This window comes from Cyrtonyx montezumae, unplaced genomic scaffold (genome assembly GCF_038088225.1).
Source record: "Cyrtonyx montezumae isolate F1298 unplaced genomic scaffold, pur_monq_1.0 scaffold_3, whole genome shotgun sequence".
Lineage (NCBI taxonomy): Eukaryota > Metazoa > Chordata > Aves > Galliformes > Odontophoridae > Cyrtonyx > Cyrtonyx montezumae.
This window is the reverse complement of record NW_027072034.1, coordinates 9,814,102-9,886,190: the sequence shown is the minus strand read 5'-3', so window position 1 is coordinate 9,886,190 and position 72,089 is coordinate 9,814,102.

Below are 72,089 nucleotides of genomic sequence, written 5' to 3'. Positions count from 1 at the left end.
AGAAAAACTCATGGGTTGATATAAGGACAGTTTAATAAATAAATAAAATAAATAAATAAATAAAAGGAAAAGAAAAATAAGGGGAAATGGGAGGGAAGGGAAGGGAAGGGAAGGGAAGGGAAGGGAAGGGAAGGGAAGGGAAGGGAAGGGAAGGGAAGGGAAGGGAAGGGAAGGGAAGGGAAGGGAAGGGAAGGGAAGGGAAGGGAAGGGAAGGGAAGGGAAGGGAAGGGAAGGGAAGGGAAGGGAAGGGAAGGGAAGGGAAGGGAAGGGAAGGGAAGGGAAGGGAAGGGAAGGGAAGGGAAGGGAAGGGAAGGGAAGGGAAGGGAAGGGAAGGGAAGGGAAGGAAGGAAGGGAAAGGAAGGGAAGGGAAGGGAAGGGAAGGGAAGGGAAGGGAAGGGAAGGGAAGGGAAGGGAAGGGAAGGGAAGGGAAGGGAAGGGAAGGGAAGGGAAGGGAAGGGAAGGGAAGGGAAGGGAAGGGAAGGGAAGGGAAGGGAAGGGAAGGGAAGGGAAGGGAAGGGAAGGGAAGGGAAGGGAAGGGAAGGGAAGGGAAGGGAAGGGAAGGGAAGGGAAGGGAAGGGAAGGGAAGGGAAGGGAAGGGAAGGGAAGGGAAGGGAAGGGAAGGGAAGGGAAGGGAAGGGAAAAAAGGGATGAAAAACAGTTACTCATCATTACTCCTAACAGTTACTCATCATTACTTTGTAGACTGTAACCAGTCTACAAAGAACAGCTGCTTTGGAAAGACTGTGTCCCTGTTTTGTTACTAAATATGACATCAAATGATACAGAATACCCCTCTGGTCACTTAGGGTCAACTGTCATGGATGTCCCCCCTCCCAGCATCTTACCCATTCCTAGCCTGCTTGCAATGGGTTAAAAATGAGAAACAGAAACAGGCCTAGACGTTGTGCAAGTACTGCTCAGCGACAGCTAAAATATTGATGCATTATCAACCATATTACATTTTAAACATATGGTTGATAATGCATCAATATTATTGATATCAGATGTATTCCATAAATTCCATAGTCTTGTATTTGGAGATTCATCTAGGATAAGAGAGTTCTATTTCCTGTGCACAGAGCTGTTTCTTTATTTTAACAAATAGCTGTTTAATATAAAATACTGAGAAAACCGTATATATTGCCTATTTCTTTCTTGCCTAATGAATCTTGACTTTGATGCTTCAAAATAGCACAGCTTTTAGCAAGTGAAAGAGGGGATGCTTCTACCTGAAAAAGTCTTATCCCTTCTTATTTTATTTATTTATTTTTTTAATAATATGGTAATTGGAAATGAATGTCTGTGTTCAGATTGCAAATTGTCCACGAAAAATACTTGCGATTTCAACAGAAGAATCAAGAAAACATGTATTTGAAGACACAAATGGTTCTCCGCTTATCTACACAAACTAGAACAATTGGAACAAATCTATAAATTTTAATTTATTCCCTTGCTTCAAGGTAAATCAAACAAGGGAACCACCTTGGTAATAGCATAATCTGATAATTCACTTTTGCTCACGAATGCATAAGGGTCTTATCCTGGACTGAACTTCTGCTTTTAAGTAACAGATCTGCAGTAGGGTTTTTTTTTTTTTTTTTCTTTTTCCTTCGAGTATATGCAAAAGATCCAGGGACAGACTCTAACTCTTAATTCTTGTCTAGGTAATTACCTCCTAAGTAAGTTAATCAGCTTTCTTACCTACTGAAAGGATGTATGAGTAAAAGGCAATTTTTGACACTAACACCTTGAAATGAGGAATAATACAAAATGACTGATGAGACAACATATATAGCAATAAGCCACTAAGAAGATTCACTTTCCAGTTCTTGCAAATGTGATTTTAGATCATTTGCAGTTCCATTTCTTCAGCTGAAGTTTTTGGCACTACAAAAACTTCTGAATTACCATCTTTGTATTTTTGACACCTATGTGATGCTATATGCAGTCTTTTGCAGCTAATTATCCAGAATAATTTTCCCGACATTTTATGACTACTTAATTCTTCATATTGAATCCCTGTTTCCTGTTACTTTAGGGTGGTTTTTCTTTGTTGTTTTGTTTTGTTTGTTTGTTTGTTATTTTTGTTCGTGGTATAGCTGTAAAATCATACAAAATGTTTACATATTATAAAGTTTATGGATAATAATCTGGATGACTGTGCTCCTATCACAAAAGTAATAGTGCAATTTTGTTTCTGGAATGTACCTTATCTTGACTCTCATGGCCAGCACTATGCTGCAACTGGCACAGCTGGTAGCAGCACACCTGCTGAGAAGAGCAGGGTAATGAGAATATCTCACATCAGCACTCTTCTTTTCTCTGTTGGATAATACAGCTCTTCAGCACAGGTTAAATTCTTATCCCTCTCTGAAAAGTTGTAACTCTGTCCAAATCTTTCACTTGCCCTAAAGGAATGGGTACAGCTAGCATGGAGTGTTACACAGTGAAAACCTGTACTCACATTCCACATGCTCTTTTTCAAGGATTTGTACAATTTCTTAAATTTTAAAGCACAGGCACACACACCAAAGCAAAAACTATTATGTCTCTTAATACTTTACCTTTGTGTATAAAAATATTATGAGTATTACTTAATAATTACAGAGATGCTATTACAGGCAGTGGAAATGGTCAGTCAATACTTGCTCGTCCTTGAGAAATAGAACTATTAGAAATTGGATGACTTTTCCTCCTCAGATGTTGATGCTCTACAGACATACACGGACAAAGAAATAAGTGCCACAAACTTCAGAGAAAGGGTGTTCATATAAAGAACTGGTATGTTATCTATGTATATGTATCCCAAATAAACAAATATTTGGTATATGTTCATTTACTTAATTAGATGTGTATCAAATGGAAATAGAAAATGATGTGTACAGATTTATTCATTTCCTAAGATACAACAAATACTATTTTCTTTTTATTTGAATAACAAAACAAACTATATCCTACCTGTTGTACAGTGTAATTTGTGGAGCTCATTTGTCTCAGATATTCTTCTTTTTAAGGTTTAAAAGCATTTAATTGGGAATATGTATCGGAATGGTAACAACCTAGATAGAGCAAAACAGTTCTTGTTTGTTTATTGTTTTAATCATTGGGAAATTATCATGGTGGCTGTAACTGAACTGTTACTTCATTTTAAATACCTCTGTTTTACACTGAAATACTAATATTTAATTCAGAAATATGCATATTTTGTGGTACTTAACAATATTAATTCATTCAGGTTCACTTTTGCCTGAAAAAAATGATATATAACAAATGTAAAAGGACTCTATGACAGTAAACATGTGAAGACATATTACAAATGTTGTATGAGAAACACTGAGTCACAGCCTGGACCACTGATTGAGCACCAGGAGAAAAGATCCAGTCATGAAATACGAATGTGAAATATTTGTATAGATTCATTCATAACAATAAGTAAACTTTGAATCTGAAGGCTTCAGTGAAATACTTTTTCTTTTTAATTTTATTTGTAATTCAAGTTTCTTATCTTACTATAAGCCAGTCTATAACATACGTTCCTACCTGTAGTGGGACTTTTAAACAATGTCCATAGTATGGTTAAATGAAGCTAAAAATAAGTATCACCTGTTTCTTTTGTTGGCATTACCCTGGGTGAAGCAAAGTCTATTGAAAATGAACATGAGTAATTAACAATGCATTCTCTCTTATCCCATTATAGAAAACCTTTTATTTCCCCAAAAAAGAAAACATAAGCTGCTTTAAACAAAGCAAGAGTACAGCTGCAGTAATATGAATTGTAGGATATGCACGACTGAAACTGGAGCTAGTTCTCCCTATATTCATTCTCCAAGCTGCAAGCTAGAAAAACAAAAGATTATAAAGGGCTCCACCTTGTACATCTCAGGGTTACAAGAGAATAATAATAAAATCACCAGCAAGGCTGTTAAAGATGATGCTTTATAGTGTAAAATACAAACACACAAACAAACAGAGAAACTCTTTGAAAAAACTGAGGCCAATACAAAGTATGCAGCACTCAGAAGCTGTTTGATAGATCAAGCTTCATTCTGAACATGCCTTCAAAGTGCAGCAATATCTCATGACTGTGCCTGCTCATGGGATTAAAAGCACACAGCAAGCATTATTAAACTGTGGTTGTCAGTAGGAGAAAATGAAAATCTAAACATTATTTCACTGCATCTTAGTGGATTCAATAGATGCACATAAAGCATCTGTGTTTGGGTCTTGTGATGCTTTAACTGCACTCCAGGCTACTGCCATTCATCTCTGCTCTCTTTGGTGACACAGTTGCACATTCTCTTATACTCTTGATGACAGTACACCTCTCTTCTGCTATCTGAGAGCCTATTAGCGCAGGTACTTAGCAAATGCTGTCAGGAAAAATCTAGGCTCTATGGAAATCAATGACAAAGCTTTTCATTGATTATAGTGAACCTTGCAAAACAGGGTTCTTACACTTTAGCTTATTGCATTTCTTTTTATCAGCATTCAAGAATGAAAGGATTGATCTCATGACACCTTTTATTTTTAATTTAGTTATGATGGAAAATTCTTTAATTAAAAGCCCTTGTTTGGCAAAGTAAGAATTGTAGGAACTTACTTGTGAAATGAAATATCTGTATTTACTATTACTTTACAGTCATTTACTGGAAAAGCAGCTAGGACATTTTCACGTGTCACTACACATTTAATAAATCTCAGATCAGGCTGAGGACAGGCAGCTGCAAATATTCATTTGGTTTTGCTTGCTTTGAGTATGTGAAAGGGAAACATTATTGTATAATGTCATATTAAGCACAATAACACAATAAAAAATTAGCCCCCACTGAAATATGTCTCTTCTTTTTATTTAGTATACTAAATACTTTTTAATGCTTAGTGCCCTAAACACTGATTCATTCCCAAAACTAAATCACAGGTTTTCACATTATTATTTAATTAATGGTATTATTTCAACAAAACAAAAATGATTTAAGTACATTTCATATTAGCTATCTGATGTGCTTTTTTAAAGAAACAGTAGAATAATAACAGAGAAATATTGCTAATTTTTCACAGAAAACTATTATATTCTAATATTTTGCTGAAGATTAAAGAGATGATTCTGAATTTAAGTGGAAATATAAACTTTTCAAAATAGCGATAAAAATTCACATTCACTCTGAGTCATCAAAATGGCATACTTTACTTACTTTGATTTAACTTTAATTGTACTGTTTTATGCATTAATGTACATATTGGCAAATACTTCTACTAAAGCATAAATATTTAATGTACAATCTACTCTGAACTTATTTACTTCCCTGTTGATAATGATACAACTTTTTGAAGTATTTTACGTTTATATACCACATTTCAGCAAAAGTCTGTTTTAAAATATTTAAAATATTTGAGCCAGACCATTTCTAAAAAAGTTATTAGGATTGTGAAAGGGAGTGTCTTAATTCAAGGCTTAATGAAATACCAGGATATTTCCACTGATTCAGTTCCATCATGTACTGAGATGTCTTTTCAATTGACTCCATCACCTACAACTCAGTCACTTGTTTTGAGCTGGTCACTCCAGACTCCCCTTATAATCTACAAAAAGAAAAAAAAATAGCTGTGATTCATATCACTAAAAGTAATGTGATCTTTGCCTAAGGATCCAAACTGTAAATTTTCTCTTCCTGTTGTAGACTGACACTTCCAGATGTAGATGTCTAAATTTTATTTAAAGGTAAACTCTGTTGAGACAGATGACTCCTAGTCTTAGTACATCATCTTTATTCAAGCTATTTAAAAAGCAAAATATTGTACAAATGCTATAGGCTTTTCATTGCCTCATTATATGTTGACGTAACCAAGGGGAGCAAAGAGAGGTACAGCATAAAAACCTTGCATTGAATACAATGAAGCTCTGAAGAATTATAGACTTGTGTTTTCTAGAACACTGAAATGAGGATGGATTCTCAGATTATTCCAGTGTAAGCATTAAGTTGTATCACTGAGTTGTGTAACTGTTAAAGAAAGTCTATCTTTTATACATTTACCTCTATGTGAAAGAAGTGGAGTCTCCACCCCTGGAGGTATACAGGAAACGTGTACATAGAACTGAGGGACATGGTTTAGTGATGGGACTTGGTAGGTCAAGTTGCTAGTTTGACTTGATGATCTTGAATGTTTTTCCAACCTGTTATTCTATGATTCCGAGGTCCATAAGATTCTCATAGGAATGCAAAATGAATACTCCTACAACGTGAAAAGTGAACTCCTTTTGTGAACAATTTGGCTCATGCTTAAGGTAATTTCTAGCTCACACCCACAAAGTCAGTGAAGGACTGTAGAAAATCTACTTTGATTTTCCTCATGCTGTCGCACTGTTGGTTTTTTTATTTTTATTTTTTTAATACCCAATCTACTAAGATTTGATTGAAAATACGGTTGTTTTCAGTGTACCAAAGTAGGAAATCTGGAGGGAATAAATTGAAGAGGGACACATTTCCAGATCTTCTAATCTAACTGAAGATTTTATTTCACCTTTCCACACTTACAGTAACAGGCACCTTTCATTGAATGTAGAGGTAATCTCAGACCTCATTAGCTTTTCATTGCAGTATGAATCATGCCTTCCTTTACTCATCACCAGCAATGGAAATGTGAATTTGAATAATTGCAATAAGAAAATCATAGATAATTTATGTTTGTTTTGATGATTTTGAGAGATGGCTCTAATTTGCAACCTTGATAACAGGAACTGTACATCCATTTGTTTAAGCTGACTCAACAAACTGCTTGTCCCTCTGGATTTTATTTAGAGAAAAAAAAGAAAAAAAATATTAACTCATCATCTCGATATTTTCATTATGGTTTAATTATTCAAGTATCATCAGAGACAGAAATATTATAAAAGGATTTAATTATTCACTGCTTTTGTTAAGCTGTTTTTAAAAAGCACCAAAAATCTTTGTTCATATAAGAACATGCTTGATTTCATTGTATGTCTAACATCGCCTATTCAGGCTGGCTAAACAGTTGCTTACAACTGTGGTAAATCTGGACTCAACAGTAAGAGTAATTCCATATGACTTGAAAAAAATCCTAGAAGGACCCTCGGTTTTTGTGAAAGATTTAGACCATGACTCTTTGTTGTTCCCAGTGTAATAAACTGAAATCAAAGTTCTTTAAAGCCTAAAGGAAATGCTTAGTAGCTTCTAGCATCTTGTCTTTATCTAGCATCAGTTTATAGCTGAAACTTTGGTCTGTTAATTTAAATTGACTTGATGTGATGAAGCAGTCTATGTTCTAAATGCTTTTCCCTAAATCACACTCAATTAAATAAAAAGCTTGTGATTTGTTGATGTGATATCAGCGCCTACAAGCTGTAGTGTTTGTCCATATTATGTAAAGGCTTATTTTGAAAAACAAGATGTCAATTTCTGTACTTCTCTCTGATATATCCTTTGAATATCACTTTTCATAACATCTCTAACCCCTGAGACATTCCCATTCTAAGTAACCACATTCCATTATCCACCTTTCTTCTTTTTTTTTTCTCAAGTACATTGTTCTGTCCATAAATCTAGTCTGCCTTTTACCCATTACCTCTGTGCATACATCCAGTTTCTCAGACGTCTTTCACAAAGTGAAAGAACTGCATCCTCAAATCCATTTCATACGTATTTCTTCAGTTCTTAAGTAAAAAAAAAAAAATCATTTACTTACCACAACACTGGATTTTGCTATCCAGAATAAAATACTAGCACCTATGCACAGCCCTCAAAATATTGTATTTTTCAGGCACACAAACAAAATCAGAACCTCCGTATTGATACAGAGATTTGTCTGAGGCTATTTACTTGCACTGAATCGGGTTTGGATTGAATCAGTGGATCTCATGCATTTCCAAGTTCCTAATATTATTTAATGGCTGATCATAGCTTCCAGGAAACTTTTTTGACAACCTTCTTTAGTACAAAATCAAGTTAGAGCCTTTTTATGTAATAGAACACCATATGGTGCTGCTGCCAACGCTGTAAAATCATTGTATCAGCCTCCTTGAGACCCAGCTGCCTACAAAAATTTGACTTATGCAGTGGCATAGTCCGATTTCACGATGACACAGGAAAGGGAAGCAACACCGATTCTGCTGTGCAATTTCTCAACCTGACAGTTTTCTATTAAAAAAAAAAAACAAAAAACAAATCAATCAAAAAAACTAAGCATTTCCATTCTTTAACTTCAGCATGGATTCAAAATGACTATATCTCCAAGACAAAGCAACAATCTGGCCTTGTTGAACTACTCACCTGGCTACCCAAGAAGAAACATTCTGTTTGCAGAGAACTTTCCCCTTCTAAAATAGCCTAGGACTCCTTTCAGCTCTCTTGCACTTACGCTGCAAATTTTCCAGCTCTGACACGAACATACACCCTTTCCGATTCTGGGCAGAGTTGTTCAAAGTCAATGGCCTCGCTGCTAGCAAACCCATTGATCCACTGGTGTAGAACCATTAAGTGTTGATAGCCCTTGATTGCTCTATCAAAGTTTCCCAGCTATAGCCTCTTTACTAAGTGTCAACCTCCTGCTTTAAAATGAATGCTCTAAACTGCACTTAATGCCACCTTCAAAATGAAGCGTAAAACACAATATGGCATTCATAAAGTAATGATAAAAAAGTTATACATTGACAGTGAAATAACCCCAAATCCTTGCTATTTTTCTTGCCAATTAAAATAATGTAGATTTTTTGTTGTTGTTGTTCATTAAAAGGCTTTAAAATGAAACAAAGAGAGAGTGAAGAACAGAGTTTGAAAGAGTACAGCAAATACGAGAATGAGACAGGGAAGTGCATCTCTGAACAAATGGATGGATAATAGCTCTCTGACTTCATAGCAAAAAGGACAATCTGTTACTAAGGCTGAGCTAAATGAAGAGCTATAAGAATCTCAAGTATTGTCAGTCACGTGGCCAAGCCACAGTGAAAATCGAGTTGTATATAAGACTTTTTAATGAGCTCAGTCAACTCACTGTTTAGCACAGTGTATGTGATTACTGATGATTTGCACACTCAATCGATGAGTAAATTCTCATAATAAATTATTGATTTATTTTGTCCCATTTCACCCAGTCAGGCATATAATTACTCACAGTTCTTCAAAAACAGAGACTTATTACATTCCAAATATGCATGTAATCATGATTGCTTTTCAAATTAGCTATAATCTGTTAACTAATAATTTGCAGATTGATATTCCTACTAAAACAACCCTCCCTTCGTTGAAAGCACAGATGTATATCAATACAGCAAACGAATTTTATATGTTATCCTCTAAATAGTTGCCAGATGCTCAGCTGGTGTCACCTAGTACAGTTCTATTAAAAGCAATGTCAATTTATACCAGCTGGTCCATGTGACTACATGCCTAGGTGAAAGTGAAATTTTGTTATTTGTATACAGAGTCCTTTGTTCCACTTACTTGATCCTTCTTTAATGATAGAAAATTAGAGTCAGCTGCATATGTTGTTTTGGTTTAAAAATAAAATGTACAGCCTAATGTTGCCTTTATATTTGTCAAAAGAATAACATTTTCAAACAAAATGCAGAATGGGACAGTTATTCCCCGATGAGAAGGAGGAGCAGCTTCCAATTGAGTTAAAAACACAAGTGAAAAACTGAGGAGAAAGAGCACAGGAAACTCTAGGAGAACTAAAATGCAGAGCAGAAAAAATTAATGCAAAAAAAGTATTTCAGTAACAAACAGTTGAAGATACAATGAGCTGCAATCTCAGGTATTTGCATATATGGTGTTTTTTTCTCAGGGTTTTCAAGACTAATGTGAATGTACACAATAGAGCAGTCTATCCCAGTCCTATATTAGAGTTTTGTTATGTAGCTTCTTGTTACTGCTTTGCAGTTGTTTCCAAGTTGCTTTTATGTCTCATTTTGGTATGCAAATAACAGAGGCTTAATGTTAAATCATCCACCAAATAACATGACAATCTTATTCAATCCTGCCTTTCAAAACATTATTTTCTGGTTTTACTTTTTTAAAAGAAAAAGAGGCTTTTATTCAGATGACAAACAAGGCTCCAAAGTAGACTATAAACTAATGGGATGATTCTGAGATAAAACCAATTCAAGAATCAAAACAAATGTTTATAATATTAAGACCAACAAAAAGGTTCTTACAAAAATTATAAATGGCTATATATATAAATTTATATATATACAACAGAGTGATCTAAACAGTGTAAGATTGCACTAAGACCAAGCCTTCCTCAGAGTCTAATAGAAAGCTGTCTCCTCAATAGAATTTTCTTCCCCTTGCTTTTAAGATATTATTTACATATATATAAGAAGATTTATGATAATGCATTTTCAAGTGCAATGGGCAGCCATGAAGAGTAAAATAAATGTGTCTTTTACCTCCTTGTATGAAGAGATGCAATCTGAATGAATGCCTGATTAGCAGAGAATGTCTGTACTACAGTGTGAGAAAGTATCCCTATATAAGGACTGAATAAAAGCCTAAAAAATTGGACTGCACCATATCAGATGAAGTTGTGCTGCTTGGAGAAACGCCCTGAAAAACAACTATCACTGCCAGTGAATGGTCCCACCAACAGAGGTAACAAAAACCACAGGAACTGGAGGCACAGTCATAACCAAATATGCTGTATCTCATGCTCACACTTCAGGATGATGAACCATATAGTCTGTCCAGGAAATTCCACAATATTATATGCTGAAAAAAAAAAACCCAACAGAGTTGTCACAAGTGTTTTATACTGTTCTTTCATTTTTAAATGAGCACTGGACAAAATGTTCTGCCCAAATAGTATTCCATTTCAGTAACTAGGCAACAGAGGCTAAAGAGTTACTGAAACAGAAATGGATGTACTGAAACTGGGTAGATTGAAAATAGGCTGAATGACTAGGGCTAAAGGGTTGTGATTAGCAGTGCAAAGTCTAGTTGGAGACCAGTAATTAGCAGGGCACCACAGGTATAAATACTGAGTCCTGTCCCATCTAACATCTTCATTAATTATCACTCACCAAGTTTGAAGATGGGTCAAAGCTAGGAGGAGTGACTGATGTCAGGGGCCATGCAATCCAGAAGGACATGGACTGGCTGAAGAAATAGGCAGACAAGAATCTCATGAAGTTCAGCAAGGGGAACTATGAAGTCTTATACCTGATGAGCAACAACCCCAGGCACCGATATATATGGTATGCCATCCACTTATAAGTCAGCTTGGCAGAAAAGGGCCTAGAGGTCCTGATGGACACCAAGTTGAAAACAGTCAGCAGCATGCCCTTGACACAAGACTAATGATAACCTGGACTGCATTAGTAAAAGTGTTTTCAGAAGGTAAAGGTCAGTCCTTTTCCTGTACTTCTGTACTGGTGAGTCCACACTTGGAGTGCTGTGTCCAGTTCTGGGCTGACCAGTACAAAAGATATGTGGATGTACTGGTGTACTGGAGATAATCTAAAAAAGGGTCACAAAAATGGTTACAAGACACAGAAACACCTCTCCTATTAGGAAAGGCTGAGAGACATGGGACTTTTAGCCTAGAGAAGAGAACGTTTGTCCAGATCTCATCAAGATCTACATATCCCAGAAGGGAGAACGCAAAAAGACAGAGCCAGGCACTTTTAAGTGGTGCCTAGTATCATGATGAGAGGCAATGAGAACAAACACTGGAACTTTTATGTGAATGTAAATAAACACTTCAATCTTGTGAGGGTGAAAAGCACACGTTTCCCAGAGAGGTGGTGGAGTCTCTCTCCTTAGATATATTCAAAAGCTGAGTAGTTTACATAAAATTATTGTGTGTACTAACAACTGGAAAATAATGAGTTTCCTTTATAAATAGGTTAATAACTGCAGTGACTTGAACAAAGTTGGGAGCAATATTAAGTAAGAAACAAACAGCCATGGCAGAACAACACTTATCTAAACAAAGCAAACAAAAAGGTGCAGCTACCTCTGAAATGAATCCTGAGATACACTTCAAGAACTCAGCAAAACAGCTGATTGAAAAGCAAAGGAAGATTAATACCCTTGTCATGGTTTGGACTGGGAGAGAGTTAATTTTCTTCATATCTTCTTGTGTGATAGCATTATTTGTATTTGTGATGAAAAAAAAAGTAAAAAAACACCTATTTTAGTTGTTACAGAGCAGTGCATACAAAGAGCCAAGGACTTTTTTACTCATGCTGTCCTGCTAGAGAAGAGGTCAGGGGTGCATGAGAAGCTGGGTGGGGACAGAACTATAACAGGTGTCTTAAACTGAAAAGAGACATATTCCATATTATATAATGTCATGCTCAGCAATAAAAAACAGGGTAAGAAATAAGAGTGCATGTTCACAGTGATGCTATTTGACTTTAAAAAAAAACACTATTCATGATGAGATCTGCTTTCCTGCAAGTGGCTGAACAACTACTTTATGATGAGAATCAGTGAATTAATGAATTCTTTGTTTTGCTTTGCTTGAGCATATCATTTTTCCATACCTATTCTACCTAGTAGTTCCCTCACTTTTACCTTTCTGGTTTTCTCCCCCATCCCATCTGGGAAGAGTGAACAAGTGAGCAGCTGTGTGGTGCTTAGCTGCTTGCCAAGGTTAAACCTCAACATTTGTTCACTTAAAATTAGCAGATGGACTTCAGGGAGAAGAATGCAATTACTTGATCTGTAATTTGGTTCAGCCACACCCCAGTTATATGACAGTAGTATAGATCTTCTGTGGCCACAAACAGGCAAACTTAGTCTTAAGATTCACAGACCTATACTAGGATTACAATATCTGCTTATAATTTTTGTGGGTACTTCATAGACTATTCTGATGAGTAAATTGCAAAACAGCTTGAAAATCATTACATTAACATTTCATGAAGATGGATCAAAAAGATTATCTTAAAATTTCTTCTGGGAAATGTACACACAATGTTATAATATAAATTACTAGCAGTTAAAAATTCTAAACAACGAGCGTATCAAATGCTAAGAAAAATTCAGTTTTGGATATCAACACTTGTTCATGGGGCATCTAGCTGCCAGATAGTGAAATATCCCGTAGTACAGGTCCACTACTTTTTTTTTGTTGTTGTTGGGGGGGCTGGACTAGATGATCTCTAGAGGTCCCTTCCAACCCCTACAATTCTGTGACTCTAATCACTCCCTTCGACTGACCACTCCAAATTAAGATCAGTACTCTAGAGTAGAAACTGGACTTCATTTATCATAACATTTATCAAAATAATTTAAATATATATATAATATTTGGCAATTGAAACTTGGATGATTTGCAGAATTTGAAGTGAAGGAACAAAACAAAATCATCTGCTGTTGGACAGTTATTCTGACAAGAACTTTTTCTGTTACAGCGTTGTCATGCCCATCATGTGTTAGACAATGCAGTGTAGTCTGTGGTGCCTGTATGTTTCCTTATAGTTTGTAAAAGTCATTGTAGTGTTCATTATACAGCCTGCAGCTATTATGGGTTATTGAACATGTATTTTTTGAAGTTCAGTATCCAAACCTTTCTTGCTCCCCAACAGACATTGAAAACGATGTCTGTGGAATTATCCTATTTAGTCAGAGGAACACGTAGACATACTTACTGTTACATATGTAGGTTTTCTTGAGATTTTCTTATAAACCCCATAGCTTTGTCTCAGAAAAAAAAGAAAAATACATGCATTCATCAGCTGGAGGGACTGTATAGATCAAGCTTTAGGGATAGTGAAATATTGGCATTTGTGAGGCAGAAATTTATTTTACAGAACTTGTTTTACATACTTTAAGAGGGGGAATCATCTAACCCAACATCATAAAATTTTGGAATGGGAACATGTAATCAGGAAAATGCAATTAGATTTGATGTGAAAACTGGAGGAGTCATCATTCTCTGTAAACAAATAATTAGTGCCTATATCTTTCAAACAAAATCTGAGGAGTACATACATTGTTTGCAGAATACATTAATGACTATAATATTCTTAATGGATGTCCAGATATTTCTAAGGGAGTAAATAAAACTGTTACAGGGGGTTGCCATTTTTCACAGTATTCTGTTTAGGGAGTGTAAATGTGGTATGATGACTGAGGAGCTGTCGCTCATGGGAGTGTTTTTTAAATGCTATTCTCTACTAGGACGCTTTTATTTTCTACTGCTTCACTGGAGCAAGGTGAAAAATGACATAAAGCTTTAAGGGATAGAGCCTACTTGTAACCAAGTGTATGAGCATTAAGGAAATCAGAGTAAAATAAAATGCTTAATGATCTATTTGTGTGAGGGCAGTTGGGCTTGCATAGCAATAGTTTACTAGCATTAATAGGTAAACATTATTGATACATCCTCTTGTCCAGAATTCAGCTTTCTACTAGGGCAATATGCACTCCTCCTTGATGTTTTTTTTTTCTTCCTTTTATGAAGATTATGTCCTTTGTTCAGTGCACAGTAAATGACTTTTGCCACCGAAAACATTGTATGTCTGCTACAAGACGTGCAAAATAATGAGTGTTTTATAAATACATATATTTTAGAGAGGCTTATGAAAAAAAGAATGAAAAAAATATTTAGCTAGATGTAAAAATCAAGATATTTTTAATTCATTTTTCAACTTTCATTTATTTGTAAAATATCATGTCTCTTCCTTAAGCTGTTTTATAAATTTCAGAAAACTCGTGACAGTTTTATTGTTAAACTGTGGTTTTTAAGTTATGAATGGCAACCTTTTATTCCAACAAATTATTCTGTGTAACTGCACAGGATTAAATATACACAAAAATTTGTAAATATATTTTTCAAATATATTGAAAGGGAAATTCTGGATCTCTAAAGGCAAACAGTAGAGAAAAAGAAAAAAAAAGAAGAAGAGAAGAGAAGAGAAGAGAAGAGAAGAGAAGAGAAGAGAAGAGAAGAGAAGAGAAGAGAAGAGAAGAGAAGAGAAGAGAAGAGAAGAGAAGAGAAGAGAAGAGAAGAGAAGAGAAGAGAAGAGAAGAGAAGAGAAGAGAAGAGAAGAGAAGAGAAGAGAAGAGAAGAGAAGAGAAGAAAAAAAGAAAAGAAAAGAAAAGAAAAGAAAAGAAAAGAAAAGAAAAGAAAAGAAAAGAAAAGAAAAGAAAAGAAAAGAAAAGAAAAGAAAAGAAAAGAAAAGAAAAGAAAAGAAAAGAAAAGAAAAGAAAAGAAAAGAAAAGAAAAGAAAAGAAAAGAAAAGAAAAACTACCAGTACCAGCCACTGAGCCGGTAATCAAATCTGTAGCATCATCTCTTGAAAGAGAATCATGGGATTGCATATTAAATACCTGACATTATTTTCTTTGCTCCCAAAGAGAATATGACTTTCCTGTGCAAAACATTCAGCCTGTAGTTTGTGTCCTGTGCTCTCAGCCCTTCAAATTGTTTAAGACTTTAAAATTTAATCAAGGGATTTCTTAATGGAGGCTAAGGAAGAGAAACATCAGAAATACATTTGACAAAAGGGTAACAAATTTCTACTTAATTATTTACAATGGCCCTATGCTGCTACTTAGAGACACAAAGTAGTCAGACTCCTGAGCATCAGATCCAACAGTCTGGAAGGACAAGGGCATCAATTTGTCCTCACATCATGCAAACAGTTTTCAAGATTGCATCTTGTTGATCTTGATGAAATTACAAGTCTAGGATCTGATGCAGCATGCCAGTAATTTATGATCACAGGTCACTCCAAGCTGAATGTTTTCAGGGCACATCAAGCCTACTTGTCATTTGCATGCAGCTCATTTTATCACCCAAAAGATGTTTTTCATCAGGCCACTGGGCAGACATTTGCAATTCTGGAAGGCTTGTATTTGAAAAATAAATGACCTCTTTTCACCCATCACAACATTAAAACAAACATCAATGCAAAATGTAATATTAAAGCAATTAACCTATTATCTTCAGGTCAGGTGTTTGCTATTTTGCCATTTACAGAACGACAAGCTCTCCCACTTGGCTGCTGATGTTTGGACTGGGCCAGATGTCTGCTCTTTCTAAATGCTGTTTCAGTTGATTACGTGACTACGAACTGCCCTTCTTCCTGCCATTTGAGATTACTCCTAGTTAACTCTCTATCTGAGCACTTTTCCCTATATTATCTAATAAAGGGAAAGAAACAAAAGGCAATTTTTGCAGCTGTTGTGTTGTATTCTCACCCTGCAAAGTTTTGGACAAGTTTACTTTTCATGATAAATATTTCTTACTCCTAAAATATCAGATGGACAAAAAAAACCCCAAACCAAACCAACCAACCAACCAAACAAATAAAAAAAAACAACACCCCAACCCAAAACCAACAAACAAGACCCTCACTGTGTTTTCCCTTTCTGCCTAATGACTATGAGGGACATAGGATTATTCATTCAGATTTAGGCACAGAATTGGTAGTTCTCTGATGTTATTCAGGATGAATCCTGAACTAGGCATATATGTACTCTAGGGAAGAGTGTTGAGTGGGTCAACACAGGTTCTGTATATTACAATGTATTCTAGCTCCTGTTCCAGAAAATAACCATGGACAATTTTAAAAGACAATGTGAAGTGTTCTAAAACAAGGAAAATATATCCATATATATATATACATAGTATGTCTATACCAGCTTCGCAACAGTGTAAAACAGACTAGGTGTAAAGCTTGAAAACACCTTCATTAATGACACCCACAACAGGCTTGTTGCAGATTATCCTGCTTACTTGATACATCAGCAGCTGCACTATAGCAGCCCAGTAAAATTTCATTAGTAATATGCCTGGAGATCAAAACTAAGTCAGATATCTTAACAGCAAATTGATATGAATTGCTGTTGCGATTGCACTAGGCATACTTAGTCTCTATGCTCACTCCTCCCCAACTCTGGAAAACAAAACAAAACAAAAAAGCACAGGAAGGCATGTTTACTGGACAAGCTAAGATGCAACTTGGCCTTGTTTAGAGACATTTAAACAGAGTTTCATACAATTATTTGAGTAATCAGATATGATGCATAACTTGGACTGGACATAAAAGTGTACTGAATGTAGAATTTTTAAACTCAGCTCTCTTTTTCCTTCTTTGTTGGTATACTTTGTTCTGCTTCACACAACCTGTTGCCCTTATATCTCGACAGCCTTCTACAAGTAGACAAGTTTCCCCAGAGTTTGCTATCCAACTGATAAGGCAAACAGCTCAATGATAGCTTCTATTGCACCATTTTGTCACCGATTCAAATTAAGCAGAGGACCCAGGTCAAATAATTTGCTCTGGAATGTTTTCTGCAGCATTCATGGGAGATGAAGGTACAGAAAGTATCCAAGTTAATGCTGTCATCTCTTGGAAGAAACCAAATTATTCTTTCAAAACTTTAAGTTCCTAATTCATACCTTTTTTTTGACTGAGAGGTCAAGTACACTTAGACAAAGTTACTCTTACTTTGCAAATGCAACCAAATATTACAAGCAACAGATATTACATTTTCTCTGCATTCTGTTTTCCTAAAATGTATGTCTATCAAGCTCAGAGCAACAGTACCAATTAAACTAACCATAAAAGCTTGACATTTAATGTTGAAACAGATAACAAGGGAACACAAGTGAAACCTTTCAGAGGATGAAGAAACTGAGGGTGAGTCATAGCACCTGGAAACATCGTTGATTCTGCATGAGACTTAAAAAGCAAATTATCTGCAGATTATAAAAATATAATTCTATAATGGATACAGCAACTTGGGTGCTGCAGTACTATACATCTGTTTTATAGGCTGCTGAATAATTTAGTAATGAATTTTAAAATTAGAATAAGTTACAAAGGATGATTAATATTACATGAAGTATTGTTGAATTACATAGTATCAAAATTATGTCTGTTATAGGGTGGGTGTTTCTTCCAGTAATGGTCAACTATGTTTATATGTAGTTGCTACTTTTCCTAATTGTAAGTATTTTAGTGATGTTCTGGAGAGTGAAGTCAGCAGATGTTATATGGTATACAGCTCTTCCAGATGGTAAGCACTCCTAGCTTAATAGCCTAAATCAGCTTTCTTTTTTTTTTTTCCCTATCAATACCTAAAGCATCATAGCAATTTTTTTTTCTTGTAACTGTGAAGTTGGAAGTAAGTTGTTGCAAGTTTGTCACTGTGCCTTCAGAAAGGTGACAAACACTGAAGTTCATAAGTTCATAAGTTCATAAGGTTGGAAAGGACCTATAAGATCATCTAGTCCAACCATCCTCCTATCACTATCCCTACCCAACTACTAAATTAAATCCCTTAGCACCTCATCTAAACGCTTCTTGAACAGCGCTAGGGATGGTGCCTCAACCACCTCCCTAGGCAGGCCATTCCAGTGCCTGACCACTCTTTCAGAAAAGAAATGTTTCCTCAGGTCGAGGAAAGCTGAAGCTTTTATCTTATAAATTTCTACCTGATTGTGGCATATACCTGATTTTCTCCCAAGTTCCACAGGAGGGTTTGGAAAACTATTGCTGTTGAGAAGAGACAGGAACTATTTATTTCTGTATCTGACCAAGTGTTACCATTTTTACCTTTTAAACTGATATATTTCTATGCTATCATCAGACAGAAACACAAAGGTATCTGAAATAGTGCAGCATAAAACTTTATTTCTGTTGTTCGTTTGAATGTTCTATTCATAGAAGAATATATTGTAAAATAAATTGTTTTTGCTATGATAATATACAGTAGTATTCTATTAAGATGATTTTAGCTAGTCTTTCTTACTATTATTTAAACTTTCTTGTATTCTGTTAGTGAATGCAGACTTCCTAATGTGACATAATTACTGAAACACGTTTTCAACATGCTGATTGACTTTTTAATTATCATTTTGAAAGTGATAAAAGTGATTTCATCTGACCCTTTTGGTGTAGAAAGGCACGAACCTTGGCGCAATGTTGTTGCTAACAGCTACCACTAACTACTTTCCTTATCAAAGTCTAATTACAGAGATTTAAGTATCTGCTTGCTCAAATGTAAACCTATATTCATTTTGCTTCAGTATTACTGTCAGTCTCAGACAGCTGTGAAATGTAACAAGTTAACTTGGTGTGCTAATGAAGCAAAAAACTATAAGTTGAAAAGCAGTTAAAATTATATTAGATCCCAGATTTTCTTTTGGTTGTTGTTGATATTACGACACCTTCTACATTTAGTTACCAGGTAACTACTCTGGACCACCTTCTGCTTTTCTAAAACACAATGAATCAAGTTGATTTTTAGGCTTCCAGCTAAGTACTTAGCATGGATGCAGACTGTTGTTTTTTTTTCCTCCCACTACTGCCTCAGAACACAAGGTCATATCTCCACTCTTCCCTCCCTTGATGGGTACTCTCTAGCTGAAATCTGTTATGTAGCCATCTGTTTATTAACTATAAGCATTTTGCATCTGTAAAATAATTTCAGACGTATCAACTGGTAATTGTAAAAAAAAATTTCCATTCGCTGCACTCCAGTCTTGACAGTAAATTCCCTCTGCCTTCTGCCTATTTTAACCTTCTTCATTGAGCAAACATTGACCTTATCCTTCATGTTTCTTGAGTAAATAGTGAATGTTCCTCTGTTTCATACATTTTGTCTGTTCTCCAAAGTCCTTGCTGATACAATTATTGCAGTAATCTATCCAAGACTTTCTAAAAGCTGTTTTCTCTCTCCTGTCTGTGACTGATTGCCTAGAAAGTATAAATTATTAAAGGACTGCAGTGCTAACACAGGTACAAATTTTGGAAACTGAACTGTCATATTTAGGGTATTACAAAGTTTATTTAGGAAAATAAAAGGAATAGAAGGAAGAATCAGAAACACTTTCCCTTTCTTTTATGCTACTGCAATTTCTGAGATTTAATTTGTTCTCATTAAAGTTACAAGTGCTCTTAGTGCTTCTACTCAGAGGATATCTCAAAAGCCTATTTAGATAATTTACCTACACTCTAAGTCCATTTATTCTTGGCCTGATATATGTCCATGTATAAATATATATTCAAACAGAGAACAGGTGACTGTAAGGAACACATACAGAGTACACTATTCAAATTCCTGGACAGGATCCTTCCTGTATCCTTGCATTCATTTTTGCAGTTTGCAGTATGTGGGTTCACAAGTGCTCCTTAGTTACCATCTTTGTCTGGGAGTACATACGCCATATGTTTCAGCAGTGGTTAAGGAAATAGTAGGAAGAAAGAAAATATTTTTTTAGAGGGAAGGAGTGGGAACCTTCCAGGCAAGATTCTGATGCAGATGGGAGTTTACAAGACTGTTTTTTAACAGACAAAAAAGATAGAAGTAATATCACAACTCATTTACTATTGAGAACATTGTGCCTTTTTTGTGTATATTTTTAAACACATCATTAAGAATAACTGCATCATTTTTAAATTTGAAGCTATTGAGAGGGGTAATAACTTGAACAATCCCTTATTATTAACTGTTAGGTGTGTGGTTGATAGAGAAAAATGGGCATCTGTTTTAAGAGAGGCCTTTAAGTTCAGTGGTGTTGTTAATTTTACGAATTAGATCCCAAAAATAGTTGACTGTGGAAGAGTTAAACAGATACTGAGCTATACTGAAGACACTATGAGTCATATTTACACCATGGTAATTAGTTTGCTGTATTAGCCATATAAGTTACTGATAATTCCCTTTCTTACATGAGTGTTTCAAGGTGTAGGTAAGTTATCTGAACAGGCTTTTGAGCCATTCTGCTAGTCATTCTAAGAAAAATGGTAGAGGAGAGAGAAGTTGAATAGTACATGTAATGGATCCACACTGACAAAATCTTTTCTGCTACCCTTTCTTAATCAGGATGCTTGCAGCTAACTCATAGCTCACTGACATCCTGAATGTGAACACTTCCTATACTACAGCTTGAACTACCATGTACTGGATGGAAACATATATAGTTATGTATCGTAAAGGTTAGATAGTAATTATTTTTCATTAAAAAAAACTACAGTCATTATATAAATGATCAAAATTTCTACATTTTTCTAACCATAGCAATATTCCTAAATGAGAAGCATCAGAAACAAAATATTATTTTAACAGATTATTCACATAGCCATGTCCTGACACTGCTTGCAGATAGAGCTCTATGCAGTATGGAATATAACTGAAATGAAACATATGAGAGTGTCAGAGAGAAATAAAGATGTCTTAAAATGTCTCTAGGCACAGATATTGTTATATGGCTATGCAAACAATACACTAAAGCTCTATTGAGCAGTGCATAGAATGGCCTTAACTTTAACTCTTTTATGTGAAATTCTAAATGGAAAAGGCATTAGTAATATGTCTACTGTTGTTTATTTAGTACATGTCCATAGTCTTCCATACGTTTGAAAGCATTATTTGCTCCTTTCTAAATTTTAATTAGTCTCTCAATCTTCCTCCAACAGAAATCTACCAGCTGTGACCATCAGTAATTCTTTTTTGTCATAACAAAACATGTACTGCTATATCCAGAGATAAATTAGTCTGGTGGGTTCAGAGATGGAAGTCAGCAAAATTAAAAGATGAATGAATTACCTAAGAGCAGAACTAGAAGACTGAGAACAGAACCATGCTGGGAGTACTGTGGCATGGATAGATGTACAATGTAATCAGCATAACAAAAATAAATGCCATACTTCCAGCTGAAAAGACTCCAAAATTTCTATCCAAGCAGTTTAAATTAAAACTCTTTCATTCTATTTCTGGACTTTTTCGACTTTCTGACAAGTGAAATCAACAGTTATTTGAAATAATTTTAATAAGCAGTTCATTCTCTTTACATTAATTGAAACAGATATGTGCTTTGCATACCTATGAGAGAAATCTAATTTAGTTATCAAACATAAGTATGCTATATTTAAGACCAAACATATTTTACACATCTTTGTCATCACCTCAAATCTGATGCATCTTTATAGATGTCCTTAGGGACAGAAATGTTGTCCAAAATGATGACTGTAATATACATGTCTATACCAACTTATACTAGCTGTGAATCTATAGATAGTATTTGTACATAAAGGAATTGCTTTGAAACTGAAAAGAAGAATCTGCCTTCTTATCTATATAAAAGTTGATGTATTGATGCCAGTGATGGGAGACAATAAGAGGAAAAGCTCATTGTTCAAGGTAACGATGACTCAGTTATCAATTACCATCACAACCAAGTAGATTTGACTTGGGTAAAATTAATTTAATATAGTGACAATGAAAAAGATCTGAGAAGCGAGAAATGCTTTAAAAAAACAACAACAACACACCTTACCCATTATTCCCAGCTTTTTCCAGGCTCAATCTAACTACTTTGGTGTACAAATTAATCTGTCCTGGTGTTGACCCCTCCACGGGCTGCAGGAGAATCTCTGATGTGGTGCCTGGAGCACCTCCTTCTCCATCTTCTGTGACTTTGGTATGTGCAAATATACAAATATGTTAATTTATCATGGTTTTTTTCCTCACTTCTCACTGCCTGCATGGCATTTTCTGCCCTTTTTTAAATACACTTTCCCTGAGACACCACCACTGTGGTTTAGATTTAGTCTAGAAAATAAAATATCCAACACAAAATTAATGTGAATGAAGTATAAAATCTGTGAACTATTATTCTGTTACATGAACAGTGTCCTGTGTAAACGAAACTGAGCAAACAGCTAACTGAAAGATTCCTTTTACTCAATTGTTCATAAGCTACAAGCAGCACATTCAAACTGCTAGATCTGTTCAGCTTTAAGAGATTATCACAGTCACTACGGCACAGATATTTAAACAGTAAATCACAAGGCCTCCCTATATGTATTCTAGAAGTTCTTAAACTTTCATGGGAAGCATTTTTCCTCTATCTATCTTAAAAATATAGAAAACAAACAATGACTAAACAGAAAACTGCACAAAAATATTGTTTAAATATTTGATTTGAAACTGAGAAAGGAACAGTATGTGCATTGGTATTTAGCCCTGAATGATCCTGTGTGAAAGAGACTCTTTGAGGCACAATCCTATACCCCAAAGATTGTTCAGGAGGATAATAAATTTATATTATTCAAACATAGTAATAAATAGCAATATCTTTGCAAGAGGCACAGATGTCTTTGACACTGCTTTGAGGAGTAGAGTGAACTCTGTGCTTAATTCTTATTCTCACTCCACATGATGTGGGAGAACTATGCCCACTGAACAAAATTTATCCCAGCTAGTATTAGGTATCTAACCAAGCACTGTGCCTAACAGCTCTTAACATAATCAATGGATATTTGAATAACCTATGCCAGTTCAGGTTCTTAGTCACTTAATTTGGTTGCCTAAATTAAGTTAAATTAATGCAAGACAAATTACCTACATAAATATATTCTCCCAAGGCCAAATTTCAAGCAGGAAGGTGTAGGAGGGAAGCTATTCAAGTAGGCAAAGTTTTGGTCCAAGATGTTCGCATGTGTTATGGAAACGTGTGTGTAAATACGAAACTCGACAAGTAAGATTATGATACCATGGTTGATGAAAAATAGTTTTAGCACTTAAGGATAGATTCTTACCATATTTTATCATGTGTTACATAATTACAAATACAGAAAAACTCATCTCACTTTAGTTAAACACAGTCCTCAAAGTCCTTGTTTTCACAGAATTTAAATAGAAATGCATAATGTTTAGTCAGCACATAGTGGTTTTTTTTTCTTGATAAATGGCAAGATCAACACATTGATGACCTGTTCCAGCTAGTATTTCTGCTCCTATTTCAGTCAGGAAGCCTGTCTGAAACTTTCCGATTTTTTGAAATGGACTATTTTATGAAGCTGTGGTGGTCACTCCATGGCTAAGGTTGTAAGTACCTTCCATTATAAGCTCAATTAGGCCCTTCCATCTAATTTTAACATGAGACTGTTCTATTAGAAATTTCTCTTGTGTGGTGTTCTAAAAGAAGATTATTTTTTTCCCCCTAGAAAGTTTGAGGGTAATTGGACAAGGCATCTGTGAGATTTGAGAGGCTGTAAAATCAGTGGTAATTTGCATTTGTTACATTATCCTAATGTATTTCAGAACAGCATATCCCCAAAACAGCATGTTGCAGATACAGCAAATGTGGTTTATTCTCCTATCTTCATTGCAGAATGAGGAGTTTATGAGCTTTACAGGACTAGACAGAACTACTAGGGCTAGGGAAGAAGCAAAGCTTAAAAGGTTCCCAGGAATTGGCCTGCTGTCAGAGCTTTTATTAGTAGATATTCAGCAAAAGCAGATCTTTGGAGCATCTTCCTGCCTGAGACTACTTTAAAAAACAGAATAAGGAATAAATTGAAATATGAGATTAAGTTTTATCTTAACTAAATATTACCTGACATATTTTTTCAGATATGTTCCTTATTTAGAACATTTGGTAAGACATAAGCAATTTGAAAGTCATGAAACTGTAGTATTCTAAAGGCATATTAATAAAACTTCAGAGTTAAAAACCTTAGTGTGTGGTTAAATACCAACATCTCACTTATTTCTTTCTCCTGTTACTGATCACCATCACGTAACTTTCAGATATAGTTCAAATACCGTGTATTGATCTAGACTTGTAGGCCACAATCACCGACATAGTAATGAAACACAATTATAAAAACAAAATGTTAAATTGTACATACCAAAAGGTATTGAAATAATGTTCTAATTCAAACAAAAAGAAATCTTGCTTGTTAGCTGTTGTCTCTCCCTTTCTCTAGCTTAGGAACTATTCTCTACAAAAATTTGTAGAATACAAACTATATAGGTTTATCTTTATTTTCACAGGTAACTGATACATCTTTGAATGTAGATCTGTAAAATGGGTAACTACAAATAGCCATTACAGGCTGAAGACCAAAATCACTCATCAACTTGAAATATAGACCAGAGTTTATCATACATACACTGATATTCAATTAATATTTTATATACATTACTAAAAGTTTCAATGTACTATATTGCATATACTTTTCATTTTTTTTTAATAGAACATGTAATTATGTCACAGAGCGGAGACTGATTGTTCATTCAACTAATATAGAAGGCATAGACTTCAGTGATCTCAAATTAAGTCTCAAAATAAAAAGTAATTACCCTCAATTCTATTTATGCTGTGAAATGCAGGAGGTAATTCAGCCTACTCGAAAGCAAACATGGATGGTGTCATGCTCCAATATAAAGGAGGGAGACGAGGTTCTTTGATTGTGTGTATACCTGATGGCGAGATTAAGACACAACGGGTCAAATATTAGCCCAACCAGTTTATTACAAATACTAGTTGCTCAGGGATATGGGGAAGGGAAGGTGAGCGACAGAAAAGGGATAAAAAGCAAGAAGTCTTGATAGAAAGCAAGAGAGATATAATCACCACCGTGGATCCAGCGAGGTTTGTAGTAGGTCCATTGATCTCACCGTGAGGGAGATTGCAGCAAGCAGGCCAAGGGGTTCTTCCAAAGAGGTTTCCCCCTCAGGGAATTCTCTGCCAAAGGTTTTTTTTCTCTTCGGGAATTCTCCAGTCGAAGATTTTTTTTTTCTCTGGGAGTTCTTCTCCAGGAATTGTTCTCTAAAATCCTTGGTTCAGTGAAGGCCTTTTATCCCCCATTTCTCCATTGTTTTTTTTTTTTTTTTCTTTTCTCTTCGTTTGTGTGACATGCCTGGCCCAACAGATAAGCCAGCAGAGGATATCACCTTCATTGCCATGCAGGAGCGTTGTCTTCTTGTGGTGGTCAGCTTCTCCAAGCCATACCTCCCCCTCCCCCCCAAGAAAAGACTATTTGCCCCTATTTCTGCTTATCTTTACAACCATAACCAGAGACACTGAGGCACCATGACACCCATCTAGATAATTGGCTATTACCAGTCAGAGTCTTGTCACCAGAAAAGACCTTACAAAGCAAGCTTTGAGACAAAAGAAACAAAGTTTCCATCCTTCACAGATGGAATTAATCTCCTCTGGCAATAAATGATGTTCTCTCCTTATTATTGGTGGTCTCAGCGATGAATTTCAGTTGTCTCTATTCTGTTAGATTTAGAGCATTCTAGAATATCGGAAATGTCAAGATAGCATTGGCAGAACACCTGTGAAGATTGCTTTGGAGCTGTAAAAGCGACTCATGGCAAACTGAGATACTTAAAATGTCACTACATTCCAGGTCTGGAGATCTTAACACAGGAAGGATGTGGAGCTTTTGGAGAGGTCCAGAGCAGGGCCACAGAGATGAACAGAGAACTGGAGCACCTCTCCTGCAAAGAAAAACTGAAGCAGATGGGCTTATTTAGCCAGAAGAGAAGGCTGTGGAGAAACCTAATTATGGCCTTCCCGTGTTTAAAGAAAGATTACTAACATGAGGTAAATCAACATTTTACATGGGTACATAGTGAAGGACAATGGAAACTCCTTTTAAAAGAAAGGAGGGAAGATTGAGACATGACATCAGGGAATTGTTTTACTGAGAGGGTGGTGAGGTGCTGGAACATGTTGCTCAGAGAGCCTGTGGAAGTCCTATCTCTGTAGGTATTCCAGTTCAGGCCAGATGGGATCCTGGGCAACCTGATCTAGTACTTGCTCTAGGGGTTGGCAACCCTGCCTGTGGCAGGGAGGTTGAAACTTAATGATCCCTGAGATCCCTTCCAACCCAAGCCATTCTATGATTTTATGATTCTAAATCAAATGTTTTAGGAACAGAATTCCATGCTGCTGTTCAGACTATTAAGTTTAGACTAAGTTTAGACTATTGACCCAGATTTTTTGTTGACTGAAATTGGGCAGAAGTTTTTCCATCCATACTCATGGACATAAACTCAAGCCTAAAGTGTAGCTTTGTTAATCATCTGACTTTGTATTTATTAGCGGCTTTGTATACATTACCTGGAGAGTGGTTAGTACAGATCTGCCAATGTACATTACAGTTGCAGTATAGTAATACTATCACAGAGATAAAATGAAGGTATTATGAATGGCTTTTATACCAAGGAGAGTAAGCACAGTACTTAACTTGTGAAAATATCACAGTATAGCAAAATAATTAACCATGATCTAAAACAAAATTTTTCAGTCTCATTGACTTTGTGTGCTAAAACTTAGCACTTGAAAACCTTTTTCTGAATGAGAGATTAAAAAATAAAGCATAACACAAGAGGATAAAAAGAGACTGCAGGAAAATAACATAAGAAAACTAAAAATATTTTCTCTCTAGTGTAATGTATTTTCTTGGAAATACATAATGATCTAACTGCAGTGATACTCCTCTTACAATGAAAATTTATTCTTAAATGATTTAGCAGTGGCAATGTATGATGAATAAATTATAGATGAAGATTAAGTTAGGAAACATTAGCGTGTCAACTGCAACTTTTTTCTTTCCCTTTTTTTAATGGAATTAAGTCAGGGATACTTTAATGAGGATTCTAATGTTTGACATCTAATAGTTCCAGTGTGTGAGTCCTGTCTTACACAGATAATTTCACAACTCCTCATATTATTTATAGTTTTGTTCTAAGAAAAACATCACATGAAAGGTTCCTTGAAAAAATTTAAGATTTTATTATTATTATTATTATTATTATTATTATTATTATATAAATCACGAGGTCTATAGTGGTTCCTATAATTGAAGATTTTTTTTAAGTCTGAAGTACTCTGTGCGAATTTTACTGATCCACTCTTTCATTTCATGAGCAAATTATGTCATATCAGTATCTGAATACAGTTATAGGTGTCTGTACTTAATGGTCAACTGGAGCAATCATCTGACCAGTTAATAATGGACTGATTTACGCTGAGATCCAAGCTCTGGATTTCCTTGTGTGTCAGTCAGATGTACATTTTCACTCAAAGAACATCAGCTTTCGCAGTGATGCACAACATACATTAAATAAGCCAAGTTTATGATATTATGCAGCTTTTTAAAAATTTAAAAAAAGGAATACAAGTATACTGTAGCAAATTGATTCTATGTGTTATCTTGATGGAGTCAATACATTTAAATATTGTTCCTTCTTTATATAATTCTCATTCAGAAACTGTCCCTATATATGTATATATACTTCCAAGCCCCCAGCATTCAACAACTGCTATTTGTGGCTATGTATTACATGGTGCCATCTGTGGTTTGTTTATGGCATATTAGAACAATGATAAATACACTGAAGACAATTGGTATGAAGTATTCCATGGACATGCTCTAAAATGGTTCTCTTGGCATTTACTCACAAAAATAACCTAAATCTAATGAAAAGCCATAACATTACTAAGGAAGAATAGCTAGAACAAAAGTTAAAGATTCAGAATACAACTTACTTGTATCATGAAAGAACTTTGTGTAGAAATTCAAAATCTTATTTAAAATTAACATTCTGATTCAACAAACCATTCTAATCTTGCAGCTTTGTCATTTTAACACCAAGTGATATAGAAGTTCACTCAGTGTCCAGCTGATGGCAATCATATTTTCAGTTAAAGGGATGCTGTGTGAGAAACGCATACCAAAAAATTGCTTCTGTATTCTTGAAGTTTTCATAAAGGAATACAGCATACTTCCTTCCATATTATTGCTCATCTTTCTTCAAACTATTCTGATTAACATTTCCAATTGAAAGACTAACAAAAATATTCATTATGAGAAAAAATTTTAAATAACTACTATCCCCAGTATACTGAATTTGTTATCCTGAAAGTTAGCTCTATTTTTCCTTTAAAATTCTCTACAAAACTAGTACTAAATATTGGAATATTGGGTTGGAAAACAGTAAATGTATCCACATAAACTTCAATTCATTAAAATAGCATAAAGCTTAATAGATGTTATAAAGATTATGAAATCCCTCTCCTTTTGCATTTTGGCATGAGCACTGTCCTGCTTGTGGCAGATATAGAGTTAATTTCATTCCTAGTAGCTGGTATGCTTTGTTTCAGGTTTAAGATGAGAATAATGTTGATAACACAGCAATGTCTTAATTGTTGCTGAGCTGTGTTCATGCTAAGTCATAAGAAAACATAAGAAACTGGGAGGGGACAGAACTAGGACAGCTGAACTAAACTGGCCAAAGGGATAATCCTTACCATACAGCATTGTGATAAACAATAAAACTGGGAATAGTTGTCCAGTGGGTTGCCGTTGCTAGGGGACTGGCAGGGCATCACTCAGCTGGTAGTGAGCAATTGCATTTTGCATCAGTTTTTGTGGTTTATTCTTTTTGTAGTTTTAGTTAGTTTGTTTTGTTTTATTTTTTCTTATTTAACTGTTCTTATCTAACCTGCATATTCTTGAGTCTTTCTTTTAAATTTTCTCTCCAAACCCAATGGTGGAGGGGTGGAGATTAAGCTATGTTGTGTTTAGTAGCCTGCCTGGAAAAAGACACAAGAAACAGTACATTTTACTTCACTCTACTTTTTTATTTGTACATTAAATGAAAATGAAGAAACTCAGGACTGAAAACTCCTCATTCAGAGAACTAGTAAGCTCACTAAGCATAAGTCCTGCTTCAAATGAGCTATCATTTTTCACTTACCTTACACACCTGGGAGACATTAAGCAGTGTTTACTAAGTAGAGGACTTCTTTCCCTATCCAGAAAGTGTATAGGGTCTTAACCACAAGCTATTTTAAGATAAGTATACACTGATGATATTGCATAAAGAAGTGATACACAAGAGTTACAGATGAGTAAAAGCCCTTGGTGAAAATTCTGTAACTAAAATTTCTTCTAACTGTAGGAATCTTGAGCATGGATAGATGTTCTGCTTTCTTTTCTATGGCTGTGAGCTTGGATCTTTAACTATAAATCTTCAATTTGTAACAGGATGATAGAAAGTGTTACTGTCTGTGAGATAATACAGATGTTCTACAGATCCTCTACTGTGCACTTACCTACAGTTCACAGGGTATGAACTGAATTACTCCCAGGTCATGTCCAGACTTGTGACCCTACTATTGGACCTAAAGATGGTACCATGTGAGACCAATTCTAAAGGTTATATATTTCAATTCTAATACCCAGAAAATAGCTTTGTCCAAGTTTTCAGTTCTGTCATTTCAGCTATATCATGCTTCAGATGAAAACTATAAATTCAAAGGGTCAAAGCTAAGAAGAAGTTCTTGAATAAGAGCTGAGTGCAGAAGGCCAAAGAGATGACTGGTGCTAATTAAAAAAAAAAAAAAAGAATTTTTACAATCAGACAGAGCTTTATACTACTCCATGTTTCATTGTTGAAGTCTGAAATAAAAAAATAATATTCTCCTTCATTTTAGTGATTGCCAGACTAAGACACTGAGAGATCTTTTGTCACACTCCTTAAATACAGGGCAAACCTACTCAGCAGCACACACTTCCACCTACAGTTTTCAGAAGACAGTATGTCTTAGAACAGCTATGACTGAAAGCTGCTCCTAGTTTGCCTTCTCAGGATTCTATTTATTTTCATAAATGACAATTGAGCAATATATAACAGAGAGTGGGTGAAGAGGAAGCTCTACAGCAAGAATAGCAAGGCTACCTGATACACAATACCTTTCTGTCAAGGTACTTTTCATGAAATACTGACTGTTACCTCAGGGGATTAATGTGATGTATAGTCATGGGGAGCAGAGGGAAAGAAAAATGTTAAACATCTTTCTTGCTATAAAGGTTATTTCTAATTTTTCATTTGATCTCCTTAATGAGAAGCATTTTTTTTATTTTTATTTTTTTACCCTAGACATACTTGCCTTATTCAACAAGGACTGATTGAACCCCAGACTTCAAATATTAGAACAGAATACCTAGTTACATATTTTTTTTAATAAGAATCATAAGTAAAAGACAAACAAACATCCATGAGCATTTAGAGATTGGAAACTATTCATGAGTGACCCATTCTTGAGCTTTAAATGTTCATTTTATATAGCTGATTTTCCAAATAAATCATATATGCTCCAAAATAATGTATTCCATGAATATTAGATAGCTTTACCAGGGACAATACAAGGATATATCGAAGAAGTCAGTCTATTTACACACAGTAGGCTATGTTTCAAAGGTAGTGCTAGTGTACACTGCTAACTCTAAATATCACGTTGCAGGCATCTCTTTGAACCTGGACCTTGCACGTACTTTCTGTTGACTTTCAGCTCAGCATAGAACTAAATCCCACAGGTGGTGTTATGAGAAATTCTTGCTTTTACCACAGAGCAGACAACAAGAGTCATTAAACTTTCATGACTTGAGTGGATAATGTTCAACAAAAAGATGTGTGCAAACCAGAATATTTTTTCTTTTGACTGTGAAAGGTATTATTACACGGTGACAAATCATGTGGTAAAGATTTTGGTAACTTGTCTAGGAATTATCTGCAAAAAGTGGGTTGACAATTACAACAGAAAGGCCTACTAAGTCTCTTTCTCCTTTCTGGTATAGATGCAGTCCATAATAAAGCTTATAAACCTTGCCCAATAGGAAGGCTTCTGGTTAAGAATTCAGGAGCATTATATTTTTGTGGAAAAAGGTGTCTGAATGACAGTGAAGGCTGAATTGGAGCAATGACACCAAGAAATGTTGCATTTCATTTAAGAGAAGCAGCAACAGAGGACCTGTGCCCTGAAGGAACAGCAGTTTATACTGCCAAATGCATCCACCCCAGGGAGTGATCCCTGCCCATACAGCAAGAGGCAGAACAGACTGCAGCACACTGCAGCACACTACTAGCTCACTAGAGCAGTCTGGCTATATTCACAATATATAAAAATGTAAATAAAAATATAAAAATAGGATCTTTTCTGAGATTCATGTAGGACAGGTATAATTATCTTTTTTTTTTAATTTTATTTTTAATTTTTCTCTAGAAAAAAATGAAAAATGTGAAGTCTCAACTGCAGCGTACCGAAGTGATCTTTTTACAGCATGAAAGTGAGGCCATGTATTGAATTCCCAGGGGTGTGTAGTTAAGGCATGAAGGAAAGAGAAAAACTTGCTTCAATTTTGTCTACTACATCCTTCAAAAAAGGTTTCTGGACCACAGCAAGAATACATTTGGAGGTTAGCTGCTTGATGCATTGTGAGCTTCAGCATGAATTACGATTCGTGCAATCTGGAGCAGCATGGGCCCTATGTGCAGGAGGGAATTTGTAATTGAAACTGATTAACACCACAGATATGGGAAGTGCAGGAACATACTCAAGCTAGGAGAAGTTTAAGAATGTTTTCTGCTGTGTGTCTGGGGAAAATGTACCTAGGACAGGTAATAGCTAATCATCCTTTGAACAGGTGTTTTTTCCTTTTTAATTCAGTTTTATTTGACAGTAAGTGATTTTTTTTCTGTGACAACCTGAGACAAAGTTTATCCCATCAGAACAGGTATCAAGCTTCAGAGTGGAATAGGAATGCTAGGAAATAATGAATATCATCTCTTAAAAGGTTTCATGTCAATGTACAAGAGCTTTCTGGATTATTATTTTTTTTACCTTGTAGTTTCGTAACATAGTAACAATATTTTATCTTGCTGCCTTGACATCATATATCTAAAACTTTTCCTCCCTTTCAACCATTTAACATTTAGGTAGAAGATGATCTTCACAATTAAAAAGTCTTTTGCTCCTTTTTTTTTTTTTTTATAATGTCAGCCCGTGAACCATTGACAAACGCAGTTTCTATTTGAGCTAAATAGAGAGAATCTTTTCTTACTGGCAATGTCCTGAGCAATACAGAATTCTTGTTTGTCAGCAGTCACCCCTACTACTTATATATTTATCACTGAATTGAGATAATAATAATAAAAAATTCTCATTCAAAGATGGCACAATCCTCTGGCCTTGTACCCTTTCTTGGTACCATATGATCAGATCAAAATAAGAGTGAGACTTGGGAAAATGTGGAAAAAGAGAACAGAGAAAATCTAATGCTTTAAAGTGAATAACATTTAGCCCTTTCTATGTGTTAAGTGCCCAGAAGTAGCTTACCACTTGCTCAACTACATTCACTGCCTGCAGCTATTCACCAAGTACTTTCTCTCAAAGTAGATTTTAAATTGTTCATCTGAAATGATTATTCAATATGCAATATTATCTTTGTTCACATAAATTTTGTTCAATGAATGGATAAATGCAAGTCAGGCATCTGATGAGAGTATCTTAGATTAAAAATTCATAGTTTACCCTCTCAAATATTTGCGATGTGAACACTGAATGTATTTTTAGTAGCATTTTTTTAATAGAATGAAAATACTGTGAACATACTTAGAAAAAGTCTTAGAGGTATATTCTTTTTGTTAAAGTAGCCTCCTAGAATGGAAAATAAAATGAACAAGAAAAAGACAAATCCAGTTCTTCCCTGTCCAGGAAAACTAACTAACTAACAAGTCAAACCAACCAACCAACCACCATCACTACCAACAACAAAAACACCAATAATCTCTTATTATTTTTACTGTTAAAACCATTTCTTCTGTTTGGTCTTTGAACTCTGACTTCTCCTTTTCCCCATTTCCTACTCTAAAGCACTAAAGCACTCAGATATGCACTGAACAACCTTATCTTTGAAAATCTAACTACAGTGAATAGAGGTCAGTTTCACCCTTTGGCCAAGAGTCCTTGGAACAGTAGTTTTAGAAGTCTAATCTGGGCCTTTTTTAGTAGCAAATGTGACAGCTCTTTGGCAGCACTCTCATAAACTCTCCCCTCTCTCATTTCAAAGTGCTTTATTACATGTCACATATTCTCTCTCTAGAAGTCAGTTTAACAGGAAAGATAAAAAATATTACAGCTGTGTATCAGTTCTGTACTCCTTCCACCTAACAATATTTTGTGATGGTAACAAGGGTTTCCATAGAGAACTGTTGAGATGTTGCAGTGTTTACTAGTATTTACTGCTTTTCAATCTTATTTCTGTTTTCAGTATGCTAAACTCATTGATCACTCATTTGTATTGCACATGGACCCATTCAAGCATACAGTGTTGAATTCCTCCAGCTGTTACTACTGTGCTTGATCATAAAAGGGAAACAGCCCACACATAAACCACTTTTTGTAATTTTAATTCCTGTGATACTTTTTTTTTCCTCTGATACTATATGTAATGGGGACCCAAAAATTATTTTGTCCAAAATGACAAATTAAGTGTGAAACTAGATGTGGATTTAGAGACAAATTTACTAAAAGGGTGAGGGACAAGACATCATACATTGAAAGCTACTATACTGACAGAAGGCAGTTATTGCTCCTGCACCTGATACACTAATAAAACTTGCTCAGTTTATTTTTTTCTAGCTAATATTCATAACCTTTAAGCTGCTGAGATTTGGTTTCCCTTTCCTTTCTTGTGTTTTATTTTGTCCTTAACACTTCAATTTCTTTTCTACTGGATGGCTTATCATGCTGTCAGAATTTTCAACATCTTTTTATTATCATAACCATACTCTCCAAAACTGTATATGTCTGGATTTAGACCAGCAGAACAGGTCTGGTGATGATAAACAAGTTCAGCCAAGTGTCCAGATCCGCAGACAAGACCACAGCAACAAAGAACGCAAAAGGGCAAACTGAGAAGCTGTCAGTAAGCCAGGGTCAGTATTGGGTCTGGAGACAGTAAGCAGTGTCAGATATGCCCCAGCAACTGCTGGGTAGGTCTACAGTGATGAGGCAGGTCTAAGATCAAGTCAGAAAGCCAAGTCTACAATATGCTATGTTTACCCTTTTTTCACTAATTTTCTATTCCTCCAATTACAGTCAACAGCACTGATGCTAATAAAACACAAAGATCAAACAAAGAGTTTGACCTAACAGACAATTCTTTTTTTCTTCTTGTATACTTAACCATACATATCCTGTGGTAGTTACAATAATATATTAATAAGGCAAACATTACAGGCTTTTTCTTAGCTTACAGTTAAGTATTACATTTATTTTGGATCTGTGTTTTGCCCGATTAATAGCTGTATTCTGTCCTCTTTCTCCTAAGTATCTTCAGCATTATCCTGCTGAATACATTTTCTGAAGCAAGGTCCCATCTTCTACTGTGTAGTAAGAGGATATTACTCTATTTCTCACAGAGTCCCCAAAGTCATTCTCCTTTGCAGTTTCTGTATTATATAAACAACAGATGCTCTGTGCCCCTGTCCATTTAAGCAATTCCTGTCAAGATGTAGTATCAGACTGACTTGACAAAAAAAAAAAAAACCATAAAATACCCCATTCCAAAGTCTGGACGATAAGTCATGATTTTCAGTGTTAACTTCTCTGGCCATAGATGCAAACACAATTCTAGCTGCTCAGGTTTTTTTCTTGACTTAAAGAAATAGGATTTCCAGAGCATTTGTAATTCTAGTAGGAGATTTTATGTTATGAATTGTGCTCAAAATAAATGTAAATGATTATACGTATAGCCAGCATCTAAGAATCATACCCAAACAACTATAAAAGAAAGAATAACAAAACCCAAAATATACAGTTTGACTATTTCTCCATTTTTACTTTTTTCCATATTTACTTTTTCTCCATTTAATCCAGAATTTTTTGATTAAAGATTTGACTGAAGATTTCTAATTTTCTCATAAAATCTGTTTTCAGTTTATGTATCTTTCCTCTCATAATTTTCAGACCTTTACAAATTCAAGAAAGCTACAAAAGGTAAGAAATCTGAAGGGACAGGGAGTTTAATTCTGAACTTCCCATTTTCATTCTGAAAATGTGCAAAGGTCTGAAAAATTTGAAAGTCACTTGATCTGGCCTTACAAGGTATAAATCTATATGCGATATAATGGAAAGACATAGCAGTTTGAGAATTATGCCTGCATAATGATTTTCTTTTACACGTGAACATTCTTTTGTACGCATGGGGAGCTGTGAATTTCTTTTAAAGCAGACAGATGAAAGCTGATTTTAATGGACTGAGGACCCTGAAGAAATGCAGGTCAAATAGGATACCAACTAACATTTACATTAACTCACATCTTCTCGCCTCCTGGCATAATGATTGTACCAATTTACAGTCATTTATACATCAGCAGAATTAAAGTAAGCAAAAACGATTCCATGTGATTTCAATGCAGAAGACTCTAGTTTATACAAACTTATAAATAATTTCTGGACTTACTCCACAGAAATTAACAGTGTGAACTGTCTATTAATTCATTTATTCCACTCCTTGAAGTACAATACATCTACCACGGTTTTATCTTAGATGATAAAGAGAAGATTTCTTAGAAAGTACCTACTAGGAAAACATCTGGAAAAAATTTCTGGCCATGTAGGTGAGAAAAAAATATAAGAGATTAATTTAGAGATATGACTTAAAAGCAACTCTCCATTCAGGAATAAATCATATACTGCAAACTCTTCCAATGCATCTAACTTTACCATCTCATTTATATCAGTTTGCACAAAAAATTCAGCAATTTCCACAAATTTTCTAAAAACCTGGGAAAACATTGATTTCACTTACAGAACACTACTAAACATTATTGGCCTTAATCAGTCACAATTTATTCCATATTGTGACAAGAATGAGAAACACTGAACACATGCAAGAACCAAAAACCATACTTATTAAGGACACGCAGTCAGGAGGCTAGTTCCCACAGCCAAGAGCTTTGGACTGATTAATGTCAAAAATGCTTAAGCCCCTTGTGCAGCAGATTGGCTACATTCATAGTCAGTGGTATCCTTCTGGCTAGTATAGCTACCCTTGCTACCTGGAGGAAAAAATCAGGTTAAGTGTCCGAAATCATGTAAGGACTGTTTGGCAGCCAGAGAGAGTAGTGATATTGCACCATGAAACATTTTGTAGTGGGTGCTGAATGTACAATAAGAACAAATCCAGCTGATGATGTTGGAGGAATGTGGACAGCAAGACCCAGTCTCATTAATATGTCACCTTTTTACAATGGATCGTTATAGAAAGCCTTGGGAGGGACTCTTGGGGGTTCCTGAAGATGTCATTCCCTACTCAGTAACTGTTTGAGAGAAAACTAGTTCAAGTGGTCTAAACTAGAATCAGTGGATGATGAGTACTAGTAATACTGTGTTCTAGTGATAATAATTCATTAATTACTTAAAATAATTACTAAAAATCATTTTCTAGTTCCAACAGATTTCTATTACATTTAATGCATAACACTTTACATTTTATGATTAAAACCTAGTAGGTATCTAATCTCCACACAGTCACTCACTTCCTCAGAGTGGGATAGGGAGGAGAACTGGAAGGGCAAAAGTGAGAGAGTTCTTGGGTTCAGAGAAGGACAGCTTAATAAGTAAACCAAAGCTGCAAGCAAATCAAACACTACTTCCCAACAGCAGGCAGACGTTCAGCCATTTCCACTAAAGCAGGCCTCCATCGCTCCATCGTAACTGTTATTTGGGAAGACAAATGCCATCACTTTGAATATCCTCCCCCCTTACTCTTTTTTTCCTCAGCTTTTAAGTGCTGAGCATGATGTAAGATGGTATGGAATATTCCTTTGGTCGGTTTGAATTAGATATCCTGGCTGTGTGCCCTCCCAACTTCTTGTGCAATCCAAATCTCCTTGTCAGCAGGGCAGCATGAAAATAAAAAAACACCTTAACTCTGTGCAAGCACTGCTTAGCAACAACTAAACAACCAGTGTGTTACTAAAACTGTTTTCATCATGAATCTAAAACATTGCACTATACAAGTTGCCGTGAAGAAAATTAACCCCATTCCAGCCCAAAACCATTATAACTACTCATTTCAGTATCTTAGAATCATAGAATCCTCAGAGTTGGAAGGAAGATTTAAAGACAGTCTAGTACATCTCCCCCACAGTGACCAGGAGCACCACAGTTAGATCAGGTTGCCCAGGGCCTTACCCAAGCTTGTCTGGAAAGTTAACAGACAGGGCATCAAACATATCTCCAACCAGTCTGTTCCAGTGCCTCATCATCCTCACTGTAGAAAGACTTTCCTTATATTCAACCTAAATCTACTCTCTTTATGTATGGAACCACTTCCCCTTGTTCTATCACCACAGACCTTGCTAAAGAGTCTGACTCCTTTCCCATACCTCCACTTTAGATACTTGAAAGGCTACTATCAGGTCACCTCAGTGCCTTCTCCGGGCTGAAGAGCCCCGGCTCTCTCAGCCTGCCCTCACAGGAGAGGTTTTCCACTCCTTGGATGATTTTTGTGGTCCTCCATTGGACATGCTCCAAGAGATCTACATCTCTCATGTACTGAGGACTCTACATCTGAATGCAGTGCTCCAGGTGAGGCCTCACCAGCACAGAGAAGAGGGGCAGGACCACCTGCAGTCCATGCTTCTTTTGATGCAGCCCAGGATACAATTGGCTTTCTGAGCACCAAATACAGGCAACAGGCTAGCCTGACAAACTCTATTAATTCTAAATCAATGTTGACTGGTACTAATGATATTCTATTTCAGGTTACTTTTTTTGTTCTTTTTATTCTTGTCCTTGTTGTTTTATTGTTTATGGGTTGTGTTTTATTCTTTTTTAATTTACTATTGGTACTTGGGTTTTTATTTTATTTTGCATTTGCATTCTGTATTAGAAATTCAGCAATGAATTTCTAATACAATGAACATCAGGCCAGCAGACCAGTTTTGTAGGTCATCAAAGTTTTGAAATACTGGCACTGTGTCTGCTAGTGTTCTTTGAAGTATTACCATGAATAATTAAGACTAAGCTACAACTGTCAAACATAAATTCACAGTTTATATATGATGTCTTATTTCTGCTAACATTTTATTTTGACTGTGATTATTTCAGGCAAAATTCCACATTATTTATTCATTCATCACTCAGCAGAATGATTGTTTACTTGTGTGTCTGTGTGTAAAGAAAAAGTATAAGTAATGCACTGACACTCCTGTTCATAATTTCATTGCTGTCTTTGTTATATAATGATGTTAAACCACTCACCAGATTTGCACAAAGATTTCACTTTGTTTGATCTGGTAGTGTTTACAAGCAGTTTCTCTGCCTTCCTCCGAAACTAGAGGTATGGTCAAATTCACAAAATAAACTGGACAAATCACTTAAGAATTTCCTGAAATTTAGGAAACTTGAGGAACTCATACTTTTGATTTTTCTTTCTTGATTGCACATGGTAGCTTTTGTTTCTATACACTTAAGATCTTAAATCAGTTTAGAAGTGTTGCTGGTTATTTTTGTCTCTGATAGTGCAGAGAAAAGATTATCAGCCCTTCTGGAGTAAAGAAACACTGCACAGATGCTTCAGAAGGGGCATGGTGTCACACCAGTCATGCTCAGACAACTTTCACATGCATCTCCTCTGTCCATTCCTGTAAACATGATAGTAATTACTGGAGGCTGTTTTACTAATATATTGTGAAAATTAAAGCAAAATCTACATTAGTTATGATACGTCATCCACAAAAAATTCCTTCATTTGCTGTAAAAATATCTAGCATCTTCTTTTCATCAAAATTATAATTATGTATTTTTGAAATTGCAGTGAAATTATTCACTGTATCCATGTTACTTTTAATTCTAGTCTTCTGCTACTGCTTAGTAACTAGGAAATTAAAAAAAAATAAACAAAAAAACTGCTAATAACTTTAAATGTTAAAAAGTTAGTGTTCATTTTTAAAATTTTCAGGTTCTTTGCAGCAAATACAGTGTACTGTTTAGAGAAAAACCAATGAATCTAAACATGTACTTAATATTGATGCAGTCTACGCAACAGATGGCAACATGGATGCAAATGAAGTGCTTGTCCTTTTATTATTATTAGTTAATATTTACATCACTGGAATGCTCAGAGGCCTCAGTGGGGAGTAGAGGCCCATTATGCTAGACACTACACAAATACACACCGGAACATTTTGTTCCAGTATCATCTTTCTCCTGCTGCACGCTAAACTCATTGATGACTCATTTCTATTGCCCAGAGATTCATTCAAGCATACAGAGGGTTGATTTCCTCCAGCTGCTCTGAAAAGTTTACAGCCTAAGCAGCAAAAGAAGGGAGGAAGGAATTGCAGAATCACAGAATCATAGAATGGTTTGGGTTGGAAGGGACCTCAAGGATCATCAGCTTCCAACTCCACTGCCACCAGCAGGGCTGCAAGCTGCTAGATCAAGTACTAGATTAGATTGCCTAGGGCCCCATCCAACCTGGCCTTAAACGCCTCCAGGGATGGGACATAAGAAAGGAAAGAAAGAAAACCTCTGAAATGTAAAAAGATTTTGGAAGTTTTCCCTTGCAGTTCTCATACCAGAATACCCCTTCACTTTATTGTTTCTCAGGTTCCCCTCTTTATTTCCCCTTTTTCCACTTGTTCTCTTACTCCTGTCTCCTCCATTGTATGTCCTTTTTTCTCCTCTGCTTTCATGGTTTATGCTTTTATCAGAACATCACCTGACAACCTCCAAGACTGGTAAGACACTAGGTGCACTAGAGGAGTTACAAATCATATAGTATTGATTGAAAGTGAAATTAGGGATGCACAAAACAAAGACATATATAACTATTAACTAAACTAGTTCATCCAATTTCTCAATTATTCTGTTTTCATTCAGAGGGTGATATATTTTAATTATGAAAATTAATGTATTTTTGTATTGTATATAATCACTTATCCACTGAAAAGCCTCTTTGGCAGAATGTTTTTGTCTGAAAATTATTTCTACCAGGTAACAGGAAGAATCTCCCAAAACTTCATCCTTTTCCTCAGCAGGTGCATCATTCTGTCTCTCACGATTAAGCACTAGTGGTGTTTGAAACTGGATTTCAATCAGCTACTCTCTGATCCTGTAAATGGATATCAGCTGCATTGGTACATAACATTATTTTCTCTCTTCTTTTCCTGCATTCTCACCTCTTAATAGAAAAAAATGAAAGATATTTTCAGTAGTAAGCATTTTGATGCTTAGGATTGAAATACAAACCCAGTATTGAGCTCATAAAAATATGGTAGAAATCCATCTATCCAAAAGGATACCTTCTATAATTTTTAAATTCAAGACATGAAATAATCAAGGTTTGCAGAGAAATTCTGTTGCAACACAAGCTACAAAGCATTGTAGTATAGGTCTTTCAGAGAAAATAAATAAATAAATAAATAAATTTAAATGCAAAAGAAAACATTCCTTTCCCAAACAAAAGCATTTACAAATTCAATTAGTATTAAAGAAATACTACTGACATTATTAAGTTGATATAAGAAAAGTATGTACATACAGAAAAAAAAAACAAATATCACTTAGTGCTAAGAATTTGTACTTCAAAGTAATCAAGTGTTTCTAAAAGAAAAACAAATAAAATCTATAACATTTGCTGTCAGTCATCATTAGTTAAAACCAATTTCTAGAGAACAAACTACCTTACATCTCTTCAAAAATACAACAGGAATTGATTTGTGAGTATAGTCACATGGAATTTATTTGATGAAACGTACAATAGTTTTACTGCTAATAGTGTCTTTCTTTAGCAACTCTTGAGGATAAAAGATTTGTATCTTGAGGCTAAATGAAATATATCACAGATTGCTGATCAGTGCAGCTTAGTCTGAGACTCCTGCAAACTGGTTAACAAGTATATTCACACAAAGTTCTTTGGGAACTATTGGCTAACATCAGGAATCAACAAGATCTACTAACAGGTACTGAGGTGATCTTTTCATATTTTTATAGAGAAAAAAAAAGAACATTTTTGTGATATCAAAACCAAGGATAATTGACTGTGCACAATCTCTATGCAGCTGTTCTATGCACGACTAGTAATCCTGTCCTTGTTACTGCGCAGCATCACAAGAAATGAGAAGAACTGCAGTATTCTTCCTAACAAAACAAGAATATGCTGTTCCATACAAACACCTCCCTTTTACTGGTATCACTGCTTGTCAGGGATTGTCACTTGTAAAATGGTTCTAGTAGGTTCATTTCATTAGCCGTGCTTGCTGTACATCAAACAGAAATATTAGGTCAATTCCTCACTCAGAAAAGCGAGGAAAAATAGATTTTCTGTCTATGTTTGATATGCAATATTTCCCGATTCTTTTGTAATAATTCTGGCTTTAGAAAGAACAGAAAATAGGGAATGTAAAAAATGAGCCTAGCGGTTAACATAATTGGAGGGGAAAGATGTTCTATAATGAACTTGGGAAAGTTCCAATATCAGGATATTCTATTGACATGACTGTGAAGAAATGATACTATTGAAACACTATCTATCAACTCCCCTTTCTTATAACTATTATATCTTATTGTCCAGTATTGATAATTTGCATTTTGGACAAAAGCACCTCTTACAACATACATGGTTACACATGATCAAATAAAATTTTTTTATTTATACAGATAGAGTTTTCTGGCTTCAAATGAAGCATTCCAGACATATCTGAATATAGCCTTAGATTGTCTCAGCTAATGTCTTACACAGGTCTAAAGATATTACTACAAAATGAGCTACTTTAAATCGACACATATCAGCCATACACACTAACTAAAGAGTTATATTTCTCTTTCTGGAACAGAACTTTGGACCTAATCCTGTCAAGTATCTCTAATGGTTACATGACTAAGTTCTATTGCCCAACACTTCCATTAATATTTCAGTTTGATGTAAGCAACAACTTTAGAATTCGTTGCCAAGCCTTTATTTTTGAAATTAAACTTGAAGGTGACGGCCTGATTCTATTAACCAAAAATACCTTAGAACATTTGCTGTGAACTCTGTATGCTCTCCATAAATTCCTAACACTACAGTATTTTGGTAGCACAATTAATGGTACAGTAATTAAAGCTTTACGGTCAAAGGCCTATTATCTATTTCAGAGTGGTTATCTGAAGTAAGTTCCGGTGGCATTTTTGGTAGTGGCATACTGCCAAATCAGAAGTTCTTGCTCCCCCGCTACAACTGGTAGTGCCATAACTCCTCAATGACAGCCCACTGACTTTCCTTTTCAGACAATCCAACTGCACAAGGTTAAAATGAGGGATGACAAGAACACTGTGTAACGTCACGAATTCAGACACTAGCAGTAAATCATAGGCTTCAGATGCCAATAAAGCTAGAAATAATGGATGCCATGTGTAGTAGCTGGCAATACGAGAAAGGTATCTTTAATATTTTTTAAAACAAGCATGACTAGAAAGTAACAGAAAAATATTCTAGTGATGTAGATAGAAGCAGTCACTGTGGCAAAGAAGTCAGATTCTATTCTGGTTTATGTCAAGGATTCAAAACAGTACTCTAGGTTAACACTGGGAACAAGGACCTGACCCTGAAAAGCTTATCTTAAAGTCAGAAGAGTGAGCTTCTTGTCAAGGACAATTGGTGTTGCTTTGTGTGTAGTTCAGCCTTTATTGTGTTAGGCATAAACATATTGCTCTTCTGATGTACTGTATCTTTATTTCAAAACACACGTAATTAATGTTTGATTTTTTTTTCTTTTCTTTATTTTTTCATTATGGGAAGAGAGGCACAGATAGATTTTAGATGAACTTGTTCACCAGGCTTGATCTCTATTGCTACTCTGGTCTTTTATCATTACAATTCAACCACATACTGATGAGTTGTTCTTAATTTAGCCTAATGTGCATGAGAAAAGAAACATTCAAACAGTGTGAAACTCTAAGGCAGATAGTAGTGTGGGTCAGTGGAATTTTTCACATTCTTTAAAAAAAGAAAAAAGTTTTAATATATTTTGCTGCTGAAAAGAAGACAGGTTGTAGATTTCTCTGTTACGGTACTGTATGAGCCACATCATTTGCCATGTGTTACATTTGCCAAATGATGCTTATTAATAAAGTCAATCTTGAGCTATTGGCTAATTCATCTGAAGATTCTCTAGCACCCACAAATGATATAACCTTTTCTTAAATGTGAGTCATTCACTTACACTAAGGAGATGTTTATGGCAATATAAAACAATTAATTATAAATCTAAGAAAATGCCAGAAATAAGAGTTCGTACTCCTTGTATTTTAACAGAAGAAAAAGAGATTAAGTCAAATAATTAACCTTTATATGACAAAAAATGTCAGAGTATAACAATTCTTTAGTGTATCTATTAAACACAGAGAAAGAATATGAGAAAGTAAGAAAAATCTAATCAGCAAGAAAAAAGATACAGTTGTTTACAAATGGAATTTATGTTTCATTAGATATCACTGAGAGTACAGTAGCTTTCAGTCAATGATTGTCATTCCTTAAGCAGCACGTGCTAGTGTCACAGCAAATCCATTCCCTAGATTACAGTCTGAAATAAAATAGATTTTAAATGCTGATAATAGTTTATTAGCCTATATTAAATAACACAATGTAGTGACTCTACATTACTTCTCACTGAAGAGAATAATTTCTCTTTGGTTAAATAACGACCTTGCTAAGTCATAAGGCAAAAAATAAACTGTTTTTCTGTTAACTAAACAGAGATAGCCCTGTAATGTAAAATTACTGAAAAGATGTGATTTGGGGAAATTATAGTTCCATGCCTAGTATATATTCTGCATGCCCTACAGCCTTCCCTAACCAGTAGCTCCCAATTTCATTTAAATTGTAATGATTTTCTTTAAGGACAATTACGTTGCCTAAGAGCAATGCATGCATAATAATGCCGTTTTAGCATAAAATAGGAGTAATAAATGTTTATTAATATGATAATTAACTGTTAATGCTTGGCAACCTAATTATATCTGTTAAAAAATTACATTTTTGAGCCAAATTCTAGCAAAAGAATTCTATTTAAAAATAATAAAAAGCCACAAATGTTACAGTAAACCCACAGTTGCAGTTTAAAGTGCTGAATTTTGACTTCACTTACACCAAACAGACTTTTCTATAAATAAAAGTGGTTGTAAGGCATTCCTAGTTCTAAAAGAAAATAACTTCATGTTAAGATTTTGAGGCATCAAGGAATGCATGAATGAGGTATGAATACCATGAAATATGAAGAAAATGACTAAGGTATATGTATGCTGTAAAGCTTCCAGAAATCTGCTTTTGGAAAGAATTGCGGAAGTTTCACTTTTTGTAATATTACTGACTTTTATTATCATTTGTCCTTTCTTTGGTGTAGTACCTAGAAGTCTTTTCATAAGGAACAAAACATGGTCTTATACAGAATTGGTGAGGTCTTGGGTAAGAGCAATAAGATTTCAAAACCTTCAAGAAGAAGGTGGACTAATCTGTCATAGTTCAAACGAGAAAAAGAGATAGACCAAAAAACCTGAAAGATATAACCAGTGGAAGGAATGTACTTGTTTAGCACAATGAAGAAAAATCTGAGGTGGAACATAAATTTTCAAATCCAAAGTTGAGCAGAATCGAACAAGAAGTGTACTGAGTTAGTGAACTGAACATGAATAATCATCGTTAACTGAAGCAACATATATTGAGACGAGGCATTACATCAGATATATTATGATAAATATAGCTAAGCCGCAAAGATTTTCGTGGGAAGACTGCAAAGACTCCATCACTGGAGTCCTTGAAGCTAGCTGTCAGGAGTTACATGAGCATAGCTGATTCTGAAGCACCACAGTGGCTCATCCAACTCCTGGAGTCCCAGCCCTAGGATTCTTACCTAGTTTCTTCTCCAGAGCTGCATAAAAGGACTGACTATATTTCAAATATTCAATATTTTAACTAGTGGACAGATTGTTCGCATTAATTCACCCAATTATTCTTTGAAGTACTATCACTGCACTTATGTATGTCATTTAATTATTTCTCTTAATATTAATTGACCTGCAGTTTGTATAGCAAAAGGCACATTTTCATCTCTTTGGTCGCTGTTTATTGTGTTTTTCTAATTTATTGACAATAAAATGCTTAAAAACATTGCAATTACCATTTCCATTACCATTTTCATTATCCTTGTTCTATCCATGACTTTGAAACAAAAGCTCAGGAAATAATTCACACCAGAATACCCAGAAAATTGAAGACAAGAATTAATCTAGGTAACCTGAACGCAATGCCTATTATGGGATTCTGTTCTTTAGATGACCCCAGCGTTAGATCTCTTTAAGTCAGTTTTCTGTAAACATTTCTTAAAGATGGAAGTAGAAACAACAATCTTTTGTTTCCTACATCATTGTTTGCCTGTAAATTTGAGGACTATTATTTTTCACGTATTTGTACTCGCACTAAACTTGAGTACAGAATTTTATATTATCAGTCCTCTTTATCTCCTTTGAGCAGAACTATCACAGTTCTGAATATGCTTTCATAAACTACATCATAACAACATCATAATTCAGTTCTAATGGTTAAAAAAAATACAACGGGATTTAGTTTTTCAAATAAATTCTCCCTGTGGCATCCAAACCTATGTCAATGACTGTTTCAGTAATGAACAACAGTTTTGTTCCTAAATCAAAAAAAATTTTCATCTGCAATATATAGCATCACATTAACCAATACTTCTTACCTGGTAGATAGATGGTTAGTAGGCTTTATTCTGTAAGAATCTGTTGGCATGCCAAGGTCAACATAGAAGGGCAATGCTGACGAAGATTAAGGATAGATAATACAGAGATTGATTCAAAATTCACTGCAGTGATCCAGAAGTGGTATGTTAACTCACTAGACACTAAACTTTACACTATAGACATTACAAATGATAAAATTATAATATATCTTAATAATGGTCATTTGAGTTAACAAGATAATGGTAGGAGAACTGACTGACACAAAGTGTACTCTCAGATGTCTTATTAGCCCTATTCTGAGAGTTTCATTTGTAAGAACTGAAGGAAGCAGAAAAGAGCACTGAAATTTGTGACCTTTCATCACAACTGTAAATCATTTATAGAACAGAAGGACATAACACTAGCACTCTGTATTCTCCACAATGGGAAACTTCATCCATCTCTTAGACGAGAAATGGATTCTTGGCAAACTAAACTGGCTGCAAGTATTCTGACTTGTTTGAGCCAGCTATTTCAGGGTGATTCACTGAGGCACATTAACACATAATTTAAGATCCATGAGTTTTCACTTTTTATTTCAAAATCAGAAATTCTGTTGCAAAGAGATCAATTAAATTCTGTGTTGTTACAAAACTGATAAAGTTAAAAAAAGAAAAGAAAAGAAAAGAAAAGAAAAGAAAAGAAAAGAAAAAAGACTTATTTTCCTCTGACTCATTTATATATTGTGCAGACAGAATATACTGAGTGCTAGAACTGTGCTACAATCAGCATCAGCAGATTCAGGAATGACTGGATTTATAGCTCTAAGAAACACAGAAACACATATACACACACACGTATAAATATATATATATATCATTAAATAATTATAAAGAGAGTTAATCACAGTGTGATTTCTGTTTAGCTTCTGCAGGGGAATTGACCCCACTGTACTTGTTTCCCCTCAGTTCTCTGTTATGCAAAAAGAACAGAGTTGCAGAGGGCAACCTGAAGCACTCACCACTGCAGTCTTGGTTAGCTCCTGGACATGATAACCTGATCCTTCTGGTCTCACCTCATCCCAAACACAGACACTTGGCCCTAACAGAGTGTTTCGTGGATCCTGACATAAGTACATTTGTAAATAGTTTTGCAATGACACAGTTTAGGAATGATCTCCAAAATCTTTTTATATTTGATATGGGTCTGTGTAAAGTTAGTCAATAGAAGAAACTCGATATATATTTTTGGATGCAGACCTCCCTCAACTGTGATAAGAAGAATCTATTAACTTAGACTCATATGCTAGGCCAGTTCCTGAAAGACTGGAGGCCTTGCTGAACAAACTTATTTTCTTTAAAGAGTTAATGTTAGTGGTGCTTTATGTCTACAGTACCAACTGCCTAAGAGGATTCACCTCAACAGTGAAGGATGTATATTGCATTTGCAGGAGATTGAGGAAATCCACGTTTTAAAGCCCAGCTCAGCTCAGTGTTTAGCTTTCATGTGCAGCCGGATCTCTATATGAACAGGACTGCAAAATCTCTGGTGGCAGGTGGAAGATGAGAAAGATGTCTCATCTGTGAGGTTTTTAGTGAACGCTGGATGTGGATGAAGTTGGGTCTGCTTCTGCTGGGCTACTATGAAGTAAGTGTTAAAATTCATAAATATTAAATGGTACAAAGATTGAAATATGTCTCATTTCAAAGTCCAGTTTTCTACTCATACATTCTGTACACCTGATCTCATGTCTTTTTGCACATTGGTCTAAGTTTATCAGGAGCCGTAGGAAACACCCATGACTAGTGGGTTGATATAAACAACATGAAGAAAGTAAAAACAAAACACACCCAGTGGTTGACATAATCCTGTTTGCAATGTTTTTGGATAATGAATATATTTTATTGTGTTTCAGTATTTATTTGCTAAAAATTATTAAAATTGAGAAAGGTTGGATTGTTATATATCAGCCTCTCCAACAGACTCTTGCTCAGTTTCATTTAATGAATGACACTGTATTTCACAAGTGATCCCAGACCACATTTTCTCTTAGTGTCACTTTGTTATTTACTGTGTACTGTGTAGTTAGAGCTGGTATGTAACAACTTGCAGAATAGTAAAGATTTCTTGGCACTCTTCAGCTTATGTAAAGAAATAATATCATAAACAGAAATTTATATTTAAACAAACAAAAAACATATATAAAACAGCATAAAAATGAGAAATAAATTATTGATCTGACAGAAGATGCAGTTTTCCTAGCACACATATAAATACAGAGGTGATTAAAAAAATTGATGACTAATGAAGTATGAAAATAAAAGCACTGTGAAGAAGAAAACAATTAGATGACATAAAAAACTGAGAAATTGGTGGCTGGAAAAACTGAAGTAAATGGATAGATATGTGGAAATGGAAAGTAAAATTAATTTGAGGGTTAAAATACAACGTGAGAAAAACAAACAAAATAACAAACAAAAAACTCTCTACTTATATACCTACATGACTTCCATGTAAACAACAACAAAATAATAACACTGTGGCAATGCTCTCATTTATTTCAGGCTGATGGGGGAGTTCAGAACAATGAAAGAAATGCATTTCTCAAAGTAGCGAATTAGAAATATAACCCAAATAGAATAAGACAATGTCTACTGCAGTGACAAAAGCTTTCATGGAAAAAGTATTTCTAGTCAGAGGAATCATAGACCAAATGGTAAAAAACACAGGTATCTGTTTACACATAAAAGTATTCATGATGAAGTATGGCTGTATTCAAAACCCTGAGATGTTAAAAAAATGTTCTTAGCATCTAACTGTTGATTTTCTAGTCACTCTGATTAGTTCTAAGTTCTGTTTTAAAAAAATGATATCATACTTAACAGCGTGTGTAACAACTGTCTCTACACAGCTGAAATTAATTTTATCATCAATCAGTGCCACCTTTGAGCCATAAATACTTGTATGATGTCACAGCTGTGAACTGATATCACAACAATACATTAGCATTATGCAGAGCTGAAGCGCTGAGGGTCATCAAATAGTTTTTAGACTTTTCAGCACAATACTTTGGCCAACTGGATCCACTTGATATTATTTTCTCTTCATGATGCATTGACGATTAGCAGAGAAATACATTTGGTATCTGCACCTGAGTTAAAAACACTTTCTAGCCATGCTTTAAAATCAGTGAAGAAAAATGGAAACTCTGGGAGCATTATTCATCTCATTTTAAAGCAAACATCTAAAAGGGGTCAGAAGTATTGCACCTTAAAAGGTTATCTTTCTGTCTCTTGATTATAAAGGGAACTTACAGTGACTACATCAGATGTAGATGTCACCACTACAGATCTCTAAATTTAAGTGAGATGAATCTCACTAACACATTTTAAAACTTTATTTTTCTATATGTATAAAATCCTATTAACATGTCCAAGAAAACAGATAATGCTCCTGTGAGTAGCACTGCTCTAGCTTGCTTCATCAAATCTCCCATGATTCTGCCAGAGGAACATACAATATTCTAAATATATGCACATTTAATTGTTTTAACATTTTGGGTCTCAGTCAAAATATTATTGCCTTCAAGGTAATATTTTCTGAAGGGAATTAATTATTCATATCCTCAAAAAATGTAACGTTAAGGAAGAGTAGCTTATGTCATTTAACTTCAGACAGCTAAATGTTAGAGATGTAAGACTGAGACAGTCATCATAAGTTCCCTTGATAGTCACTGGAAAGAAATTGGCACTTCCAAAGGACAATTCTTCTGACCTATCCTAGATACTGATCTTAGGATGAGATGAATCTTTCCCTTGAGAAGCCCATCTCTCTCCATTGACTATAATGAAAGAATAGTGTGAGTTAGATAAATTTAATTTTTTATGTCTAAACTAGGGCAGATTAATCTTTACTCTAGGAGGAAAATGTTAGGCTACTTTGTACAGAAAACCATACAAAATATAACGGGCCACAGAAATCTACTCAAAACACGACAACACAACAGATATTGGTGGGTTTCTTAACATTGTACTATGTTGAATACACATTCAGAATAATTGGCCACTTAAAAAAACTTAAGAAAATGCATGTCAAAAAGAATTCCCTGATCAAATACAGAAAGAAGATATCTGTTCTAATGTAGACACATACTTCAGATCTAATGCTGAGTCATTTTAGGAGTTCAAACAACTTGCCTCTTCTCCTCTGTGTCCCCCTCTCCCGTCCCCTCCCCCCCCACTCAAAAAAAAAAAAAAAAGAGGAAAAAAAGAGTTTGAAAGTTTTAGAGTGATAACTTTTATATTAACACTTAAATTAACCCTTCTGATATCTGTCTAGTATCCATAAACTAATGAAAACCAACTCCCTGCATGTAACAGACAATCAATAAAGAGCCAAAGGCTTCTGGGCAGAACCTGATCTACAGTGAATGCATATTTGGAACTGAGAGTTGAATGGAGAGATACAGTACATTTGAAAGAAACTGTATGGAATATAAAATGAATACTGATTTTTTTTGCTCAATGAATTTACAAAAATTATCCCATGAGGTATCAATTAAAAGTATATTGAATTGAAAGAGATAGCCTGCAAAATACATCTCATTTTGTTTATTTATATACAATTATACTGTTTATCTTGCTCTAACTTGTCAAATAGGGCATGAAATTATTTAAAATGTTTTACCAGTTTTTGGTCGTTCATTTTTTCTAATAATGTTAGCTTAAAATTTAAACATCTGACTATCATACAAGAAGGAAACTAAATGAAAACTTTAGGAGATATTTTTTACTATAAAAACAAACAAAAACATTTCGTGATAACTTAAAAATCCATAATGAAAGATAATGTCTAGTGGAAAAATAAATAAAAGTAGATTAACTTAAATCTATCAGCTAGATATTTCACGTCAATATTCTCATAGATATAAGTTATTTTCATAAACACAAGCAGTAACTATCCTGAACTCAGTAGCAAGCTCTCTTCCCTCATTCATTCTGTTCATTATACTGACTCTCAGTTGTATAACACAAATAGCAACTCTAATATTTCAGTTAAAATATATTGTACTTGCATAGGTTGGGCATAGGAATAAAAGAAAGTGCCAGCATTTTGCCCTATTCCTTAGTGTTGAGATGGCGACATGAGTAACACTACATGAACATTAACGAGTAGGAAAGTACTGGGACAAAGACCAAGACAGACCAGGCTGTGCAAGGTAACATCAACTGAAGTACAAGAGTAGTATCGAGAATACTTCAGATTCTCCAAAACATCAACATTATTTGGTTTTAAAGTACATTTTACTACATATTGAATTATTGTATTAGTGCAGTACCAACAACCTGCAGTGAAAATAATTTTCATAGTCTAACTTTATAGACATATTTTTCTGGTGGAAATTTAATAATCAAACAAGTTCTCAGGAATCTCATTAAAACATTTTTTAAAACTGTATTAGGAACAATAAATATATGTATATATTTTTTTCGATGAAATAAGTCATCTAAAGATATGTTTTCTTCCTCTGATGAACATAACTGTGCCTGCAAAATTTTTCCCAGTGGGGAATGTGGCCTGATGCACTGACAAAGGATAGCAGGAAAAGACTATTAAAATCTTGCGTATACTGTCTAAAGGGAAGTCAGCATTGCACTATGACTGAAAATACCACAGGGCCACTGGAACTATCTAAAATATGAAAGAGAAAACAGGAAGATTTTAGAATGGATGACGCAAGATTCTAATTTTTTTTTACTCTAGAGTTTATCAAAAGTTATATCAATGCTAACTAAATGAAACTATGAGTACAATTTTCCATAGCAATAATCTCATTTCATAATGGTTCTTTTTAAGTGTCCACTGGGGACATTAGAAAGAGAATGCCAGCCAGATAAGACACAAGTCTGATACAGTACAGCTATTTTAATGATACAATAAGGAAGTCATTAGAGATACGATCCAAAAGGTAGGAACTGAGCATAGAATCCCCCTAGTCCAGAATGCTGCAGAAGCTGAACAGATTAAGTTATTCAGAGAAATCTGCAGGGAAAGAAGAAGAGGATATATTTGGCAAACACGCCAATGTTAAGATAGCTTGGAATTTAACTCTGAACATAGCACACACAGTGACATTTCATAGAATCATAGAATCATGTAGAGGGAAAAGACCTTCAAGACCACCAACCTTACCCACTGTGTCCCATAAGAAACCTTGTCCCTTAGTGTCCTACCCACGTCTCCAGGGATGATTAGTCCACCACATTTCTGTGCAGCCCATTACCTCTTCACAAAGAAATTTTTCTTAATATGCCATCTAAACCTCTCCTGGTACAACCTGAGACCTTTAACTCACACTAGTCACCTTAGACTAGAGATTGACAGACACCCTCCTCATTGTGACCTCCTTTCATGTAGTTGCAGAGAGCAGTAGGATCTCTCTTTAGCTTCCTCTTATCCAGATTAAACAACTCTAAATCCCTCAGCCACTACTCAAAAGTCTTGTTTTCCAGTCTCTTCCAACAGCTATCTTGCTCTTCTCTGCACTCAAATAGTTTACTTAACCAAAAACCATGTGTTTCTATGTAAAATGTGTGGGTTTTTTTTGTCTTATACCAGACAATAAAATAATTCAGCAACATAAGATTTTTATATTAAAGACTTCATGGCTTTCATGAATATTTCTTTCATTTTTTTACATACATGCTGTATTCAATAGAATGATCCATGGTTTTTCATAGTGGATAAGCACACAAAGGTCATAGACTCAGATTCCACACCTGGCTGATCTACTCAGCAGAAATGCAGCTGGACTGTGGAAACCAATTCCGTTAAATTCAGCAGGTGCCCCCCAAAGTAAGTAGCTAAGAACCACTTCCTTCACTGAGATCAGTTTCTTTAATTTCATCCTTTCTGTGCATCACTGATTCAAACAGGTCCCACAAACAACATTCTATAAAGTGGAAGACTTAATGAGAAAATGAAGCCAGTGTTCTGGATTAATGCCTTCCCAAGTCACAGGCTGTTAAGTAGGTGCCCAGAACAATTTTCATACACATTCTCTAATCATCAAAAGGTCTTTAGTATCTAAGCAATGACCTCAAGCATGATTTTATTAATGCCTGTGATTAACTTATTGCTTCTGCATACAGTTTTTGAAGAGAAAGTTGCTGCCAATCAGCCTTAAAATAAGCTTAAAAATCTTCCAACTTGTATGAATGTCAGTTAGACTACTTATAATAGTTGGTGCCAGGTTTTGACTATGAAATTAGAAAAATTTTGGATGACGCACCAGTAAGCAAAGAACACACTTATAATTACAGTATTTGTTAACAAAAACATTAGAATGTACTATCAAAAATAAAAATTCAGAGCCAGTGCTTAACAATAAAAGATTGAAAGTGCAGATAATATACTTTCACTGATACAATACGCATTTCTTATGATCACTGTGGAGGAAGTGGTTCTCTGAAGGAATTTGAATACGTAAAAGTTGGTGGTTAAAAATTTGCTGACAATAGAGAAAATATGAACAGGAAAATCAGTTGGAAAAAGAATAAGGAGACTAGTGCAAGAGAATGAATTGGGTATGAAGGTTAGAGCAGAAAATTGGGGGCAATTAGTCTGGAACACTGCAGAGAGGACATTGTTCCTGGCTAGGATGTTTGCTGAGACTGCAAATCACATATTTATTTATTTCTGCTGAACTAGCCTTCTAAGTAATAAAGTGCTGCAAGGGCACAGAACAAGAACAGTAACATAATTCATTTGAAATTAAGTCACAGCAACCAACCAATAGATAAATGGATAAAGAGCTACATATTTTCCTGGCATAAACTGGGTGTAACGTCATTGGATTCAGAGGAATTTTGTCTTTTTACATCAGCAGAGAATTTGTTCTACAACACAAGCAATAGTTTTGGCAGTTATGTGCTATTTTCAGTAACACCAAGGCAACAGAAAAATCCCATTTGCAGCTCCTTGTTGATCTGTCTAGTAGTTCTGTCTAACGTCTGGAAGGGTCTCCAAAGAATTAAAAAAGAAATCAATTTCCCTGCTGGTGACATCCAAAGACAAAGGTATGGAACAAAATTCAGACGCTATTTATACCTAACAGTTTCCCTGAGCTTAATAGCAACACTATGATGCAAAAAATTTGGTACATTGTTTCCTATAGTTCTTTGCCATTTAAATTTCTGAATTCTTGTGTAGTAATAAATAAAACATCTGCCAAAATGTAGATTCTTTGACGTCTTCAGCATTGACATATCCTCCACACAGAATTTAATCTATAGAAGTACAAGCTGGGACAACTTGTTCAGATTGAACACTTAAATCAGTTTTATACTTAGATTAAATTTCCATATTATATATTTTTCTTTAGGCATCTAAAAAATACATTGCAACTTACACAAATGATAAATTTTGATTTTATGAAATGCAGACTTTTACAGTGTTCCCAGAAGGTAACATAAGTTAATTGAAAGACTTGTCTTTGCAGAGGCATTCTAATTCTTTCTTGCTCATAATTTGCTATGTATCTGCTTCTTTCTTGTTATCATTTTTTGTTGTTGCTCATTCTCATATTTTTCAGTTGAAGGAAAAAAAACAAACCACTTTGAGAAGACAGATGGGACTAAAAGCAGCATAAGCATTGCTAGGAATGTTCCTTCTATTCTAAAATATTTTTTATATTTTAATTAATGCTTCCAACAATTCGTGGAAACCAACAAGGAAACAGAAACTGCTTATACAAAAAGGGAAAGCTCTATTTCAGAGGCATTAGAAATTTCCTAAATATTAGTAGATATTTTTTAGCAAGCTATGTGGACTTCTGAGTCTGGTACACTATCTCCTTAAACTTCTTCTACAATCTGCTTAAACTCAGATACAACAGGAAGAGAATGAGAAGTTGTTACTGTCAGTGGTACTTGAGTAACAGTCAATTACTTAGAGTTAAGCATCTTTTCATCTTTTTAAGTAAACAAAAAATATTAAAATGAGCTTGTTCATATCCTCATGTGTGACATTAATGACAAAACTGCAGTTTACCCTGGAGGCTTGTAGAATCCGGAAACTTTAAGAATAAATGTTGTCTGAAGTGCTGAAGAATTCAGGACAAATTTAGGCTTTGCACTAGTGATCTGCCATAAACATTCTGGTGGCTTTACTGTATTGCTAAGAAGTCCAGCTGGACTGCCACCTTCAACTATAAGCATCTAAAGATCCACTACTCTCTACTCAAACACACTCTCCATAATACAGGCCCTGTTGCAGATGTAATGCACTGTACTCTCGATGCTCTGGATAGGCTGTTAAATGGCTGATCTCACCAGTGCCTTCCAGTGTGCTCAACTCTCATACCTATTTTGAATAGCATCACACACAACACTTGTATCCAGCATCTTAGTAGTCTCTTAGGACAGAGGCTTTGAGAAGTAAATACTCACCTCTAACCTCAGCCTCCTTTGAGAGAAGTACTCCATTACTACATTGAGAGTTGCTGGGACTTTTCTGTAGGCTTTCCCGCTGTTCAGTTTCCAGTTGTTAGGTTTTTGGTTGTGGTGTGTAAAAGAGTTGTCTCAGGCTCTGGTGAATATTAGAAAAATACGGTGTCAGAAATAATTATGCCTTCTTGAGGACAGGGTTGAGGTCCTGGCCTTCTCTACCCTCAGTATTTTCAAAGAGCTAAACTATTTAATGTGACTTCCTGTTCAGCTTGCAAGTTCTGACACCTCACTTTCCCCCTGCACTGGAAAAGGACAAAATACAGTTTCACTTCTGAGCTTTCAGAAGTTAGGCACTGCTGCACTTAATTCTTCTATGCATCCCTATCAATCTCCCTGATGACCTGGGAAAGAAAAGCATCTCGTCACACTTATATCCAGTATAGTGTATTAATTTCAATCATTACTACACTATAATTATACTTAGGTACACAAAGAAGCAGATTCAAGGTTTCCTTCTCTGATGGCCTCTCATCCATATGGAGAAGGAAAATGTCATAGCTGTGCAGACCATGCTTCCTTTTTCTTCTTTTTATTCAACGATGCACGCAAAGGATTTGTAAGCATTAAAACATTTTATTTCCAGACCTTCTCAAGGTAGCAATTATTTTCAAAATATTACATTCAATTTAAGCTGTCAAGAATGCATCTGTTTTGATAACAAAAATTTCTGTCTGTTTTGTTCATATCAAAGAAAGCAAACTCCTTTATTAACAAAGGAATAAATTCAGCTATTAATGAAACACAGACAGTCATTGGTGAAATGCAGCAGATTTTCTCTTTTTTTTTTCATAATTTCTTTTTTTAGTTGCACATAACTGTTTAGCAATAGTAGTGGAAGAGTATTTGAGATGGGAAAACAAGTCTGCAAGTTATTGTTATATCCTTTCTATTTTTTTACACCCTCAACATCATCAAAGTTATTTTGTAAAGTTTCATTGTGAACTATGTGAACAAATTTTAGAAAAGAAGAAAACTAAGTTAGGTCCCTTGTACATAAGTAAATCTGTAAACAAAATGGCTTTCAAAATCACTGATCAGTAGCTAGACAGAGTGCTGCTTGATGAGCCACTCATTTAAGGTATGGGCTTGGGACTTGTTAACAGAGGTAAATGCGAGAGAAAAAAGAAGCCTCATGATGAAAGGGTTTAAGATATCAGTAAAGCACATGTTTATGGCAGTAACATTAAGCAGTTAACTGTGATTCACAGCTTTAAAAGCAGAAGTCATTTAGCTTGCTAATTATGATAACAGCTGCAAAATTGAAGAGTTCTTCAACTATTTATGAGGTATGAAGACTAAGCGTGGAGACAAAGCATTAGAACATTGGTGATTTGATCGTTAAGGATTTGCTGTTAAAATTGTGTCATCTGAGTCCAGCAGAATAGCACCAAAAGGGACTTCAGAATCATCTTCAGTCTTTTCTGCTCAATCTCTGTGTTGCATTATAGTATTAGTAGTTGCCAGTCCTTAGTCCTGCAGCTGATCGGTTTATCACATTGGCCAAGCATTTGGTATGTGAGAGACCTCGATTGGATATTGTAAATTGAATTCTTACACGTTCATAGAAGTTTTGACTCAGGGAAATTGCAAGTCCTTTCGCAGGATGCCCAGGCTATAAAACATGGACATCTAGAACAGTTATCTGAATTGTGACATCTGACCCCTTCTTTTCTGTAGATAGTATGAATATGAAAATTTGTGCAGCATGCTACGCAGCAGATCATGATGGTCCATATGCGAGTGTACTTCCTCATACTTTCTTTTACAAAATTCCTCATTTTTCTTCAATTTTCTCTTCAGATGTGAATCTGTTTTTTATTAAAATACATTATAGTATATGTCCCAGTAGATAAACAGCCAGCTCTGCAGTGGGTTACATACACTTTGCCACAGCCCTACAAATATGCCAGAGATGATCTGTACACAGTTTCTATTGAACAGAACTTAGAAAAATTTCCTGTATCTTTTGTCTGTGAGGGAGTTAGATCTCTTTCTTAGGAAACTATAGAAGGCTCATTATTCTTTTTTTTCTGAGACACAGACATAAAAAAATCTAGTAAAGCTACACACAGAAGGAATTTGAAGATGCCTTTACATAGAGCTGCTCTGAGTTGATCTTGCAGGATCAGTAGTCATATTAGAAAGCTGTGCAGGGAAATGAATAGCAAGGTACAATACCACCAAAGTAGATTATCAAACTATATAAACAGCCTTTTGATAGCTACGAAGCATTGGGTAGCAACGCAAAGGCAGTGGAACTACATGCAATAAAAAATAAGCAGCGGTCAGCCACAGTCACATTGGGAAATTTCATTCTAAGCAGTACTATGCATGCTGTGGTATCTGTAGGATAATGCAATTAACTCTTTAGAGCCTTGTTATTATTGGCCCCATGAAAAAGATTTCTGAGAAGAGTACAGGATATAAGCAACTCCCAGAACTATCTGGACAATATTCAAGAGTTGTTAAGCTATGAAACAAATAAGAGAAAGGAAAGAGGTAGCTGGTACTCTCTACCTCTGTGCCTGCACAAGGAAACCCAGAAATCGGGTATCACTCAATAAATGATTAAGTCTCGTTCCTTTAGAATAACAGCTATAATAAAAACCACAATAGGAAATAAACCTTATCCTGTCATTTTGTATCCTCATTTGGAGTTAGAAAGGTCCTTTTGTTGGACTTGCTTTTTCTGTCTTATTTCCTTCTATTTTTGTTCCACATGCCAGCCTATATACATGAATAAAATCCACATTAAGTATGCAAAGGTTAGTGCAGATGTAGTGGAGAACTTGCCACTAAATAATGCCATTTAGCTAATTAAGTTAGACTGCTAATAAAGCTAATGATAGAAACAATAGTTTTGGCAACAAGATTTGAGAATCGTGGAGGTGAATGTGACTGCTGCTTGGATCATATTCACCTTTTAATGTGCCATTTTGATGCTCAGAAAGCATGCACTGTTTGGTGGGGGAAAAAAAAAGGAAAAAAAAAAAAAAGAAAGAGTTTCAGAGCTGGATAGATCAGTAATAACTGCAGAATCAGGGGATAAAAAAGACTGTTTAAGATTCCGGGTGTCTCATGCCAAACTCTGAGTCCTCTGGAGAGTTCAGAAGCTCACAGCCGGCGTCTTCTAGAAACGTGTCACCTTCAGTTGCTATTGATCTGTAGCTACCAACTGTTGTGCTGGAGATTCAGCTCGCCAGCAACAAAGTACTGTCAGCACCAAGGATGTTGCATAACAGTGCACAGAGCTTTTTGATGACTGAAGTAAGGAAAGAAGCATCTTTGAATAAGGTCAGAAATTACTCAATGATAACACGCTATTCTGTTATCCATGAGAGTTTCACCATAGTGCAGTTGACAGAGGTGAGAGACTTCTCCATAACACTGAGAAACAATCATATAAGTTATCTTTTGTGTGTGTATGTTTTTGTTTGCTTTAATACTGCAAAAAGGAGCTTTTCTCTCTTATCAAACTGAACCTGAACTGTTTAATTAATTTTGTAAAAAATGTTTTCTTTTTAATGTATCGGAAAAACCTTTCAAAAACCAGTCTTCCTGATGTACAAAAAACAGAAGTCTTCAACAAGTTTTAGGAAAAAAAAAAAAGGAAAATAATCTGAGATAACTGTAACATTAAAAAAATCAAAATCTGTGCAAAAAAGGAATTAATATTATGGAGACTGGATGCACACAAGTTGCCAAAATGCACTTTAGAAGTATGCTCCTTCCTGAATCTGACATACAAGAAAGTATTATTTTTGCTGTACTTGGTGGAAGTATACTGTAAAGAACTGTACAGACCACAGTATGCAGTCCAATTAAGACAGCTGGGCAGTGCTACTTTAAGGCTGTTCACAACGATTTGCTCACCATTTCAGAAGCTGCACCCGTCACCAGCAGGTATTCTTTATAGTCTCAGAGATTATGTCAAAGATCTATTCGGATCACTGGTAGTAGAAACTTCTTTTTGAGACCATTATCTATCATACCCAAGCAGAAAAAATCCTTCGTGTTTGTTTCCTTGATGAACCCCTTAAAAATCCACATATCTTGAGGTGAGGGAGGTGATCTTCTCCCTCTACTCTGCGCTGGTGAGGTCTCACCTGGAGTACTGTGTCCAGTTCTGGACTCTCAGGTACAAAAAAGGCAGGGATTTCCTAGAAAGAGTCCAGCGGAGGGCTACAGAGATGATAAAGGTCTGGAGTACCTCTCTTACGAGGGTAGGCTGAGAAACCTGGGTCTGTTCAGCCTTCAGAAGACTCAGAGGGGATCTGATCCACGGCTATAAACATCTGAGGTACGGGAGGCAAAGGGACGAGGTTGGACCCTACTCAGCAGTATGTGATAACAGGACAAGGGGTAATGGTCACAAACTGATGCACAGGAAGTTCCGCACACATGTTGTAGAAACTTCTTCACAGAGCAGTGACGGAGCAGTGGCACAGCTGCACAGAGAGGTGGTGGAGTCTCCTTCTCTGGAGACGTTCCAGACCCGCCTGGATGCCTACCTGTGCAACCTGGGCTAGGGAGCTGCTTTGGCAGGGAGGTTGGACTAGGTATCTCTAGAGGTCTCTTCCAAGTTTGTGATTTTGTGTGACTCTGTGGTCTCCAAGGTAAGAGTGGTATAGAAGGAAATGAAAAAAATATTGATGTCAGGAGGGAAGGCACCATCACTGCATTTGTATAGTTAGGTTTATGCATAGTTGATGCCTTTATAATTGCACTGTAATATATTATTGTGTCCAGTTCTAGGCTCCTCAGTTCAAGAAAAGGAAGAAACTTCGGGACAGAGTCCACTGGAAAGCCACAAAGATAATTAAGGGCCTAGATGATCTCCCTTGTGAGGGTAGGCTGAGAGATCTGGGACTGTTCAGCATGGAGAAGACAGAGAGAATCTTATCAACACCTACAAATATCTATTGCGTCAGTCTCAAGTCTTAAGAGCCACCAGGCTCTTTTTGGTGGTATCCAGTGACAAGACAAAAGGCAATGGGCATGAACTGGAACACAGGAAGTTCCAGATGAACAAGACAAAAAACTTTGTTGCTTTGAGGGTGACAGGCTGCCCAGAGAGGTTGTGGAATCTCTTTCTCTGAAGATACTCAAAGCCCACCTGGATGCTTTCCTGTGCAACCTGCTCTAGGGAACCTGTTTTAGCAGGGGAGATGGACTTGATGATCTCCAGAGATCCCTCACAACCCTTACGATTTTGTGATTCTGTGACATCATCCATCCATTGCAGACTTTTCAGAAGGCTGTATCCCATGGTCCTGATTCTCTTTTGTCTAAGTTTCTGTGTTTATTTCCCATGTGTTTTCCCTCCACATTAAAAAAAAAAATACATTCAAATGAGAGAATATTAGTGTAGTAATTCTCTAATTGGTTAGAGTTACTGAAAGATAGTATTTTTCTTTCCTATCAGCCTTAATTTTGTCATCAGCAAATAATTTCCTTTTGCATGTACAACGTTTGCACTTACTTTTATTTCTGCTTTCCAACAAAAATGACTGGACAGAATTTATGATAATCTTAGGCTATTAGTATAAAATTAGTAAAGATTATTTTGACTTAAGAGTGTGCGTTTACAGGAAAATGGAATGGGAGAAAGATTCTTAAAAGCTAAGGCCCAATCTTAAATATAAGCTGTATATTTACAGCAATGGGGGGAAACACTGAGCTATTTAGAAAACCTGAAAAGTTCTGCAGCTGCTGTGGAGGCAATGTTATCCAGGCTTTTAAAAAAATGTGCCCTTCAGACTGCTTTCAGTGTGTCCTATCATGTCTTTTTCCATCTTCTGCCTTATAACACTTTCTATGCCTTGTAAACTGATAGGAATTCATTTCTCAATGGTCATACACAGAGGTTAATAAGCTCCCAGCATCAGCTGACTTTGCACTCAAGAAGAAATACTCTACCCTCCATCCAGTTCAGAAACGTTACCTTCATATCCCCTTCCCTATTTTGGGAAATCGTACTGACAGTAAGTCTTCTTCCACCTCAGTTCTTTTGGGTACATGTAGTATCCATGCAGGCCATGCAAGCTGTTCCTTGTGCAAATTGCTGGTCAGCGTGATGTGACACTGCGTCAGATAGAACCATTACACAGATGAGCCTACCTTTTTTTTCCTTCTGTCAAACCACAAAATAGGGCTTTGAGTGTTAAAAATAATTACTCATTAGAACAGAGTAGAACAAGGTAGCTATTACAATAAAGATAAGGTTTGTATGTGGAACAGCTTTAAACATTTGAAAACAAATCTCTCTAAAATCTACCATGCCTGTCCTTCCTTCTGACCTTGCTCTCAGTCCAGCAGTTTTCACTGTGGATTGCAGCAAACTCTCTCTGGCTCTCAGAAAGTCTCCTCTCTGTCACCTCCGTGTCTGTGCGCTTTGCTTTCTCACTGCTTCACACTCCAGCTGCAGGCTCCCTGCCTGCTCCACCCTGCACTTGCCAAAGGTTTTCCGGCAAAGCTTTTAAGCTTGTTCTCAGAAAACACAATCTCCCTCTCCCTTTAGAGGGTGCAAAATTCAAGAGAAAACAAAGAAGCAGCTTTTGACCTTGCTGTCCAGCGCAGCCTTTCACCAAACCACGCTGTGCACAGAAACTGTGAACAAACAAATAACTCAGGCTGTTTATCATGTCAGAGTGACAGGGTGGTGAACAGTAGGAAAGGCTGAAGGAATGTAAGAGATTATTGGAAGACAAGCAGCTAGTCATATGTGTATTTCTCCCACATTTCTGACTTTGTAAACTGTCATTCATTTATGTCGTGAGGAAGCAGAAAACTTGCTCTTCTTTCAGAAGAACAGACTGGGAAGATACAGAGGATTATTATTACTCAGAAGGATTCCTTCTAAGGTGATAAAAGAACATAGTTATCTATACTGGAACAAACAGCAAGGTGTCTCTGCCTTGTAATATTAAAGCCAAAATATGACACTTCTATGACTTAAATTCCATTTTCTTATCCTTTGAAGTTGTGCACAGGTTCTACTATAAAATAAATAGAGCTCTGAACCCAGAGTTGAGAATGTTAGAGGTTAAAAATATTCTTTACCTCTTGCCTCGTCAGTGCCCTGCCAACTCTATATATTTTCATACATATGCAAGTTTATGCTGTAAAATGTGCCCAGCAAGATTTTGCAGTTGAAATGCTATGCATTATATCTGATAAAATACTGGAATAAAATGGAATTATGAAAAGCTGTGAAATAAACCTTGGACAGTTTGTGGTGCTGTGCTAGGAGATGTACCTCACAGGAAACTGTGAAATCTGTAGCCTAAAGCATGGCACCACTCAATCTATGTGGAAAACTAATATGTATGATGCCTAAGTTTCAGTGAGCATATTCACATGATAAGGCTTTCTATCATTTGAACGTGCTGTACCAGAAGGGAAAGGATAAAAAGCACACTGTCACCAATTTGGAAAGAGGTCTACAGACAGCAGCCTGCTGGAAAGGAAGCAGCCAATAAATGTGAGAAAGGAAGATGTCCAAGTAGGTACAGCTTTCTGCAAAGAACAACTGGAAGAATCAAGACAACAGCTATAGATTTTTTTTTGCTATAATTTTCAATTGTAATTCTGAAAAGTATTTAGACAGTAAATAATCTAAATTTTCAAATGTCCCCAACGTACCTTCTTATTTTCTTGCTCCTAAAAATTAAATAAATTAATTATTGCCCAAGCAATTAAATACACTGAAGGATTTTTTTAATCTTTTCCTGTTTTTCCAAATTAGACTATTCCTTAGACAGTCATGAAAGCCTCAAAAGAAATATTAATCCATATAACTTGTTCATCTGTTTCTCTTTTAACACAATTTTTTTAAAAGTATTTCAGAATTTTTCTCTCATAGGTGCAAAGTTACAAATGATAGAAATATATAAAAAAAACAACAACAGTATCAAAATAAATGGGAATATAGGAAAAAAAAGAAAAACATAAACAAACTTCTTCCAAATCAACTGTTTTAAGAAATAGATGTATATTTTGCATGTGTTTTCTTTTCTTGTTTGATTTCATAGAAAAGCTGTAATGTATCATGTACAAACATTTTGGCTCTAGGCAAATGTTTCCCTATTTTTCAATAAACACCTAACATGTAAATATCTGTGGCAAAGACCATTCCCCTGGAGTGTCACAAGAGGCATTGCTAAGCAACATTTTCTGAGTTTGCAGTGTTTTTGTTCAGAGTTCTTATTGTCATTTCCCTTCCTTTCTTTCTTTATGAACACAGAAGAAAGAGTCACTAAGGACCTCGTTCCGCAAGTAGTAGACATGCAGCTATAAAAAGACTTCAGATTTAAGATAGCCCATGCAGAAGATCATGAGGTTTTTTAAATAACTTTGAATCTGACATTCAGAAGCAGAATTCCATCTGGAAACCATGTATGCAAGTCCAGAGTATTTACATTCCAGGTTACCACTTTCAGGCCCATGTTTCACAATCTCAGGGATAATCTGTAAAATAGGAAGCTACACTTGTCTGCATTTCTTCATGAAAGAAAGCATTAATTGCAGGAAGCACTGATTATAAAACTTTATTATTTCAATCACAAAAGTGAGGTTGAATCAAGACTGAGAAATCATAAGCAAAGTCTGGTCTGTCTAGTACACATCAGAAAAGTATGAATTTTTCTGCATTTTTTCCTTCCCTCTGTAGTTTCAGCTCTTTGTAAAAAAAAAAAAAAAATCTAAACATATAGAGTAGATGGGTGCCCTAAAATTATCACACCAAACAACAGAAATGCGCATACGTATGTTCTATTCTATGAGCTTGTAATTTTCTTGTCAAAAAAATAAAAAGATAAAATAAATAAATCCCCTGTCGTAACCTAAAAACACCAAATCAAATTTGTGGTATTTTCCTCAACAATAAAATAAATAAGTTAATTTTAAAAGAACAGGGTGCTTTTCAAATAGTAATTTCAGAATATGAAGCTTATCAGCTCCTCAAATCGTAACACTTCTTCCTGCCTAGCTCTTCTGTTGAGACCTGGATTTTGGGTTGGTGCCGATGTTACGTATGATACGACAGCAGTTTCAAATTGGTTTACAACTGACCAGTAGCACTCAGAAATGGTAACATTCCAGATGTTATGACAAAATGTGTCTCTGCAGACAAGGAAATCTTAGACTGGTATGAAACCTGCAGCTCCAAGGCAACCTTGACATAAATTTTCAGCAAACATATTCCTACCATTACTGGCTGTGCTATCCTATCAATTCAGTGTGATTATCTAGTCCAATACCAGGAATCCACATTTAATAGATGGTTCCAGCAGCAATCCTCTGACACAATCAGCTAAAGCTTGTTCTCACTATCTTCTTTACCCTCATCTTTATTGCTGCCTGCAAGAGTTTTCCAGTTACATAAACCAGTGTGTAAGGGCAGGCTTTTGCTTCATAAACTCCTGCTGTTTCTCAGCTGTTTATCAGTGCAATGGAGGATTTTCAATACAGCATGTAATTAACTGTTACTGAGGAACTAAAAACAGGAGCAAGAAGTGTTGTTGAAGTGTATCAGAGAAAAGTGCGATTTGTCAGGGTTCTTCCTTCCTACAGTTTTTAAATTGTACCATGTCTCTCCCACAAATGAGTTCATGAAAGACTACAGTGTTTTTCCTAGTGATCTCTGCTTATGGAAATGGAAATGCCTGGCTGACCTCCAGAAAAATAACACTACATATACCAAGGCAACACTGCAGATGTTTACAGGACACTTAAGCATGTGATGCATAGATAATTCAAGGACATCTCTTATGCATTCTTACATAAATATTTGTTTGTAATGAGTTAACAAAATCATTTTGGGCAGAAGTTAGATTTTGGGAAGTATTTGCATCAAAGGTTTTACTCTGAGGTTTTATAATCAGGGCTACTATATTTGTTTGGTCTTTTCCATCGAGCACAGAAACCATTTTTGCAAGCACTGAAACTGGTGGAGATAGTCTGAGATATCCTGGCAGTATCTTGAGCACTGAAAACACACCGTAAGTTGAGGCCTAAGCCACTGACAATTTGACAGCTACACAACTTTACTTAAGTACTATCAAGTCTCTGTACATATTAAATGTCAATATTGCTATTGAACTAGCAAGTAGACTTGAAAGTATGACTGTATAATTACTAACCACAAATCTTGGTTTTAATTACACCAAATCTGCACAGATGCTGCTTTCTTTCTTCTTGTTTCCCAATTCAAATTCTCCTCTCTTGCTGCTACCTTTGTTTCAGCTTCATTCTTGGCTTTCTGACTACAGCCCTTTTTTCTCAGTATACTCCCACAGCTACCTAGTGCTTCCTAAATAAATGTCTATCTCTACAGCTATGCTGCATAAAGCATTACTTTGCTACAAAAGAAGCCTATTGCAAGTGATCACTGTTTGATGCTCCCATGGACCATTTCCATTTCCCCAGCTCTCTTACGACTGGAAGCCCAGCTGTTTGCTTTTTTCACTTCTTTCATTAGAGTTCACACTTTCCCTCCAGATACCCTACTAGAGCAACTGTCTTCCTACACCAAAACCCTCTGGAGATGTAGAAACATTAGTGATCATGTTAGAAGTACTAATGTGCAGAAACTTACCCAGTATTGCGTTTGCTGTCTCTTGAGTTCAGCACAAAGAGCAGTCAGTCTCACAGTGCTCCTCAGTCTGAAAATAAAAGAGAGTGGATGAATTAAGAAAAGTTCCGTACAACTGTGGGAATGCATTTGTTTCTTCCTTATAAACACATTTACCACACTTACGAGGCAAGCATCCAAATCCAGCAGAGTTCTGCTGATGAAGCACCTGTTCCTGTGGGGCCGTGGTTACTGTTTCTTTGCTAAGAAGCCCCACAGGATTTGCTTTTTTCCCACTCTCTCCATCTCTGTCTCTCATAACTAGATATATAATTTGTCCCTTCTTTACCTAAGAAAGCAAAGTCTCTTGGTTTTATGAATGTGTTCGAAATAAACATGCTAGTATTATTATTTTAATTGCTGTTACTACTCTGAGATTTGTACTCACCAGCCTCAAATGAGACCATAGATCCATCAACCTTGTCACCAAAGTTTAGGGGAGGGGGGGGCTCAGTCCTGATAGTATACAGTTTAAATAAACAAGACATCTAAAAGGTAAAAAGAAGTGCCATTTAAACACTTCATTGCTAAGTGTAAGTCATTGAAATAGAAAAAGCATCATCGGACTGGCATCCTCTTTCCCTTAGCTTCATTCCTGCAGCTGTTTGCAACTTTTCTTGCCAGGCAGTAATGCACTGGATGCAGTATTGTTTTTAATTACCTCAGTCACCATTCTAATACTATCCCTATTCCCACATCATGTATTAATGTAAAAGTAAGCTTATTGTTGAGTGAAAGTGATGTCAACATTCATAATGTATGGTTACTTTAATTATAATGGAGTTAGAAAATAAAACTTCTTTTTAGTCAGTATTATCTTGTGGAAGACTTTATCTGCAGCTAGTTAACTTGACAACTTTACTGTAACTTTGTTATAATTAAATTTCTGTATCATGTAACTGTCTTGTTTGATTTTATTTCATAGTACAGTTTTTAATTCTTTTAATTAACATTATAACCTCATTAACGAATGGTATGTTTTTAATGCAGCTCATTTGTAAAACAGATATTAAGTTACATCCTAATGGACCCATTGCACTCAAGTTCTGTACGAATTGCACTCTTGCCTGACCCATGACTGAAATTAAACACAGCCTTAGATATTTAAATTCTTGCTAAATAACGTGAAACTATGAGAAGCAGGAGTGGTATGGCACAAAGCATTTTGAATTCCATCTTGGGAAAACAGGTAGGGAGCTGTAAGATGTGAAGCTGTTTTTAGTCCAGATCAAAAAATAAAAACAAAACAGAACAGCTTCAGTTAAGGCAAGTAATAACACTTCTTGTAGCAATTTGTTATCTACACTTAGAGCTCTTAAAAAAAAAAAAAAGCCTCATGAGGATGCCCATAAAGAGGCAGAGCTGAAAAAAAGGGATAAAAGAACCTGAACAATCTATCATCTATTGATGGAAGAAGGTTTTGTTAATAGTTACCACTCACTGTATTTAACGCTGGTAACAGAAACTACCTTGTAATGACAAATTGTCAGTATAAGAAGGTAGTCCTAACATGATTCTCTTTGAAGTCCTTCTAAAGATACTGCTTTGTACCATATGTCCCGTAAAATTGTTTGTTGAGTTATTCCAAAGAATACATCACTTAGGAAGTAACAACCAGTATAAGGTAATGAAAATCTGTGACAGCAAAGTAAAGGTAATCTTTCCAAGATAAATGAATGCTAGTAAGTAGGCAATAATACTTTTTGCATTTTCCAAGGAAAAATATATTTGATAATGGCATATGCTATTGTATATTTGCAACATTTGGCAATAAAACTATAAAGGGTGAAATTTTAACAATTCCTATTTGCTTATTTCAGCTGGGTTTTTGAAATATTTTTTATAAATTACTTAGATTATATTAAGCACAAACAAATAACAAGTGGTTATTTAACTATTCGCAGGTCACAACAACATGCAAATTATGCCCTTATTTTCTTTATGGCAATTTTCACAATATTTTGTCACCTTAATTGAATAAACCAAAGATTCACAACAACAGCGGATGTTAGTTTAATTTCTTCAAATGGTTATGATTAAATTAACAGCCTTAGGGAAGCCAAGCATTTTGTTGTGACAGTGTACTAGGCTTTCTCGTATCCCAAAAGCAAGAGTGTATTCATAAATACTTCTTTATTATTATTTTTGTTTTAAAAGGCAATTACTATGGCAACTATCTATCTTCATGCTTTCATTTTGCTTGTCAAAATCTTTGTAGAAGAGATATTGCAGATGACATGCAGTACTTAAAAATATCCTCTAGATGACACTGTTTACTGCATTTAGAAACTATGCAGGCGTTTATGAGAAATAGCTGCAAATTGAACCAATTACATTTGACAACCATTGTTTGAGCCTAAACCTGCTCTCTTGACGTCAGTGGACAAGATTTCAGCAGTTTCAGTGAAAATAAGAGGAGATCCTATTTTTATCTGTTAAACTAAACAACAGTTTTGTATTTTCAACAGAAAAGGCTGCAGTTTAAAATACAATAGTTTTCGTTGTATTCTGAGCTCTAAAATGTACCATAGGAATGCTTTCTAACTACTGAGACCCCTTCACAGACACACACACTCTTTATTATTCTGGATGACTTTGTTTAAAAATGACACTGTATAAATATTAATCCTTTTTTTCCAACTATTCTTTGTTCTGCAATCTACATTCAATGTAGCACAGTAAATTTGAGTTCATTAGATCAGTTACTGCTATTTAGATGTAAATGTCTTCTAGAAGAATTAATTACTCTCTAATTCTGATTTCTTTAAGTCAAGTTAATGAAGACATTTTCTGACATTTCTCTGATTGGGGGAAACAACCAACTGGAAACTCTCCTTGTGCTTTTGTATAAAACAGTTCACAGTAGATAAAACTTGGAAAGTAATTGATCTTGAGTTAGTAAATTAGGTTATATTTCATTCCAGAAAGTGATTTAGTGGCTGAAATGTTTAAGCTTAAGATGCAGAGGCATCTTCGTTGCCTCTAGAACCAATGGGAAAAGTTAAACATTTCAGAGTGGTCTCTTTTAAAAATGAATTACAGACTACGCTTTAGACCAGATGGAGAAGAAGGAGGTGATTTATCAACAGTCACATGTAGAACATGTGGTGGTATGTGATGAAGTAATGTTTCGAACACCTATTCAGTTTGCACCTTAACATTTATATAAAGAATGTGAGCAATTGTTAGTAGCCACGTTTTTTTAATTACCTTTTACAAACCTCTTAGAAGTGGCAAATGAACTACCAAGAACACTTGAACCACAAACTGGAAATCTCTGACAGTTTTCTAAGGGAAGAGGGAAGATGAGAGGCTTTTCTCCTCTTGTTCTTGAATGATTCGAGCACACACCACTCTCCCCATTACAAGAGTATTCATGGAGGGTTATGCTTGCTGACATTCCTCACATTTCATGCACAGGACATAAGCAGCTCACGGAGTAGAGAATCAAATAATAATAAGAAAATAAAAGAACCAAAAACATCTCATTTGTAAATTCTGATAGGGCTTAAGGTGTACGTATTGGTTAAATGACTGAGAGGCTTTTATTGGAGCCACATAAGCAGAAAGGCAGTTTCTCAAAAAATTCACCAATGTGAACTGAAACAAGCTGTTGAGAAACTTCCTCCACTGTTTGATGACATTAAGGTCAGGCTTTCAGGACTACATTCTGATGTAGATTCTTCTTCTATCTTACTTTAGGTAATCAAGATGATTTTAGATGAAGCCTTGGGGTTTGATTGTGTGTTTTTTCTTTGTTTCTTTGTGTTCTGTTTTGTTTTGACTACATAACTTCTCAGTGGTTTTACAGATTTAAGATCAACTTCTTGCTAGTATGAGCAACTTCAATGTAAATGAGAAAAAAGAATTTGTTACAGGATACTTTATGTCAGAGGTGTCTTAAGCTACACGGATCATAGACAATCATCTGTAATGTTAGGGGAGATTTATGAAAATCAGCATCATATCATATTTTCAAGGAGAATCTTAGTTTTCAACATTACTTCAACCTAATACATCTAAGACACACAGATTCTGCTCTTGAGATGATTTCCAGGTGTCAAAGAACATTTGAGATTTAAGAACTTCCCTATTTTTAGGAAAACTGAAACATCTTCTGAAAGAGAACCAGGGAGGTCTGATTAGAAGCTTAGCTCAATTTAATCAAAAATAAAAGGAGAAAGAGAGAGATTAATCTTCAGTCACAGACTGTCACTTGAAAACAACGCTGAGCTTTGGCAAAAGCTTTGGCTTTTTCTTTATGACATTTTATATTAAATGCTTCTAAGTGACTGATAAGACTGAGGAATACCTGGGTGGTTGACCAACAGAAGAAGGGAAAGACATCAACTGATAACAACATGCACAACATCAGACCAAACTGGATAACAAACATTTTACCAATGGAATGGAGCATTTCAGTCATGTTCAAAGACTTAGACTGAAGGCCAAATCCTTCCTGGGGAAGAGAACTGAAGCCTTGCAATATCTCTGGTTCCCTCACAGTAGCATAGGCATGTGTACAGTGAAAAAAATGGCTAGCAAAGACAGTCTCTTCATTCACTTAGATGTAATTATGTTAATAATATTTTCATGGTTCAAAATAGTGATACTGTCAAAAAGAAACAAAAATTTATTGTACTGAATACTACTGATTACCCTCACTATAGTCCTCTTGCATTTGTGTTATAAGAGAAAAAATCCTCCTCAGTAAGATTCCCTATATTTCTCAGACAAGAATCAGATGAGCAGTAATGTAAGTTAAGCAATAGCTGGACTTTGGCCTTGAAATGATCGGTGTTCATCCAGATGTGTATGAAGTGTACTAAACTGCACAGCTGAAAAAAAGAAGAACTTGGTAATAATTACTCCTCACTAGTGTGACAATAGCATAGGTAGGGTGAATCTACTACTTACAGTGACTGGCATATCCTATAATGTCTGAAAGTAAAAGACCTTCCCAGTTACAGATATGAGATAAAGTTATCACTTTTTTTTTTTTTATTACATACTCATGTACTCTTTTTCTAGCATCACATATATTTCATTACAGCTTTTACTCCAACAAAACATGTTGGTTTATTTTTTGTTACATACATGCACTGTCTTTGGTGACAAACAGTCACATAAATATTTGCTACACAGAGAAAGAATGTTTAAATAGGACTCTGAGTAAACCTGAGTTACTGATTTCCAAAATGTCCTGTCTTGGAAACAAGTATCCTCTCCTCATCACAGGACTGAGGTTTGCAGGCATGAATATAAACTAGACAGGCAAAAGACCTTCAGTCTATCCAAGATTTAGAAAGATAAGGAGGGAAGACAGAGATATGAAAAGGAATCTAAACACTGATCCCCGTAAATACATCTGAAAATAACAACTTTCTGGCATATGTCAGATCAAGCTTTGTCAGGAAAAAATGTCCAAACAAACAAACAAACAAAATAACGACAATTCCAAGCAACTCATAATACTGTTATTTGGGGGGATTTTTTTTCTGATTCTAAGGTGTCTTCCCCAGGAAGATGCATTTTGCTTGCTCTGTCAGTAGCTGGGCAGAGTGAAATCTGTTAGGCTTTGTTCAGGACCACTGTGGCACCTTCGTACCTTTGCCAGGACTGAAAGCAATCTAATCTAC